Here is a 72,089-nt window from a genome sequence, read left to right as displayed (position 1 = left end):
CGCAACCCCTTACGCTCCCTCCCCCGCCCGGCACACCGGTAGAAGCGCCACCGACGTCGCCTCCGCCACCTCCCCGTACCTCAGCCGCACCACCGGCACCGTCACCCTTCCCGCCCCTTCGCTCTCCTCGATTCCTTCTCTCCCTCCGCTCGTCGCCTTCTCCATCTCCTCCTCGATCCTCTTCCTGGCCCCCTCCGTCTCCGCCGCCTCCATCGCCCGCTCGAGTGCCGCGATCCGGTCGCCGGCCGAAAGCGCCTCCCGGCTGAGGCAGAAGTGGGTGTAAGCGAGGCAGTCCCCCAGGTGGAAAGCGGAGAAGCGGGCCCAGTCGCTGTCCCCGTGGGAAGTCCTTGACGGCCCGAGCCAGCTCCTGGGCGCCCTTGGGGTCGAGGCGCTGCTTAACGACGCGGCGGGCGGCGGCGGCGCGCTGGGCGGCGTTGAGGAAGCGGAGCTCGTACAAGAGATCGGCCAGTCCAGGCCCGCGGGCTGTGCCGTGCTTGGTCCACGAATCGTGCCAGCCCAAGCCCTTATGGGCCGTGCCGGGCTTGGCCCATGGGCCAGAAATCCTTAACCCAGCTCGACCCCCTTTTATGAGCCGTGCCGGGCCATGGGTGGCCCGACCCAATGCCCACCTCTAACTGGGGTGCATAAAATCCTATTCAACGTCTCTTTGTCCCATGAATTGTCCTCCTACAAAACGAAATCAATATTAAAAATTACCCAGGGTATCTGACAATTCAAAATCCTCTATTGTTCATCGACTATCCAATAGTCCATACAAACACTGATCTCTCCATATCAAACTAGAGAGAAAAAACCCCAATCTAGAGAGAGAAACTGGGAGAGAAAACCCATAGGGAGAGAAAATCCATAGAGGGGAGAGAAAACCCTCTTCTCCTCTTCTTCTCAAAGCAGGGGAGGGCTCGCTCTGCCTCTCTTCTCAGAACAGGGACGAGAGCCACCAGGCAGCCCGAGCCCGGCGACGACTGACGGCCCAGTGATGGCTCTCAGCCACGGTCATCGCCGGTGGCGGCGGCCACTGCAACATTGGCCGAAAAAATAGGAGCTCGACTCGATGGTGCACGTCCACAAGGAGGAGCTTCAGCTGATCAAAACCTAGGCCGGGCCGGGCTCGGGCCGGACTCTACAACAGAAATTAGGCCCGATGGCTATGCCCAGGCCTGGCCCGGCCCGACTATCAGGCTTAAATTTTTGTCCAGGCCCGACCTGACTTTATAAATCTGGTTCTAGGCCCGTTTAGCCCGGCCCGACCCGATATGCCCGACCCGACAGGCCTGATTTTTTCTTTGTTTGAAATTTGCAAATGGGCCAGAATGGCCCGACCAAACCCGGCCCCTTTTTTTTGGTCGGGCCGCTTTTCTTGCTCAGGCCCGACCCATGGGCCTTTTTTTAATGCCCAAGCCCGAAAAATTCTGGGCCGGGTTGGGCGGGCCAGAAGGCCCGTGATCAGCTCTGATTGGAAGGGAGAGAGAGAGAGGCCCGGGCGGTAAGGTTGCTGGTGGCCGTGTGTTGGAGGGTGGCTTTCGGCCCCCAAGCCACCACACCAAGTCTTGCGCGTTTGCTCCTTGTGGATGACTTAGAGTTGTAGGTAAAGGGCCGAGCGGGTAACGCTGTGGTAGTTTGAGCTTGCGCCGCGGTGTGCCAAGTTCGTAAGTAGCCGAGGGAATCAAGGCAAGGGGAGGGTCTACTAGTTGCAGCTTGACCCGACCCTTGACTTGAGAAGAAAACAATCAAACTCAAAAGGATATTTGTGGAGATATTTAGAGGAACGCTTGATTGATTCTATTTCCCAAAATGAAGCTTACAAGCAAAACATCTAAGGGAAACTATGATGAATTTCCCTTAGCCCAAGTCTTGGACAAACCCCAAGAACGAATACAAAGAGACAAGGTCCCTCCCAAGCCACTAAGGCCGAAATACAACAAGTGCTAAGATAAAAGATGTAAGATGTAAGACCCTCTAAAGACCCTCATTCCCTCCCATTTATAGTGCTCTCCAAGTGGCCCAAGAGTGGCCAAGGCATAGGGGTCTTCATGGCACATGTAGGGCCAAAGGCTTGGCCATGCCTTGGCCAAGCCTTGGGCATAGGCTGCTGGCCCGGTTGGGGCCTTTGCAGGGGGCTGGCAGGCCATTGGCAGGGCCCGGGTGCGGCTGGGCGCAGAGGCTGGTCGGCTGGGGCCTGGCCAGGGCGCTGCTGGCAGGGCGCCTGGGCGCTTGCAGGGGCGCTGGGCGCGGCAGGCAGGGCGCCTGGGCGCTGGCAGGGGCGCTGCAGGGGCGCGGCAGGGGCGCCTGGGCGCGGCAGGCGCGCTGGCAGGGCGTGGCACGGGCGCCGAGGCGCGGCGCGCGCAGGCGGCGCGCGTGGGCGAGCGCGCGGGCGAGCGTGCAGGCGGGCGCGGTCGGGCTGCGGCGAGGTTCGCTGGGCCGAACCTCGCCAGGGGCTCTGGGCGGTCGGGCGGCCGCGCAGGCGGGCGCGCGCGGGCTGCAGGCGGGCGGGCGGCACTGTAGCTGGCGAGGTTCTTTGTCCTGAACCTCGCCAGGCCTGTCTGCTGGCCTGGGCGCGCCTGGCACTGTAGCAGGCGAGGTTGGCCAGACCGAACCTCGCCTGGCGCACTGTAGCTTGCGAGGTTGGTCTGGCCCAGCCAAATCCTGCAGTGGCCGTGGCCGCATGCTGTCTTGGTGCGCGGTCGCTGCGGGTGTCCGGCACGGATGTCAAGCATGTGGGCCCACGGTCTTGCTGATGATGTACCCTCTCTAGGCCAGCCTTGGGTATGCGTGTAGTGGGCTTGGCCGAGGTTGGGCATGCTCGGCCAAGGCTTGGTGCGCGCGGGCGATGTCGGGCACCCGGCGGGTGCGGTCGGCCGCGGATGCATGCGGGCATGTGCGGGCGATGTCGTGCGCGCGGCGGGCCGAATGTGGAGGTGCTTGGCCAAGGTTCGGCCAAGTGATAAGATGCTCGGCCAAGGCTTGGCATGCATGGCACGGGCCGGCCATTGGTGTGCTTGGCCGAATGAAGGCTTTGGCCAAGGCTCTCCAAGCAAAGTTGTTGGCCTTGGCTTAACCCTCCGTCGGCCTCTTCATGGCCCGATGCCCTCCTTGGTTGGCGGCGCTTGCGGGGTTCCTCAACATTCCCCCTCTCTTGAAAAATATCTTTGTCCTCAAGGATAACAAGTGGATGCCGCCAGATCATCTCATCATGGTCTTCCCAAGTAGCCTCTTCTCTCGGCATTCCTGCCCATTGAAACATTACTTGCCATAGTTGTGTCATGGCTCTCTTCAAGTCGGCCCATGTTTCTCTTGACTTCGGGGTTCCCTCAAGCTCTCTCTTCTTAGCCATCAACCCATCATCCTTCAAGAAGTGCCGATAGTAGCCGGTTGATCTCATGTTCGTCCCTAGGGCCGAGATATCCACAAAGGCCTCAACCTTTCGTGGGCCAAGCTTTACTCCTCCAAAAATGTGGCCCAAATACTCAAATGCACACTTAGGAGGCTTGATGTAGAAGTGACGATTCTCCATAACCTCCAAGTGCTTCATGTGCTTCTCCATGGACCCGAAATAGACCCAAGTATCATCAAAGGAAACTAAAATGAATTCTCTCAAGTAAGGCCCAAATACCTCATTCGAAGTGGGTTGTAGAATGGATGATCCTTGAACTCCCGATAAAGCATGCAAGGTGAACTCGGTCTCCTCCTTTTTATCACTATGTCCGATCTTCTCACCATGCTCCATCTCTTTGTTTTCTTCTTTTGAATTTTCAACTCTAGTGGCCTCATCTCCGCTGCCCACATCTAGAAGAAAAGCTTGCCCGGTCTTGCAAGGATGTCCCGGTCTCCACTTGCCCCCACACTTGAAGCATAGCTCCTTTTTGATGTATTCTTGGAGCTCTTCCCTTGACAACTTCTTGATTTCTTTGGGTCGATCCTTGTCGTCACTTTTAACCTCTCCATTGACCTTCCAAGGTGCTCTTGGTTGCAAGGATGAAGATGCATTGTTGCTGAAATTTTCTTTGGACATGTGCTTCTCCGCGGGGTAGCTTTGATCTAGGATCTCTGCCATCCTCATTGCATCTTGTAACCTTGTTGGTTGCTTAAGCTTCACTTCCTTGGCTAGACATGGCTTTAAACCATCTAGGAAAGTGCCCATTAGCGCCTCTTCGGACCATCCCCTCACCAATGTTTGGAGACGCCGAAACTCATCAATGTATGTTTGCACCTTTCCTTCTTGTTTCAACTTGGCTAGTTGCCCATGGTAGTTCACAACGGGTGAAGGACCCCATTGTGACATGAATTCCTTCACGAAGGCCGTCCAACCTAGTCTCTTGCCATCCTTCTCATAGAGTGCCCGGATCCATCTCCACCACTGATTTGCCCTTCCTTCAAGATGGAAGCTAGCAATGGTGACCCGGTCGGCTCTTGGGACCCCATAAACTTCAAAGTATTGTTCGGCTTTGTCTAGCCATTCATAGGGTTCGCCTCCTCCAAATAAGGGAAAATCAATCTTGGGCACCCTCAACCCTCTTCCATATGATCGAGGACTCCTTCCAACTTTATCTTCAAAGTCTTCTCCCATTCGGCTCCTCCTCCTTTCCTCCATGTTACCTCTCCGGCCAAAAGACCCTTGAGCATGGAATGGCTCCTCTTTAGCCTCACTCTCATCCTCACTATGTTTTCTCCCTCTTGTGCTAGTCCTATCATCCTCCATCCACCTATCTACTATCCCCACATCCCGGGCTCCAATTCTTTCATCTTTTCTCCATGGTCCTTGATGGTCTAACTCCACTTCTTTGTTAGATCTCAAGCTTCCTTCTTTGCTTGCTCTATTCTCCCTCACTTGGCCCCACCATGAGGCATGCGACCAATATTCTTCTTCATTGGATCTTCTAAGTTCTTTTTCTCTTCCACTTCCACTAACTCGCCTTTCTAATCTTTCTAGGCGGGCATTTACACCGGCTAGGGTAGTTGATATCTTTTCAAAGGTTTGGTTTCGACTTTCAAGGGTTTGATTTACGTGTTGAGAACTCCCCTCTAAGGCCTCAAGCCGTGCATTCTCATCCCTCATCATCACTCCTAACCTCCTTTGGTCGTCACCCAAGGGATGAACCGTCCCTCCTTCTTATATATTCAAAAGATACACCACTCGATCGCCTTCGATTACAACAAAGATTTACAACAATTAAAACTCTCTCTTTCTCCCAAGAGAGATATTTTGAAACTCTATTTGCTTCCTACCCGATGTAGTTGGGAAAGGGCACGAGGTACGACCACTAGCCTCCCTCTTGTGCCGTCCCTAATGTACCCTACACCGAATAGTTAGGTCAAATAATGCCGGGTACTACCATTAGCCTCCCCATTGGCACCATCCCTATGATGAGCAAGATAGAGATCAATCCGTTCTCTTTTACAAGAAAAATGCTCACTCCTCTTTTGCAAATAAGAATGATAAGTTGCTAAAATTTAAGTACCCGATGCATGCATAATAAACTTCTAATGTACCCCCTCTCAAATGCAACAAATAATATGAAGGTAGTAAGTAAACTTCACTACTAGGCATGCAATGATATGTTAAACAACTTAACCCAACCCACTATAGAATTTGAAATTTTGTTAGGGTTGTAGGCGTTACCTCTTTTGAGAGAGATCTTCGACGGAGCTTCTCTAGGAACTTCTCCCGACGAAATCTCTCAATGAAAGCACCATTGTTGGAGGGTGGCTTTCGGCCCCCAAGCCACCACACCAAGTCTTGCGCGTTTGCTCCTTGTGGATGACTTAGAGTTGTAGGTAAAGGGCCGAGCGGGTAACGCCGTGGTAGTTTGAGCTTGCGCCGCGGTGTGCCAAGTTCGTAAGTAGCTGAGGGAATCAAGGCAAGGGGAGGGTCTACTGGTTGCAGCTTGACCCGACCCTTGACTTGAGAAGAAAACAATCAAACTCAAAAGGATATTTGTGGAGATATTTAGAGGAACGCTTGATTGATTCTATTTCCCAAAATGAAGCTTACAAGCAAAACATCTAAGGGAAACTATGATGGATTTCCATTAGCCCAAGTCTTGGACAAACCCCAAGACCGAATACAAAGAGACAAGGTCCCTCCCAAGCCACTAAGGCCGAAATACAACAAGTGCTAAGATAAAAGATGTAAGATGTAAGACCCTCTAAAGACCCTCATTCCCTCCCATTTATAGTGCTCTCCAAGTGGCCCAAGAGTGGCCAAGGCATAGGGGTCTTCATGGCACATGTAGGGCCAAAGGCTTGGCCATGCCTTGGCCAAGCCTTGGGCATAGGCTGCTGGCCCGGCTGGGGCCTTTGCAGGGGGCTGGCAGGCCATTGGCAGGGCCTGGGCGCGGCTGGGCGCAGAGGCTGGTCGGCTGGGGCCTGGCCAGGGCACTGGGCGCTGCTGGCAGGGCGCCTGGGCGCTGGCAGGGGTGCTGGGCACGGCAGGCAGGGCGCCTGGGCGCTGGCAGGGGCGCTGCAGGGGCGCGGCAGGGGCGCTGGGGCGCGGCAGGCAGGGCGCCCGGGCGCTGTAGGGGCGCCTGGGCGCGGCAGGCGCGCTGGCAGGGCGCGGCACGGGCGCCGAGGCGCGGCGCGCGCAGGCGCGGTCGCGCGCGCAGGCGCTGTCGGGCGCGCGTGGGCGCGCGCGCAGGCGGCGCGCGTGGGCGCGCGCGCGGGCGCTGTGTTGGAACCCGCGGGGCTTTGCGGTCCCAAACCCCGCGCCAACGGTAGAGGGACTTGCTTGTGATGGGACCGGCTTGCTTGTGGGTATCTCTCTTCCCTCTTGCTGCCTTGGAATCCAAGCCGTGTGCTTTGCCTTTTGGCTGCCGGCGTTGGGAAGAAATCAATAGTTGGGGCTCAATGATGAAAGGAAGATTGACTTCATTCCAATGACAACGATTACAAGGACTCAATGCAAGATCCGGAAGGGACCTTGCTTTGCCTAAAACAATCTAAGGGGAGTTGATGTTCTCCTCCTTAGCCCAAGCCTTTCGGCCGACACACAAAAGGGATACAACCCTTGACTCTTTGCTGGAAAATATGATAAAAGATGAATGATGAACTAAGGGCCCTAATGGCTCCTTTTGTAGGCCGAATGCCCTAGCTTATTGGGACTCTAATTCGAATTCAAATGGCTGCCTTCTTTGGCCGCCGGGTGCTGTCCTTCTTTGGCCCTCTTCGGCCATGTGCCTCAATAGGTGGCCGCATGGGATTGGCCCTCGGTTTGGCCTGTGCGCGTGTCACGAGCTGCTGCTGCCATTTGTCCGTGTGCAGCCTGATTTGGTTGGCTTTCCTGTTCGGCCGAGGGGCGCTTGCTGATTTTCAGGGGTGCGCCGCTTGCGCCTTGGTTCCCATGGCCTGTTGCCCTAGCTTCCTGCTGGGCGTCCCTCCTTTGGCCGATTGCATCTCGGCCGCTGATGTTCATCCTTGCCGGTTTGCTATGGAAGAGCCTACCGGCTCCTCCTTTGATTTGGCGCGTGCGCTTTCCTTGTTTGGCTGGGCGCTGATGCTGGGCGGCCTGCCAAGTGTCCCTGTTAGTTGCTTTTGGTTGGGCGCCGACCGGTGATGACTTTCCATGCTTGGCCTTGCGCGCGGATGGTTGCCACTTGTCGCTGGGCGCGCGCACGGCTGGGCTGACCGAGTCCTTCCTTGTTTGGCCTTGCGCCTGGGGCGTGGATGGGTGCCACTTGTCCTTGGCCGTGCGCATGGTTGGGCTGACCTCGGCTTTCCTTATCCGGCTCGTGGGCATGCGCGCGGGCTGATCCAGACTCAATGTGCGCGGGCTCGGTTGGCTTGCTGTGCTCCTGGCTACGCTTGACCCGTGCGCTGGCTTTGGACTTGATCGGCCTGATTGCGCTCGGCCAGATGTGGTCTTGGCCGAGCCTTGTTCTTGCTGTGCATGCGCGTACCTGTGCGCATGCATGGGCTGGTGCCCTTGATTGCCGCCCGTCATCATGCCCATGTCCGGCGTGCGTGCAACCCATTGTTGCACGGGCGCCGAGTGTTGGCGAGAGGCGGGGAGGCGGCCTTGCTGTGCACTGGTCGTCTCCCTGCTGGGCGAGGTTCGGGCGCGCCAGGTGGGCGTGGGTGCAGAGTGCCGGGCGCATGGCCCGGGTGTAGACGCCGGGCGCTGGAAGGCGGGCGCGCGCTGGCGGGCGCGTGGTCTGGCGGGCGCGCGCAGGCGGGCGCACGGGCGCAGGCGGGCGCAGGCGGGCGCGCAGTCGGGCGGTCGCTTGCGGGCGGCCGCGCAGAGGGGCGGGCGCGCGCAGGCGGGCGCGCGGGCTGGAGGGCGCGGGCTGGCGGGCGCGCGCAGGCGGGCGCGCGGGCTGGCGGGCGCACGCAGGCGGGCGCGCCGGCGGCAGGGCGCGCGCAGGCGGGCGCGCGGGCTGCAGTGGGCGCGCGCGGTTGGCCGCGCGCTGCTGTGGCTGGTCGTGCGCGCGGTGGGCCGTGCGCTGCTGCAGGGGGCGCAGAACCTCGCGCAGGCGCTGGGCGTGGCCTGCACGGGGCTGCGCCGTGGGCTGAGGCTGCTGGCCACTGCTTGGACAGACCTCCAAGCAGTGGATGTGGCCCGGCGATGAGTCTTGGCCGAGGTTGGCCTCGGCCATTCTGGTTGGCTCTTGGCTCGGCGGGCTGAGGTGGCTATCACGCTGTCGGCCGCGCATGGGCGCGCGCAGGTGGCGCGCGTGGGCGCGCGCGCGGGCGCTGTCGGCCGCGCGTGGGCGCGCGCGGGCGCTGTCGGGCGCGCGTGGGCGCGCGCAGGCGGCGCGCACAGGCGGGCGCGGTCGGGCTGCGGCGAGGTTCGCTGGTGAACCTCGCCAGGGGCTCTGGGCGGTCGGGCGGCCGCGCGGGCGGGCGCGCGCGGGCTGCAGGCGGGCGGGCGGCACTGTAGCTGGCGAGGTTCTTTGTCCTGAACCTCGCCAGGCCTGTCTGCTGGCCTGGGCGCGCCTGGCACTGTAGCAGGCGAGGTTGGCCAGACCGAACCTCGCATGGCGCACTGTAGCTTGCGAGATTGGTCTGGCCCAGCCAAGTCCTGCAGTGGCCGTGGCCGCGTGCTGTCTTGGTGCGGGGTCGCCGCGGGTGTCCGGCACGGATGTCAAGCATGTGGGCCCACGGTCTTGCTGATGATGTACCCTCTCTAGGCCAGCCTTGGGTATGTGTGCAGTGGGCTTGGCCAAGGTTGGGCATGCTCGGCCAAGGCTTGGTGCGTGCAGGCGATGTCGGGCACCCGGCGGGTGCGGTCGGCCGCGGATGCATGCGGGCATGTGCGGGCGATGTCGTGCGCGCGGCGGGCCGAATGTGGAGATGCTTGGCCAAGGTTCGGCCAAGTGATAAGATGCTCGGCCAAGGCTTGGCATGCATGGCACGGGCCGGCCATTTGTGTGCTTGGCCGAATGAAGGCTTTGGCCAAGGCTCTCCAAGCAAAGTTGTTGGCCTTGGCTTAACCCTCCGTCGGCCTCTTCATGGCCCGATGCCCTCCTTGGTTGGCGGCGCTTGCGAGGGTCCTCAACACCGTGGCCCGGGTGGTGCGACGGCACCCTACGGCGAGGCGGTCGGCGGCGGCGAAACCAGGAAGATCAAACCAAAACAGGGCACCCCTGTTCAGACGGAAATTTGGCAATTCGCCGGCGGGCGTTTCCGACGACCCTCACCGGCGAAAATCGAAGGAGAACACCTGAGGAGAAGTCTTGGAGTTGGCGGCGATTCTCGGCGGTTTGAGTGAAGAAAATCGGAGGAGGGGGCAGAGAGATTGATAGGCGCGATCGTAGAGTTCGAATCGAACTCGGATCGGCCCTTGGGAGCTCCTGCATCTGCTGGAATCGGGGAGGAAGAAGACTCCCAGCTCTGGTCTTCTTCCCCGTTTCCTCCATGGGCCGAGCACAGGTCGGGCTGGGCCTGGCCTCTTCGAGCCGGCCCACGAGCCCCCTTTTTTTGGGGGGGGGGGGGGGGGTGGGGTTGTTCCAAGGGTATATCTTCATGACCGATTCTAAACCATGAGATTATCTAGTGGAATTCCCATCCTTTTTTTTTATTTAATTCTATCCAAACAACTTGTAATTTTACTTGGTCAACCTCTTACCTGGCCCCATTGAATGTGGATCTACTTTCTGGATGAAAACAGAAGAGACAACCGTGCTTTAGAGATCTCCATGCTATTCGCTGGCTCAATTAACTCTTTGTTTGAAACAAAAACAGTTGACTTTTTTTTTAAGGTAGGGTTTATCTAAACACTTAAACTTTTTACCAAATTCCTCCTTTTGAACTTTTCTCCTTTCCTTAATATAGTAATCAATATGCCTATCCCAAGCAGTCGACCAACTTCCCGTGCAGCCTTTGGCCAGTTTATCCTCTCTCAAATCCTAAAACTATGTCAAACTCCAATAAATACCTCCTTTCTTCCTCTTATCACCAACCCAAGCTGAATCTGGGAGCTCTTCTTGGGGAGGGTGAGGGGAGGTGCCGACAGGCTAAGTCTGGTTGGCAAATACTAACTTTTCTTTCAGAAAAGAAATATTCCCCTCCTCTCTCTCTTTTTTTTTTTTGTTTTTCTGAATTTTGGAGAAGATGACTATTGCCATCGAGCATCCTGAGATTGGTAATCTCTCTTCTCACGGCTTTCAAAATTACTAGTCTTTAAAGATCAGAAGGCTTCTTATCTTTTTCTACTCAAATGGGTTATTAATTGCACGCAAGAATTTAAAGGTTATATTTTGTGTTATTTGATAGCATGTCTAGTTTTCTAATGTGATTCCTTCACTTGTAGAGGAAGGGAAAGAGAAGAAAATCACCACCGGGTCAAACGAGTTGGTGCCAGATGGTGGATTCGCAGCTCCTGAAACTAATGCCTTTGGCCAAACTTTTAGGTATCTTTCTTCTGTAAACTTCGTGCACATGCAGACTGCATATTCTCATCACTGTATAAAGGAAGTAATGGAGAAGGGAAAAAAAATAATGGCAGGAACTATGAAGCTGAATCAGAGAGGAAAGACTCCGTTGAAGAGTTTTATCGGATAAACCACATTCATCAGACTTACGAATTTGTATGTGAGATGGTCTGATTTGTTGGTGGTTGATTGTTTTTGTGATGCTCCCGAATTGAATGAGCATTTAAGCTTTGGCTTTGGATTGGTGCTCATCAACAATGACAAATGATTTAGGTGAAGAAGATGAGAGAGGAATATAGCAAGCTGAACAAGGCAGACATGAGCATTTGGGAATGCTGTGAGTTGCTTGACGAGTTCGTGGATGAAAGTGATCCTGATCTTGATGAGCCCCAGATCCAGCATTTGCTGCAGAGTGCTGAAGCTATTAGGAAAGACTACCCTGGTGAAGATTGGTTGCATTTAACTGCCCTTATACATGGTACATTTTCGCCACTATATAACATTTTATGGCCTCTAATTTTTCAGAAGATGGTGCAGTAGCCACCTCTCATTTCATTTGGTAGATGAAATGGAATGCATCCATAGCATTTAACTATAACCAAATATCGTTACTTCTTCACTCCAATTACTTGCCGTCAGTTTTACAAATATTTCATGCTTTTCATCTTTGTAAGGCTACCTACTCTTGTTAAAGTGAACTTCCCTAATCATTCCTCAATACTTCTTCTTATTTTTTGTTTGAGAAAACAGATATTTCAGTTGTTTTTCTTCAGTCCATATGATATTTTTAAGTGGAGCATAGTTATTCAAATGGCATCTAATCAGCTTCCATTTTTTCTGCAATTAAGATCTAGGAAAGGTTCTTCTCCATCCTAAATTTGGGCAGCTTCCCCAGTGGGCAGTTGTAGGTGAGTGCCATGTCTACTCTTTTGTTATCAGCGATCTCCAATCCATATGCCTTCCACTGACAACATCCAGTCCGCAGGCGACACATTCCCTGTAGGTTGTGCTTTTGATGAATCCATTGTTCATTACAAGGTCAATTTCATACACAGATCTATGTTTGATATTACCATCTAAATGAAAAAAATATTACCTTGCTAAAATTGTTTTCATATCATCACAGTACCTCAAAGACAATCCTGACTTCAACAATCCTCAATACAACACGAAGTTTGGAGTCTATTCTGAAGGATGTGGACTCGATAATTTAATGATGTCGTGGGGGCATGACGATTACATGTATATGGTATTTACTTATAACCTCTCACTTCTTCATGAACCTAATACAAATGGTTCTGTTTTGCATATATTTTTGCTCAAGCTAATATTTATCCTATTATTGGATTCAATTCAGGTGGCTAAGGAGAACAAGACCACTCTACCTTCAGCTGCAATGTTCATCATCCGATACCATTCATTCTATCGTACGCTCCAACCGCTTAATACCTCCTTTCATAAGCCATCGCCTGTAATATTTACTAAATCTGATTATTAAACCAACAAAACCTAATTAATTATGTTGTGATTCAGCATTGCATCAGTCGGGGACCTATAAGTATTTCATGAATAAGGAGGATGAAGAGAACCTAAAATGGCTACAGATCTTCAAGTAAGTCCCATGCATATTTTATAGCTCATAACAAGCAGTGAATCTAATGATAATGAAAAATTGAATTTTCCATTTTTTTTTTAATTTCTTCCTCCTATTCCAAATGCGCAGCAAATATGACCTCTACAGCAAGAGCAAAGTCAGGGTCGATGTGGAGAAGGTGAAGCCATACTATCTGTCCCTCATTGAGAAGGTGGGCAATACTCTAAAAAAGTATGTTTTTTCTCAGCTAACATTCTCCCATCTCTGCTGACTTGGTATTGGGATGCATGTTGCAGTATTTCCCTCCCAAGCTGAGGTGGTGAAGAAGAGAAAGCCACTGACTTGGTGGATGATGGCATGATGCTTAATTTCAATGGCAATTTTTAACAATCAATATGAGGAGGAGTAAAATTGTTAAATAAAAGTAATACTAAATAACTGCTTTCCCCAGTGTATAATATTAATGAAAGATATCCTCCAGACTTATCATTATTAAATCTTGATTCATTTATGCCATGAGGAGAAGAGGATCTCCCTTTCATTTCTTCTATTTTTTTTCTTTTTTTTCGCATGCCGACTCGGTACAAGAATGGACCCAGAAATGTTCCCCACTATCAAAATTTTAACCAGAATTTGCCTTGCCTTTTCCCTGAAGGTTGCTGTAACTCAATTACAGCTGCAAATCAATTGAGCCGCCTGTGAACAGCTTAGGCTTGTTCAGTGCCCTGCTTGACATGTATAATACTGATGTGAAGATGCTGCATAGAAAGATACATACAAGCACATTGAGAAGGGACATAGAGCATTCATCAATCAACTAAGGCTTGCACACCAGCCAAATTTTCAAGGTTTATATAAGTTTCTAACTGCCCTAAGCTTTTAGATCATTGTAGAGCAGGCCCAAGCAGTCTTGAAACAACTGGCTCTCTCTAGTTCCAACAAAGTATTGTCGTTGATATCTTCTTCTTCTTCTTCTTCTTCTTCTTTTGGCAGATTCATCATACAAAGTGTGTACGAATACACCTAATAAAATCAAAATACACAAGCTTACGGAGTACCCGAGACAGCTCTCTCCCTCTCTTGACCGCAAGGTATACCCGAGGTGGTGAGCTGTATAGGCAGCCAGCACTTGCAGGGGAGTTTTACAATGCGGCCTTATCCACCAGAATCGAGCAGGGCAGGCCGGTTTAAGTCATTGAGTCACCTTTCTCTCCGATAAGTTGAACCAATAAAATGTACCCAATAAAAAGAGGGACACTGCATTGAGATCCCTGCTAATACCGCCTAAACCTTTCTAGGATTTATGTCCACACGATTTATTCATTTGAGTTATTCCCACGTAGTTGGAGTCGTCATCATTATTTGCTTCATAGGACTTGGATGTGTATTTTTAGTATATGAAAGGATTTTTTTTAACCCAAAGAAAGTTTGCTTTTAGTCTAAAGTTTGCTTCGGCATGCATACCTTTTCTCCATGGAAGTAGACCATTCAAGCCTGATCTCTACTTCCTCTTCAAGCGAGAGCTCTGAATCCTCTTCTCTTCCTCTTCGAGCCATTCTGTCCCCAATGTTCATATTCCCTCTAATAATTCTCACATCGCTACCCTCCCCTATCAACCCATTGTTTGGCTTATAAATTAGGATCTCCACATTCTCTTTGTACACTTCTATCTGCACCATCACAATTATGTAGTTCGTGATGTTGTTTAGCGCAAACAAGATCACCTTCCTAATTGTTGTGAAATTCTCCATCCCGTCCATTGCTACCATCACTACCATCACTGACTAGTCATCCCTATAGTCATCCATGTTCCTGCCTTTGTTGCTGCTTTTGGATAGATAGTAAGGATGATAGTGGTATTTTGATGATTAACACAATTATTGAGGAAATATCTAATTAAATACTACAAGTTAACATGATACATCATTACTGAGTTCGTCACTCTCGGTACATTAGAAGAATGAGATCAAGATGTATTTCAATAATTAATAATGAGATAAAATTTGCGATAGAAAAGGGATAGTGAATTCTAAATTCTAATTCGGCAAAGTTTCAAGTGAAACGTACTCTTAAGGGGACAATAGTAATTTTCATTGTTAAGAGTATGTAGTACTACCATTGCATACATTCAAAATTGCTTGAAGTATATTTCATTGATTGTATGGATGAATCTAACCTTAAGTTGCAGCAAAGTGTGGAATTAGTCGACCTTAAGATTGGTGGAGTCGACCCCGGCACATCATGGAACCATCAGGCACACTTCTGCAAAAATGGCACGAATGAATAGTAGTTCAGTCGACCCCAAGCTTGCTTGAGTCGACCTCATCTGCAAGCCTCAAGAAAACAAGTCTCTGGAATTTACTGAGAGGGCCGACCCCACCCTTCCTCGAGTCGACCCCAGGAATGCTTGAGTCGACCCCAATGGAGTTGACCCCAACTGAACATGAGTCGATCCCAAGGCTGTGTCGTTCAAAACTATGTCTCTGGAGTCCCTGAGAGGGTCGACCTCAATGGAACTTGAGTCGACTCCACTGTACCTTGAGTCGACCCCAAAAAGTATTGAGTCAACCCTAGTGAAAAACGGCTGAAATATAAGGTTTTGTGTTTTCTGAGAGGGTCGACCCCAATGTAGCAAGAGTCGACCCCAATGAAAGTTGGGTCGACCCCAGTGAAAGTTGAGTCGACCCCAAGTCTGATGAATAGTGGTTTGAGTCGACCCCAGAAAAATTTGGGTCGACCCCAGCACGGGCAGAAGCATAACGGCTAGTTTTGTAGAAGTACTTTTTGTCCTTCCAACAGTAAGTAACGGCTAGTTTTTGAAATCTAACCAATGGGGGAAGTCCAATGGATAAGGAAAATTATTTAAAGTGACACTATTCATCAGAGAAAACATCCTTTTGAAAAATATTAAAGCTTACACAAGAAAGACAAGAGCTCTAATTTTCTTCATCCAAGTGCTTCACTCAAAGAGTCAAAAAAAAGTGGTTGAGCAGATTCTAAGAAACATTAAGAGCTCCATCAACCCTTGAAGAGTGAAGCAATATTGACAAAGAAGAGAGAAGTCTCATCAAGCGATAACTATATTCTAAACTCTTCTTTGTAGCTTATAATTGTTATATTGGCTCATCTAGGAGTTTCAACTTTCTTCTTCTTTTTAATCACCTTGTAAAGGTTTGTTGGTGAGCCCGTAAAACCAACGGTGTAGGTTTGTTGGTGAACCCGTAAAACCAATTGTGAAGGTTCGTTGGTGAGCCCGTAAAACCAACATAGGTTCTTGGTGACCCCGAAAAACCAAAATGTAAAGGTTTTTGGATTGTGAGCCCGAAAAACAATCCAACTGTAATCCGCGGAATTATAGTGAATTTCCAAGGGGTCGCTTGGAAAGTAGACGTAGGTGCTTAGGAGAGCACCGAACTACTATACTTCTTGTGTGTTTGCATTGTGTATTGTCTTAATTTCACTCACTCATCAAATGACTCAATTAAGATAGTAAAAATTTAGAGAAACCAATTCACCCTCCCTTTTGGCTTGTCACCTTGGGCAACAAGTGGTATCAGAGCAAGGTGCTCACATAGTATTTGTTGATCTCACAATCAAGAGACAAAGATCATGATAACCCAAGTAGGATGTTCTATGAGCGAGGGACAATCCACAAATAGACCTCCTCTGTTTAATGGCACTAATTACACATACTGAAAAGCTAGGATGAGAATATTCATTCAAGCTCTAGACTATGAATTGTGGTATATTATATCTAGAGGACCACACACACCCACAATTAGTATAGAGGGCACAATCATTCCCAAACCAGAAATGGACTGGAATGAAAGTGATAGAAGACTAGCACAACTAAATGCTAAAGCAATTAATGTACTTTATTGTTCACTAGATGTAAGTGAAAGAAATTTGGGATAAACTGGAGGTCACACATGAAGGAACTAATCAAGTCAAGGAGTCAAAAATAAATATATTAGTACATAAGTATGAGTTTTTTAAAATGGAATCCACTGAGTCTATAACTGAAATATTTACTCGATTCACAGAAATCATAAATGGGCTAAAGAGTTTAGAAAAGTCTTATACTAACTCTGAACTAGTGCGAAAAATTCTCAGGTCTCTACCAAGAGTTTGGAAGGCCAAGGTAACAGTAATTCAAGAAGCAAAGGACCTCAATACGCTGCAATTGGAAGAACTTCTAGGATCACTCATGACCCATGAGTTGACCATGAGGCAAAATTCAGAAGATGAGGTCAAGAAAAGAAAAACCATTGCCTTGAAGTCTACTACTCCAAAATAGAAAACTGAATCAGAAGAATCTGATGATGAAGAGGAATATGATGAAGAAGGAATGGCTATGCTTGGAAGAAAATTCAGAAAGTTCATGAGAGGAAAGAAGAAATTTCATAAAAGGAAGCCCTTCCTCAAAGGTAGCTCAAGCAAAGAAAAGGGTAAGGACAAAAAAAAGGAAAAGAAAACACCAATTTGCTATGAGTGTAACAAGCCCGGGCATTTCAAGATAGATTGCCCGGAATTAAAATGGATGACAAGAAAACTTAAGAAGAGAAAATTCATGGCTGAATGGAGTGAAAGTGAGGAGTCAAGTTCGGAAGAGGAAGATCAACAAGAGACGGCCCAAATCTGCTATATGACCAATGACGATAAGGTAGATTCTGAACTAGAATGTGATTTTACAGTAGAAGAGTTACATGATGCATTTTTAGAACTCATGGAAGAACACAAGAAATTAATCAATAAAAATAAAGTTCTAAAAGATGAAAATTAATCTCTTATCAAAGAAAAGCTAAAACTATCTAATGACTATGAAACATTAAGTAGGAGATTCACCAATGAAACCAAAAGTCAAATTGCTGAAAATGTCAAGTTAAAAAAAGATGCTGAAAAATACAAATCCTTAGTAGACAAGTTTACACTTAGCTCAACTAAATTAAATATAATTTTTAATAGTCAAAAAGCTGTATATGATAAAGTTAGGTTAGGATATAAAACAAATAGGAAACAAAAATACTTAAAGAACATATTTGTGAAAGCCAAAAATAAAAATATAACTTGTCATTGCTGCAATAAATTAGGATATAAAGCATATGAATGTAATTATAGAAAGTATAGCTACAACAAATTGAGTAATAATTATAAGCTAAAATCCAAAAAAATTTGGGTTTCAAAAGGAACATCAAGTACTAACCCTAAAGGACCCAACATAGTTTGGGTACCTAAAGCATATTCTTGATCTTGATTGCAGAGGTGTCTTGCAGCTAATAAGGTGGATAAACAATGGTATCTAGATAGCGGCTGTTCAAGACACATGACAGGTGATGTAGAACAATTTATCATCTTGAAATCTAAGAAGGGTGGAGTGGTAACCTATGGAGACAATGGAAAAGGACTTATCATTGGAAAGGATAAAATTTATATTACTCTATCCACCTTTATAGAAAATATTTTATTAGTTAATGGTCTGAAACATAACCTACTTAGCATAAGTCAATTTTGTGATAAAGGCTTTAAAGTCACATTTGAAGCCTCAGTATGCATAATCACAAATCCTAAAGATAATAACATTGTACTTATAGAACAAAGGCAGAGAGATATTTACATGGTAGATCTTCATGATTTAGGCAAGAAAAATGGATTATGTTTAATTACTAATGAAGAAAAGAAAAATGAAACAAGTTGGCTTTGGCATCGTAGACTAGGACATGCTAGTATGGACTTAATATCAAAACTAGTCAAGAAGGATTTGATAAAAGATGTGCCAAAATTGATCTTTGAAAAGGACAAAATCTGTGGTCCATGCTCATTAGGTAAGTAAACAAAATTATCCTTCAAATCAAAGAATATAGTATCAACCACTAGGCCTTTTGAACTCATACACATGGATCTATTTGGACCCACTAGAACCACAAGTCTAGGAGGGAAGAAGTATGGACTAGTTATAGTAGATGATTTTTCAAGATATACATAGGTTTCATTTCTTGCACATAAGAATAAAGCATTTTCAGCATTCTTGAAATATTATAAAAATATCATAACTGAAAAAAAGCTCACCTTAATAGCAATTCGAAGTGATCATGGAACTGAATTTGGAAATCAACACTTTGAAGAATTTTGTAATGAAAATGGTATCTCGCATCAATTTTCAGCACCTAGAACGCCTCAACAAAATGGGGTTGTTGAAAGAAAAAACAGGACCTTGGCAGAAATGGCACGCACAATGTTGTGCGAGTCAAATCTTCTAAAGTACTTTTGGGCTGAAGCTATAAATACTGCTTGCCATATTCTAAATCGGATTTTGATACGACCTATAACCAAGAAAACTTCTTATGAACTTTAGAAGAATAAGAAGCCAACTGCTAAATTTCTTAGAGTATTTGGATGTAGATGTTTCATTTTAAACAATGGCAAGGAGGATCTAAGTAAATTTGATGCCAAGTCAGATGAAGGTATCTTCTTAGGATACTCTACATCTAGCAGGGCATACAGAGTATTCAACAAAAGAACTCTTGTAGTTGAAGAGTCAATTAATATCATTTTTGATGAGTTTGATAGTGAGTCTCCTAGAAGAGAAAATATTCTTGATGATGATGCAGGAATTATTGACTTTGAAAAATTGAATCTTGATGACGTGCCAAATCAAGAAAAGAAAAATGAACGCGTGCCACTACAATCTCAAGACTTGGCAAAGGAATGGAGGTATGCACATGGACACCCTAAAGACTTAATCATTGGTGATCCATCTCAAGGGGTAAGAACTCGATTCTCTCTTAGAAATTTAAATGATTATCTTGCTTTTATTTCACAATTAGAACCTAAGACTTATGAAGAAGCTGAAAAAGACATAAATTGGATAAATGCTATGCAAGAAGAATTAAATCAATTCAAAAGAAGTAATGTATGGACATTAACTGAGAGACCAAAGCATAACCCTGTAATTGGAACAAAATAGATCTTTAGAAATAAATTAGATGAAAATGGGGTAGTCATAAGAAATAAAGCTAGACTTGTAGCTAAGGGATACAATTAAGAAGAAGGGATAGATTTTGAGAAAACATTTGCTTCCGTAGCCAGATTAGAAGCTATTAGATTACTTCTAGCTTTTGCATGCTTCATGGATTTCAAATTGTATCAAATGGATGTAAAAAGTGCCTTCTTAAACGATTTTATAGAGGAAGAAGTATATGTAGAGTAACCTCCTGGTTTTAAGAATCATGAATTACTAAATCATATGTTTAGATTACATAAGGCATTATATGGATTGAAACAAGCACCTAGGGCTTGGTATGATCGACTAAGCAAATTTCTACTGAATAATGATTTCAGTAGGGAAAATATAGATAAAACACTTTTTCTCAAAAGAAAAGATAAAAATCTGCTAGTAGTTCAAAGGGTTTTTTGCATGGATATCCTTTTAAATATCAGATTTTGCGTGAATACCCTTCCAAAATTGATATTTGCATGTATACCCTCGTAAAATACTTGTTTTGCTATGTTATCCTTTTTTATTCTTATTTTTGCATATGTACCCATGCCATCTAACACCGTTAAAAAATTAACGGTTTCAAATTAAAATGACTAAAATACCCTTAATGGGTAGGCGTGCAAATAAAAAAATTTATAAGGGTATACAAGCAAATAGTAACTTTATAAGGATATTCATACAATTTCCTATATTTAGAAGGGTATATACGCAAAAAAAAAGCCTAGTAGATGGAAAGAATTTAGATACATTAATTAATGTGATAGCCTTTATAATTCTGTATTTATTAGGAAATGCACCCGGTCCTAGTAGATGGAAAGAATTTAGATACGTTAATATGGTTGTCATCATTTGAGGAACAACAAAACAATCTCCACATACACACACACACACACACACACGTGTCTTTGTATGTATTTGCTAAAGGTATGCCTGATATCTACGAATTCGGGTAACAAATGGAGGTAGATATCCCAAGATGTTCAAAGTAAACGAATTTGGTGTATATAGTATTATAGTTGAAGAGTACATCCCACAGTCCCCCATCCAAGGACCAAGAATGATAAGAATGCTCAAAATAAGTAATTAATGGAATACTGGGAAACATATGTACTCTAGTTTTGCCGGGCTATATATTTTATTTAAAAACAATATATGATAACTTCTCTTCTTTTACCTAATCCCATCTTATCAGATTAAAATTCATTCCGACATGCTATGGCTTTAGAATCTCTGAAAAAACAAAAAAAAACACACACACACACACACACACATATATATATATATATATATATATATATATATATATATATATATATTTCCCCTCTGCGATCACCTCCTCAATCATTCAGCTTCTCATACGTAATCTATGAGCAGTAATTTGAAAATATGCAGAAGAAAACCACCTTATCCTATAGTTATACATCAACCAAAAGCACCAATAGTTCTTCAAATTTAAAAAAAAAAACAAAACAAAACAGTCACCATGTTTGTAGTAAAGAAGAGATATTCTTGTACCAAGATTTGCATTAAACACCAACCAAGATGAATAGGTAGGAGTAGAAATAATAGCATTAATTCTACCAACCTACTTGTACTAGAGAAAAAAAAACAAATCTATATCCAACATAATCTTCACTGCTCCAGCAAAACATGCGATTGCAATTAGCAAAAAAATGAAAAAGAATAAGTATGAGAATTAACTCTATATCAACAAATAAATTATATTTAGTAATAATGCTAAAAGTGATCCAAATAACTTGAAAGCAAATAAGGTGCAAACGTTAGGATAGGTATATCCAACATGTACCAATCAAGATTGTGGGTCGGCATTATCTTCTCTAACTAAAGTTTCCATTCTCTTAGTTTGCTTGCGGGGTCGTCCTTTATTTTTTTTTCCTCTTGGTGCTACGAACACTGCATGTGTGCCTCCTGAACATGACACTCTTCCTCTTGAACCATTTCCCTTAGGCCTGCAATATTTTAATGATAACCAAGTGATAAAACACAAACATCATTAAGTTAGAGTAGTGCTATATGTTACCTCCCAAGCTTCTTCGGTGCAGAAGAAGAGGACATTGAAGCTTGAGATTCCTCCACTACTGAATTTTTGCAAGTTTTTGCATGATGCCCAAGATCACCGCAACGCTTACATTTGTGCATCTTCTTCGATGTATTCTCATCTGTACCCCTAATTCTCTTCTTTTTAGGCCTTCTTGGAGGTCTTAGACTGAGCTTAGGAGGCAATACCTTATATCCAATATCAATTTTTATCCATTGGACCTTGTCAGGTAATGGTCCAATTTCTAATGCATAGGCAGTCTTATACTTGGCAACAGTGAAGTACTCCGAGACATAATTTTCCAAATTTGCACCTCTCATACTACAAATAAAAGCTGCAGCATGCACACAAGGAATGCCCGACACCTCCCACAGACGACAAGAGCACCTTTGTTCATTTAGAATTACTTCATGTCTTCCATTAGTCTCAATTACTTCTGCTCTATAATCACTGGTTCTATAAACATTATAATCACCTAGCTTAAGGCTAATGTCTCTTACATACTTCATTACCACAGGAACTAAATTTCCTTTCCAACGGGCAGCCATTCTCCTTCTTGCTTCCATTTTCACCATAATTTTTTGTCTTACGACATCTAATAAATCAAGAACTGGCCTATGTCTAGCCTCAGAAATCCAAGCATTGAATGACTCCGAAAGGTTGTTTGTTATATAGGAGCACTTAGCTGTGATGCCAAACTGAGATCTACTCCATAAGCCAATATTTTCAGCATTAAGATACTTGAATGCCTCCAAGCTAGCCTCCTTAATTTGATTGATGATATCGTCATGTTGGACTTTTGTATATGCCCTTGCAGCTCCCCATACCTTAATTTTAAGCCAGTCTCCTGGAAACTTTGTTTGAAAGTTTTTGTACAAGTGTCTCATGCATTTTCTATGCTCTGCTTGAGGGTATATATGTTGCACTGCTTCTTCGAGTCCCTTTTGTCGATCTGATACAAGTACTAGACCTTCTGGAGTTTGAATTGATTCTTTAAGTGCCTCCAAAAACCAAGTCCAGCTATCACTATTTTCAGATTCTGCAATACCAAAAGCAACTGGAAACAAACCATTATTTCCATCAAGTGATGTAGCAGCCATCATCACACCCCTGAACTTTCCCTTTAAGTGGCAACCATCTAGGCCTATGAAAGGCCTACAACCAGCTAAAAAGCCCGTACTGCAAGCTTGCAGACAAATAAAGAAGCGGTGGAAGTAATGCTTGTCATCAACCACATCTAACTTTAGCTTTACTACACTACCTGGGTTTCTTCTCAAAAGCTCCTCCTTGAAATCCTCCATTCTCTCAAAAGAATCTGCCCAATTACCATGAATCATAGACATGGCAAGCTCCTTTTCTCTCCAAACTCTGTGGTATGGAAGCTCAAGATGATAGAATTGCAACAATCTCCTTTTTAACTCAATAGGCGACAGGTCACCCTCTTTTCGTAGCCAACCAATGATCCTATCACATATCCAAAATTGTGTGGCCATCTTGTTGCCACATTTGTTTATAGATGAGCACGTATGAGGTTCCTTCAATTTTTTGACCTGCACATACAAACAAAATAATATATTAATACATGCAATATTTTTCATAAGCCCTGTAATTAAAAGCTAACATATTTCAACCATAATACCTGAAATGTATGACCATCACATAATAGTGAAGCATGAAGTCTCCAATTACAAGCTTCATCTTTGCAACTCACTGTCATTCTACCAGGCTCACTTTTGAGAACTCTTACGGCAAATTCATTCAATATAGCATACTGACTCAGTGCCACCTTGAACTGTTCTCGACTTGTATATTTTGTCCCTACGGCCATGTTAGGATCCACAATGTCCATCTCATATGTCTCTCCCTCATACTCTATGATATTTTCATCATCATCATCAGAATCGCTATTATAAATACTGTGATAGCTACTCTCAGAACCATAAATTTCAGTATCTGTTTCCTGCTCCTCTTGAGATAAAGTTTCATCATTTACCCCAACAAAGTCATTATTTTCAATAGCAGTAGCTAAAGTATCAATGCCTATTGTAGCTAGATGCTCATTTTCATTGTACCTTTGGTTTTCTCTTACTTCATCCTCTCGAATCTCTTCTATTGCAGTTGCAGTGCTTCTACATATTTCAATTTGATCTTGGCTGCCTAGTGTTGATTGAGAAAGTTGTATAATATTGGTCTCTTTTGTGACAAATATGAAGCACTCTTTTAAATCCTTATACTCCTCAAACAAACTCATTAATTTTTGATCTGTGTCTAATATCATGTAAGACTTAGGCATTAAATGTCTAATCACAGACCAAATCTTTATAGTCTCTTCAAGCTTCAAATTGAAGGTATGCACTATATCATCATATAGGTCCTTATAGCAAAAACAGTCAACATCAACTAACCAGCTCTTTTGTCTTCCAAAGTAGTACTTAAGTCTTGTAGAATTCTTAACCTTCTTAAAATATCCTCCAAATTTTACCTTCAATTTGAATAGTTGTTGCTCCATTTAAGAACCTGTACATTGAATAAATAAATATGCACGATATAAATTGTAAGAGAGTGTTTATCAACCAAATGTATTCTAACAAAATAAAAGAAAAAAAGAATAATATACAACCATATTATATTTCAACAATCAATCAAAAATGGGTTCGTCTTTCTTACCCCCAAATAAAGTATATGGTATACAGTTAGAAACCAAAAAATAGAGTTTCAATATAGGTTCACAGCGAAAAATAGGAATGAAATAAAATCAGCTACAACAATCATTATTGTTGTTCCAACACTTGTAATGATTATTTTTTTTGGTTCAAATTAATAGAAGAAAAATAGTATAAATCAACGAAAGAGAAGAGAGGAAAAGATGATATTGAAATACCTTTGTTTATGATCAACTTTGTTTATGATCAACAGATGGCAGAGTTTTTGAAGGTTTGAAAGATCGATTGCGTCTTTGGAGAGGAAAGATTTACAACCCAGAAATTTTTTTTCTTTATTCTTTGTTGGGTTCCAGAACAGGGAGGAAGGGGGTCGGAGATCCCGAGCGAGCGCCTCGTGATCTCGGGCAGCTCTCTCGCCATGTGCCGCGGGATCGCGATCTCGCCATCGCGAACGCCCGCGGGCGAACCAGCCAAGATCTCACGATCGCGTCTCCCGCGGGCGAACGCCAGCGATAGCGTCGCGATCTCGCGAACGCCCGCGATAACGTCGCGATCTCGCGGACGCCCGCGATCGGGATCCCGATTCGTGGGGGGCGGGCGGGCGCCGGGGGGTGGGGGCGGGGGTTGGGGAAGCCGGCCGCCGGGAGGGAAGCCCGCGGGGGGGTGGGGAAGCCGCCGGGAGGGGGGGAAGCCCGTGGGGGGTGGGGAAGCCGCCGGGGGGGGGGGGGGAGCCGCCGGGAGGGGGGGCGCCGGGGGGGGAAGCCTGCGGGGGGTGGGGAAGCCGCCGGGGGGGGGGGGGGGCGCCGGTGGTGGGTAAGCCGGGCGCCGGGGGGGTGGTGAAGCCGGGCCGGGGGGGGTGGCGCGGGGAACCCAGGCGCGGGGGTGTGGAGGTGGAAGAGTTAAGGGTAATAATGTCATTTCGAATTTTATTTTTATTTTTAATTAATATAAATATAATTTTTTTAAACACCGTTAGAACAACCGTTACATTAGGATATTTGTACAATAACAGAATTTTACGAGGGTATACATGCAAATATCAATTTTGGAAGGGTATTCACACAAAATCTAACATTTAGAAGGGTATCTATGCAAAAAATCCTAGTTCAAATATACGTAGATGACATAATTTTTGGTGCCATTAATGATAATCTTTGCAAAGAGTTTGCTAAATTAATGCAAGGAGAATTCGAGATGAGTATGATAGGAGAACTAAATTTCTTTCTCAGATTACAAATCAAGCAAACTAAGAAAGGTATCTTAATTCATCAAACTAAGTACACAAAGAAAATATTAAAGAAGTTTGGGAATGAAAATCACAAGGGAATAGGCACCCCAATGAATCCCACTAGTAAGCTAGACAAAGATGAAAAAGAAAAAAGTATAGATATAAAGCTTTATAGAGGCTTAATTGGATCTTTCTTTACCTTACTGCTAGTAGGCCAGACATAGTGTTTAGTGTGGAAATATGTGCTAGATACCAATCAGATCCTAAGGAGTCACATCTAAGTGCTGTCAAAAGAATTCTTAGATATTTAAGAGCAACCACAAACATAGGTTTATGGTACTCTAGAGACTCCTATTAAGATTTATTTGCATATTCTGATGCAGATTTTGCTGGTTGCAAATTGGATAGAAAGAGCACTAGTGGAACATGTCAATTTTTAGAAAATAACTTAGTATCATGGTTTAGCAAAAAGCAGAAGTCGGTAGCATTGTCAACGGCTGAGGCCGAATATATAGCTGCCGGGAGTTACTGTGCTCAAGTACTATAGCTCAAGCAACAACTAGAGGACTATGGAATTAAACTAGACAACATTCCTATAAAGTGTGATAACACTAGTGCCATTAACCTTACTAAAAATCCGGTTCAGCACTCTAAAGCCAAACATATTGAAATAAGATATCATTTCATTAGAGATCATGTGCAAAATGGGAACATATGTATTGAGCATGTATGTACTGAGAAACAATTAGCTGACATATTCACAAAACTTTTAAGTGAAGATAGATTTTGCATGCTTAGAAGGGAATTAGGCATATGTAATCCTTTTGATTGAGGAGATATAAAAAGGAACAAGTTGTCTCATGACACTCTCCTCCCATTTCGAAAAATCCATGAAATATTAGTCAAACTAGTCATCTATAGATTCTTTACTCATGTATCATTGTCCCATAAAGAATTTGTAAGGATTGGAGGAAAGGAAGAATTTTTTAAAAAAAAGAAAGAGAAAAAAAATTTTCTGAACTGGGGCCGACCCAAGCCAGAATGGGGTCGACCCCACGTTGAGTCGATCCAAGAAAAATCTGGGGTCGACCCAACGGTGGGACCCTATTTTTAAAAGAGGGACCCATGAGTTATTTTAGGGCACTGTTTCATCTTGTCCTCTTCCTAAAATCCTATTTTCCACTTTCCAATCCCTTCCAATCATCTCCAAACAGTGCTAGATTGCTTCTCTACACCGTTAGATCAAGACCTAAGGAAGGATTTGGTGAAAATGGGACCCAAGCGAGCCGTTGCTAAGAGATTCGGAAGAGTTTCACGGCCAACCCGTGTCGATAGACATGTTAGAGAGTCTTCTACAGTACCCTCACAAGGTGAGACACGTGTAGAGCCTCCTCCTCCTCCTTCCCCTTCAGTTCAACTTGCTAAATATGCGGGGAGAGCGGTAACCACGGGGAGAAGGATCTACTCCGAATTTTTGGATCAAGAAGGGTTCCGGTTGGGGGATTGGATCCGAAGGCAAGGATAGGAGTATCTTTGCTCCCAAGATTTGTTGACCTACCCGGGCTTGGTTCGTGAGTTCTACGCGTTCTTAAAAGTTGGACCGGAAAGGCTTGTGTCCGAGGTCCGAGGTGTACGGGTTAGGATTTCGGAAGAAAGTTTGAGTGAGTTGCTTCATCTCCTCTGCGAAGGTGCAACTCCAGAAAGGCCGGAAAGCAAGTTGAGAGCTCTACAGTTGATCTTTGAGAACGATGATTTTGACTATTCTGAGAATATGATAGCGAGCTCCCTATCAGCTGAGATGAGGTTGTTGCACAACTCCATAGGTCGGATTCTGTTTCCGAAAAGTGGAAGATTCGATCATATATCTGAGAGAGATTTGGTCATTATGGAGCACGTTATTAAGGGCATTCCCCTGAACCTCCCAGCTATGATGATCAGGCAGATGAGAGAGGCTATATGTAAGTCAAGAGTTTCCCTGCCCCATGGTATGATACTCACCCTGGTCTTCCGACAATATGATATATCTGTGGAGGGAGAGATCTCCAGGCATCTGCTATTCACTGACACTTACACTGCACGGTCCCTAGTTCGCATGGATTATGAGAAGGTGAACGGACAGTGGGTGCGAGGAGGAGCAAGGATACATGCACCAGAGGGTGATACACCAGAGGTTGGAGACCCCATCCCTAAGGCTGAGGTACCTGAGGATCATCCTACGGCACCTTCAGAGGCTGGCTCATCGTCATCCGTACCCACAGGGTGCACAGAGGATTTTTGGAGTAGGATGACTGAGCTTGTGTCAGCTTAGGTAAGGACTCTCTCTGATGGATTGATGAGCAGGATGGACACTATGACTGCTGAGCTTAGCGACCTCAGAGAGGAGGTGGGAGCATTACGGAGAGAGAGAGGCTCATGGTCCATCTGTGCCCCGAGCAGCTGAGTCGGAGGTTTCGGCACAGAGTCATCCAGCTCAGTGAGGTCCACACCAGACTCAGTCCCATCAAGCTCGACCTCCCCTCGCCACTTATGCTAGGAGGATGAGGACAAGATCACAGCCCTTAGATACGCCCTAGGCTGATGTTGGCATTATGATTAGTGCCTAGGATTTATCTAGCTCTCATATGTATTTTGCTTTGTTCATGTACTTTGCACTTTGATTGAAGAACATTGTATCTTTTTTTGGCATTAATGTACTACAATGTTCCATTTTGATCAATGAAACTTGACTGTTTATTATTTACTGCGTCTACTTATCTATTGCCATGCACCTATTTGATGATAACAAAAAGGGGGAGAAGTAAGGAAAGAAAGAAGTTGTAATAAGATGACAAACAAGGTTGAAAATTATAATAGGAGATAATATACACTTAAGGGGGAGCGATATGTAACAATGAAAATGTTAAAGTCTAAACTTTCAATCAAATTTCAGAATTTGGCACATACCTCTCATACCTCGATACATAATCTGAAACTCTTGCTTTATCTCAAATTTTTGAAGTTTCATCTTTAACCAAATATAAAAGAAAGGAGGAGAAAATCAAAAGTTCAAATTGGCAATATTTGGATGAAAAAGGGGAAGACTTCACTCTCAAATTTGAAAAGCTGAAATTCAGCAACTTGAGCTCTTCTAAAACTAATTTTAAGATAAGTATCAATCTGCTCATACTCAATATTTTGTGATCATCAAAAAGGGAGAGATTGAGGATGATAGTGGTATTTTGATGATTAACACAACTATTAAGAGAATATCTAATTAAATACTACAAGTTAACATGATACATCATTACTGAGTTCGTCACTCTCGGTACATTAGAAGAATGAGATCAAGATGTATTTCAATGATTAATAATGAGATAAAATTTGCGATAGAAAAGGGATAGTGAATTCTAAATTCTAATTCGGCAAAGTTTCAAGTGAAACGTACTCTTAAAGGGACAATAGTAATTTTCATTGTTAAGAGTATGTAGTACTACCATGGCATACATTCAAAATTGCTTGAAGTATATTTCATTGATTGTATGGATGAATCTAACCTTAAGTTGCAGCAAAGTATGGAATGAGTCGACCCCAAGATTGGTGGAGTCGACCCCGGCACATCATGGAACCATCAGGCACACTTCTGCAAAAATGGCACGGATGACAGTAGTTGAATCGGCCCCATCTTCAAGCCTCAAGAAAACAAGCCTCTGGAATTTACTGAGAGGGTCGACCCCACCCTTCCTCGAGTCGACCCCAGATTGAGTCGACCCCAATGGAGTCGACCCCAACTGAACATGAGTCGACCCCAAGGATGTGTCGTTCAAAACTATATCTCTGAAATCCCTGAGAGGGTCGACCCCAATAGAACTTGAGTCGACCCCAATGGAACTTGAGTCGACCCCAAAAAGTGTTGAGTCGACCCCAGTGAAAAACGGCTGAAATATAAGGTTCTGTGTTTCCTGAGAGGGTCGACCCCAATGTAGCAAGAGTCGACCCTAGTGAAAGTTGGGTCGACCCCAGTGAAAGTTGAGTCGACCCCAAGTCTGATGAACAGTGGTTTGAGTCGACCCCAGAAAAATTTGGGTCGACCCCAGCACGGGCAGAAGCATAACGGCTAGTTCTGCAGAAGTACTTTTTGTCCTCCCAACAGTAAGTAACGGCTAGTTTTTGAAATCTAATCAATGGGGGCAGTTCAATGGATGAGGAAAACTATTTAAAGTGACACTATTCATCAGAGAAAACATCCTTTTGAAAAATATCAAAGCTTACACAAGAAAGACAAGAGCTCTAATTTTTTTCATCCAAGTGCTTCACTCAAAGAGTCAAAAGGAAGTGGTTGAGCAGATTCTAAGGAACATTAAGAGCTCCATCAACCCTTGAAGAGTGAAGCAATCTTGACAAAGAAGAGAGAAGTGTCATCAAGCGATAACTATATTCTAAACTCTTTTTTGTAGCTTATAATTGTTATATTGGCTCATCTAGGAGTTTCAACTTTCTTCTTCTTTTTAATCACCTTGTAAAGGTTTGTTGGTGAGCCCGTAAAACCAACGGTGTAGGTTTGTTGGTGAACCCGTAAAACCAATTGTGAAGGTTCGTTGGTGAGCCCGTAAAACCAACATAGGTTCTTGGTGATCCCGAAAAACTAAAGTGTAAAGATTTTTAGATTTGAGCCTGGAAAATAATCCAACTGTAATCCGCGGGATTATGGTGAATTCCGAAGGGGTTGCTTGGAGAGTGGACGTAGGTGCTTAGGAGAGCATCGAACCATTATACTTCTTATATGTTTGCATTGTGTATTGTCTTAATTTTACTCACTCATCAATTGACTCAATTAAGATAGTAAAAATTTAGAGAAACCAATTCATCCCCCCCTCTTGGCTTGTCACCTTGGGCAACAGATAGAGATTTCTCTACTTCTCTATCACCTCGAACAACTTCTTCTCCATCAGGTTCTTCACCATCTCTGCCCTCTCCCCTATAAAATCCTAATACTAGACCTCGACACTATCGCCTCTAGGACAACAATCCTTAGGTTAGTATCCAAAAAAACCTAGACCTCAACGGCCTTCTCCTATAAGACGCTCTCGTGGGCGACGAGCACTCAAAGGAAGTCAATGAGCATGGTCAGCACATGGAGGTGAATGCCTTGAGCGACAAGGTTCTCACTACCACCTTGCCTATGATCAATGACAACAACGGTGTCATGCACCTTGGGGCCCTTGGCACGAAGTGGGGCAACAGTCTCAAGGTTGGAGGTGTCGTTGGTGATGACGTCCTTGATGACAAGGCAGATCCAGTCGAGGTGAAAGACGTCCTCAATGGTGTGGCCAATGCCTTAGTCCATGATCTCCGTGCAACTCATGACCATGGCAAGAGATGGAGAGAATAGCATCGATGAGAATGGAGGTGTAGGGGATGCCACCAATAAGGTCGAAGGCGGTGACAGGAGCGGCAGAGGTGACAGTGGAGAAGAGAATGTCGATGATGCGAGAGAGGAGAGAGGGAAAGGAGATGATGAGGCAGAGAACAATGTAGATGGGGAGGTGATGTCAAATTTAAACTAACTTGAAGGTGTCGGACTTAAGCTTGAAAGGATTTGACCACCTCAATCTCGTGAAGCTCTAAGATTAGTGCTTCCATTCTAATGAAGCAGACAAGGAGAGAGGGAGGGAAGCAATAGACTTCTTGAGGGAGGAGAGGGTGATATGGTGGAGGTTGTGGCAAGCCTGGAGGTAGCCATTCTAGGACTCAAAGAGGTTGGGGCCGATCATGGTGGAGGAGGGGAGGGAGGAGGGCTTGGTGGCTATAGAGATGTCGGATTGGAGGGAGTAGAGGGAAAAGATGAGAATAGAGGGAGGAGAGCTTTTGGGATTCTTAACAGAAGGTGGAGTGGCAGATAAAGTGGACATTCTTGGAGTCTAGAGAGGAGAAAGAGGTGTTGGAAGAGGAGGTAGGAGTGAGAAAAGATGAGAAGAGGAGAAAAAGGTATTAAGTTGAGACCTGGTGACATGGCTTGAAGACAATCTAGAGAGGTTAGGTGGCAGAAGTAGGTACAACGGATGAACGACTGAGATGGAGAAGGGTTGAATAGGGAGAGAAGATCAGGGATGATATGCCCTAGAGCAAATCTTCAGCAAATAGAAACTATCACATAACAATGGTAGGTAAAATTATTCTTTATGATAGCGTCTTAATGGTGCAGATGAGCCTTGGACTACATTAAACCACTTAACTAACTTTAGGGGCTCATTTGAAACTTTTTAAACTCGACGGCTACTAAGTAAAAATAGTCCTAAGTTAAGGAGGTAGCCATGTAATTTTCCCCTTTTCTTTATCTTCGTGAATTTATGATATCATTGGTGACCATGATTATAGATACCAAAGCATGCAAATCATGGGAAATGCAGTTGACTTTCATCTTAAAATCCATATATGAGTGTAAGCCGGGGAAAAAATATTTACATGGTTGCCACATACTTGGCCAGGCCAAGGCAAAGAAATCAGTTTCCTACTAGAATGCCTTTCTTTTGTATTCTTCCCAGAGTCGATGAATGAATGAAGCAAAGAAAAGCTTGCTAACAACCACCACATGGGAAATGAAGGCATGAACCACAATATAAACTTCTAAAAGACACAACAGATTGCGATGTTTGCTTGTTAAATTGACAACAAGATACAATTGCCAACTAGTCTCAGTAAAGTAGTATTAACTACTAGATAGTAAAGTTTTTTTCTGGTGAAGAACAAGATGGTAGATTTTAAGACATCAGAGCTTGCATCAGATTTGTAAAATGGGTAACATATTTACAAGTCTCCCTACAGCATTCAGATTGGAACATTCTTGCATATCTGATGCTTAGAATATCCAAACTTAACTAGCGCATGGAATGTCAAAATAATCTATAGGAACATGAGTCATCAGAATGATCAATGTATTCCTGTCAGATGCCCTAAAAATGACTGACAGAGGCAGACTCTCCCCAACCATCATTGTCGTCATCGTCATGCCCTGCTTCAATTACTCATTAATGTCAGCAACCTGGAGCTGCCCCATCCCAACCCTCCTCTTCAAAGTGTGTGCAGGTGTCTAAGTCCATTCAGTTTCAGAAAGGACTATTAACATTGGTTGTGTTCAGTACAATCAGATTCCAAGCTCTCGCCAGTAATCAAGCTAAAATATTAGTTGCATTCTATTAACACCAGAGAACCAGAGACCAACTAAATTTTCAGATAGCTGACAATCAAAATATGAGAGGCATAATATTTTCTTTCAGCTCATTTTTCTTTCCTAGCCATAACATTGGTCCATTTAAAACTACATACAGTGGTAATCATGGACAGGACTGTGCAACTAATTTCATCCGAAACTGCGTGAAGATCTGCTAATTATACAAAATCACACCTTGCATACGATTTTTCTTGCTACCGGAAGCCAAGCCTGATTGCTAGTTTTTCAAACCAGAGTCGGTACACAGCACCATGTAAGGATTAAATTTGATCTCGAGGACACGATATCTAGGCAACAGGCTATTAGCTTGACTACTTTGAGATGCCTTTCAATACCAGCCAAGTCCTAGCTTTCTGGAATTGCCAAAGGGTACTGCTAAAATGTTCCATTGAGTTCCCGGACCAAGCCTCAGCTAATATCCAACATCATGCAGCCACCAAATGATAAGAAACTCAGGCAAGCAATCTCATTCGACTGCAGGCTGTAAACAACAACAGACTGCATGCAGAGGACAATTATTGAGAAGGTATTTAATAAATCAGTTGAAACGTTAACTTGACTGAAAGGAGGGAAATATTTGCAATTTGGGTTTCAGTTGGTAGCCTACCCAAAGCAACTTCAGCTGGAAAGTCACAGATGTTGGCATAAATTTGGAGTAAGGTTTCAGAAACAACAATATCCTAAAGAAAAGAACCAGCATAGAAACAGTTATTTACCATTATAACAGAAATACCAGCTGTTATTTTCTGAGGGACTGGAACTTTTGGGAATACAACAATGGTTGCTATGATGGCCATAATATAATAGTCATTGGTATCCATCATGCAGAAATAACAGATAATAATCGTAAAATAAAAGAATTATTAGATTTTGTCACTGTTCAAATGATCGAATATTTTATTTTGTGGCAACATAGAGATTTGAATTTTGAATATTATCGTATTCCATCTCTCACCATTGGTTAACACTTGTAAATATCTTCCATCAACTTATTTTACATATCCCATTAGTCTTACCACCAAACATCTGGGCATTTCAACTATGTAAATTTACAATGGAAATTTATTATTTTGAACATTTCCTATTTAAAACTACATATCCAGCATATCAATACTGCCAAAGCAAGATAATTGTCCAGTTACTGTTCTCAAAATTTACACACTCAAGGCGAAAAGAGTTGAGGCTTTTAGTAGTTTCAACTGAAGCAGAAAATTTCATGAAGTACTTGCCTCTCAGCAAGTCTGAGGACTTGAACAGAGATCTACAAATCTGAGTAGCTTCTGATTTCCAACATTGAACATTTCTTAGGGTGGTTTTACATAGTAGAATATATTTTATTTACACACTGTTCCTTGTTCCTATGAAACAAGAAATTTCAGCCATTGTGGAACAGAATTATCTAATCTAGGGATCAGCTATTCTAGATAAAGTAATACCCCCTCCCTGCAAAATATAAAACATGCATGCACACAAATATATGCAACGGCACATGTACATGCATACCTGCACACCCTCACGGCACTCCAATCCAAGGAAAACAAGAAACTGCTGAACAGCCTCTATAATTTTAGTTTCAATGCCTCTATTTGATTTACACTGAGCTTCAATCCAAGTACTTTTGTGAGATTCATGACAATTTAATGCGAAGAAAATACTGAGCTTCAAGAGGAATTAGAAGATGTAATGACTAGCATATTCCAAAAGAATAGAAGACAATTATATTGGTCGACATATGAGGTTTAATACCTTTCTCAACATGTAAGACATTGGAAAAACAAATTATAAGTTCCACTGCATGGTACAAGAGTTTGGTCTATAGCCCCTTCACTGTTGAAATCATGTTGCTGCAACTCTTCAAGCGAACAACTGAAGTTTTAATATAGATCATTGGCTTTGGAATGTGGAACTCACATCAAGCTGCTAATAACCGGAGCCATTCAAACTATGTGTATCCTTTAGTCTCAATTTCTTAGAAAGTTAAATAATTTATATTAAAATTTTGTAAACAAATACATAAACACTTTATGATATGGTGTTAGTAAAGTAAAAGTAAAACAGCATATATTCTCATGACAAGGTTCAAGCCAAACAGATTCCAAACAGCATATTTTGAATTATTAAAAATGCTAATTGGGTAGTCCTGCAATCAGATTTGGATCCAACAAGGAATCAAAAGACATATCAGGTCCAGAACTTCCATTGTCCTCCATAATCTTGCATAGTCCTCCATAATTCAGCATTAATCAATAGAGATTATTGCATAATTGGACAACCTGTAGAACTGTCCAGGTTAAATTTATTGCATGAATATCTGTGTATCAGAAGAGGACCGGAAGATTGGGCATCACAAGCAAAACACAAGATGAATCAAATTCAAGTAGCTCCAATTTCAGAAACAGATTCCATCCAATCAAGATTGGAACACATGAAAGAGATTGATGCTCTGTAGAGATTGATGCTCTATATTACATGAAAATATAGTACCCTCAGAGACAAAACAAAAAGATACAAGAGAATTGTGATCTGGGACACCTAAAACAATATATTGTCAAAAAAAAATAATAAATGTAAAAAATTCACATCCAAGGAGCTCCAAACTCAAAACCAACACAACACCTAATATAAATGAGATGAAGCTAAACAGACTGCGAAAAGATACAATAAGAGGAGGCCTCAAACCAGAGCATAGAGGTCAGGGACAAAGGAGTACCACCGAAATCCACAGCTCCACTTCTCTGGCAGCATCGGGCATCGCGGCAGCCAATGCCAGGTACCCCTCGCCACCTTGTAGAAGAGCACCTCCGGCCAGGTGGTGCAGCAGACGCACACCAGCCCCTCATGCCAGAGGCAGTACACATGGGAATAGTTATGGTAGCAGACCGACACAAACTTCCGGCACATCATCTCCGGCAGTCGGCCTACCTCCTCCCAAGCTCTCGCCTTTCCTTTTCCATCCTTCCCCACCAGCTCCCACACCCTCAAACTCCTCGATATCCCGTCCCTCCCGACCCCACCGACGAGGTAGAGCCGGTTTCCACCGTCGCCCACCAGCCGCACGAAGGCTAGCTCGGTCGGGAGACTGGGAGAGGCCATCGGCTCCCACTTCCCGGACTGGAGGTCGAAGCCAACGACGGAGAAGGGCTCGTGGGTGGTGAAATAAAGGGCACCGTCGAAAAAGACACCTTCTTGGTGGGAATTGCCGCGGTCTAGGATGAGGTCGAAGCCGGGGAATCGGGTCCAGGCGAAGGAAGCGGAATCGTAGACGAATACAGAGTTAGAAGAGGAGGATGGGAGGAAGATCTTGTAGCCGTGGGGGGTAGAGGAGGGGAGGGAGACGAGGGTGGCATCGGATAAGGGGTCGGAGGTGGGTAAAGGTACGAACTTTGAGGTTTTTGTGAGGAGATTGGAGATGAGAAGAGAGGAGGGGCGCGAGGGAAGGAGGGAGAAGCAGAGGAGGCCGTAGGAGGAGGAGAGGAGCTGGGAAGGGGAGGCGGCGGCAGAGGGGAGGAGGCGGAGGGGGCGCCAGCCGTCGGCGAAGGAGTCGTAGAGGTGGAGGAAGCGGTTGGAGAACTGAGGGTGGGAGAGGAGGAGGAAGGCAGGGGAGGAGGAAGGGGAGTGGAGGAGGGAGAGGAAGGAGGGGGAGAGGAGGAGGGAGTGGAAGCGTTTGCAGGTGGGACGGAGGGCGACGAGGGTGTGGAGGGGGAGTAGGGCCAGGATGAGGTCTAGAAGCTCGTCAGGGAGCCGTCCCCAAATCGCCGGCTCCATCTCCTCCTCCCTCCCCGCAGCCGCAGCCGGCGGCGGCGGCGGTGGGGGTGGCGTTTTCGCTCTGGCTATCGGCATCGTTTGTTCTTTTCTCTCTCTTCTCGGCACCCTATCCTCTGTTCTTCGTTCTCTCGCTCTCCCTCGCCCTCTCATATGGAGAGAAGAATGTTTCGTCTGGGGTGGTTGGTCTCGCACGGCGGGGTTTGGGCTTGTCTTCAGGCGGAGAGCGGTTAATGACGGAGAGATAGAGGTGGGATAAATTTTTGTGGTGATGGGAATAAATGGAGCGGAGATTTCAGGGGAATTGGGCTCGAATAGGGGGAGGGATGGACGAGATCAACGGTAGGCAGGCGTACGAGGAGAGGGAGAAGTAGGCAGGCGTCAACGGTAGGGGGGGTTGGGGGGCGGCCCATAGCTTTTTCTAAGACCAGCAGAAGTGTATCTTGAAATTTTACAATGAGCCAACTGCCCTTTTGGCGTGAATGAAAATGAACCAATAACATTCATCTAAGCTTATTTTTTACCTAAATTTTTATATTATTAATAAAAATTTAAGCATCCGACTAATATTTATATCTATATAGAATATATAAAAATAGATATAAACATGAATAGATAAATATTTATTCATATCAAAATATTCGATTCTATTTATAATTCTATTTAATTTTATATAGAATTTTTAATTTTTTTTACAAATATATATAATCATATTAACATGCTATTAATTTGAATTAGAATCAACTTAATAACATTTTTGATTTTATGATCATAAATTTAATTATCCGATTTATATCCATAATTATATCTATATTTTCAGTATCTAATTTGCATCCGCATTCGTTTAAAACAAATATAAATTTTAATTTTTGAATCTGACTAATATCTATATCCGTATTTTTATTTGTCAAATAAATTAAATATAGATATAAATATAATGGTATTCATTCCATATCCGATTCGGTTTCGGCCCTACCTCTTGGTTTGCTTTTTTGGAAGAAAAAAAAATAGATTTAGTAAACCAATCTTGAGTAAATTCTATATAATTAGTCACATGTATCGCCATCCAGTATGCTCTTTTTTTTTTGGTAAATCAGATTTCGTAAACCATGTAAAGTACATCTTATGTGATTAGCTGTATATGTTGTCATTTAGTCTGTAGCACTGTTAGCTTCTTTATAGATGTGTGTCATTTCATAAAACTAAAAATTTGATTCCATTTCTCTAACAATCCTGTCTCAAAGGATGGATGCTAACCTATGAAGATATTGAGATACAAAACCATCTAATAAGAATCCTCCTCTAAAATGATAAGATAAGCTTTAAAAATTTTATTACATATAACATACCTTTCCATGCAACGTACAATTCTGTCATAAGAACTATAATGTCAAACAATCTAACACCTCCTGTTACCATAAATGCACCACTCGTATTTCTAATAATAAAACTTGCTCCACCAGAATCACCTCGATTTAAAACAATACCATCAAAGTTAACTTTGAGAGAACTAGGAGATGGTGGCTCCCAAATAAATAGAACATTTACAAAATCGTAGAATCTGCAAATTGAGAGCTACAATTTTTTCTAGTTATCAAGGACACCTCTAGGGCAGTTGCATTAATGGATTGCTATACCTAACTAACTGCTTTTATGACGATTAGTTTGGGACTCTAAACATTACTTTGAAAAATTAAATCATTTTAGCCAACCTAATATTGTAAGTAATATAAGCCATCAAAACAACATCTTTACTCCGGTTACCTCTAATGTATCTCTCATTATTGGACTGGAGAAAGATGTCAAGAGAAAAGATTGGGATGGTACATCAGAAATAGGGGACTGTCTCCATATCTAGGTCACAAACCTGTAGTGTAAAGTAATATGAGAAATAGATTCCTCTATATCATGATATAAGTTACAATGATTTGGGATATGAAAACCATGCTGGTGTAAAATGCCACGACATTAAAATTGATTCCAAGCTATCTTTCACGTAAACAGAGTAACTCTAGGATGAACACCAATTCTCCAAATCCAACCAATACTTTTAGTTGATAGGGCTTCTAGCTTAAAGTATTTGTGTAAATCCGCAACTTTAACCGCCAAACTAGATGAAGGCTCCCATCCCAATCTATCTGCAGTTTTTCCGCTCGGTATAGGAATAGAAAGAATTTTATCCACCAATACTGCCATAAGATCTTTAACTTCAAGATTTTATGGTGATCTACATCAACTGAAATAGGCCACTGCAATAGGAATGGATGAAATCCATGAATTCTGAACCACATCTAGAGATGTCCCATTACCCACAATGCATCTACGATTAGATAAAATCAATGGAACAATCTTGTTTTGCTCCTCTAGCTAGTGTAGTTTTATTTTAGTGTACAGAAGCTCCCACATTCTCTCATGTTATTTCAACAACAAATTTTACCCATTTTCACGTATACGGCTCTTCTATCTCACTTTATTTGTCAATGGGATATGAGATTTAGCTCACTATTATATTATTAAACAAAATAAATTTCATAGAAGAAAGTTGAATAACTTGCGAAAAACTCTCTCATTGGGCTCTTAATGGCGGGTGACAATCTCGACAATGTTAGATATGAGCTACCCAATGACGCATCCAATGAAAAGTTGCACATCCGCCTTTCCATGTGTGATTTACGTGTGTTGGAATATTTCAAAATTCCGAGTCTGCCCTTCTTTGTCTTTTGTCTTTTTGTCTAGTGTACTTTCTTTAGTCCCACATTGGAAAGGAATAAAACTCAAAAGATCTTTATATAGTATTCAACCTTTTAACTTGGTGAAGCAAAGAAAGAAAGTAGCCCACGCGCGCATGAGCCCAATGGAGGTCCAAGCCAAAATTGGCGAATCCGATCCAAAAACGTTTAATTGGGCGCGTCGCGCTTGATTATCACGCGCAAGAGGGGACCCCCCCGGGTGGTCACTGCATCTGCGAGTGTGCGCTTGGAGTGATCCAGTTGTTGTATCCTGAAGGATAGGCCACCATTACCTGCTACACCGAGATTCATTCTCCGAGGGGCGCGATCTATTCTTAAGGATAGTGAAATCACGCCTCAACTGATAAGTTCTTCCTCCTCTCCATCTATTATTTTACTACAACGTGTACTTAAATATTTGTTGTTTTTCCTCTAAGTTGTAATGAACCTTTGTCTTAATTAGTAACCTTTCTTTGAGTGACTTTTCTTTTTTCTAAAGTTTGTCTTAAGGAGTCCATATATTCCTTACATGATATATCTTGGTAGAATTTTTTCATATAACTTTAAACCAAACCATTTTTAAAAAATGAGGAAATTGTAATAAATTATTGTTCCTTTCAAACCATGCTAAAATTACATAAAACCGTATTCAAATTTGTATTAAATTAAATGAAAATGAGTAGTCTACAAAAGCAAATCTTATTTGCATTACAACTCCTCAAGATATCCCACGAAGAGTCAATAGCAAAACCTAAATATCCATCATAAGAGACACAAATTGCAAGGCTATTATCCATTATTTAGTAAGGTAAGAGCACCATAAACTTTTAAATCAAACTTAATCCCATGCCTCTCATTATAAACATACTTCAATTTTAATAAGTAGCTTGTCTGGATAGTTTGGGAAGATAAATAGACTAACTCACTGAAAGAAAAATGTAGATGCATTAATTTTCACTGTATTTTTCTTTCCAACAAACCTCTTTTATCGCAAGCATCAAGTGCTAAAAATACTATTAACAATGGCTTAGAAGGGATTATCATATTTGACTTAGACAAGATTTTATGTACACATCTATAGCCTAGTCGATCAGCATGTTCGTATAGATCGCTCACTGAAATTTTGGTGATCATCGCTATTTTGATGTGCATACATGAGAGAAAGAGAGAGATTTTAGAATGCAGCTAGTATAGTTTTTTTCTCTTTTGTTTGAATTATAATCCTTAGCAAGTTAGGATGTTAGTTCTATCTCCAATTCTCCAAAGAAAGCAAGTGATAGATATGGCAAATCTTGAGAGACTAAACCTTCCCCTTGTGTTGTTTAGCTAAGATTTTTTTTTTTTTTTTGAGGAGGGAGAGGGTCTTTTCCGAGTGCCGAGTAGCATAGAAGGCGACTCAGTCAGCAACCTTATTCAACTTTCAGCATACATGCACAGTCGGAAAAAGCATCACACTCTCTCACCAGCTACCAGATGTTGCCTAAAAATGGATAAACTCCTTCATATTTTTCGCATGCCTTTTTTTTTTTTTTTTCAGACCGGCTACTAGATTTGCAGGAAGATCCACACTTGGTATTATGGCCTTGGACAATACTGCTATGTGAAGTCGGTTTCCTTCGTATATTCACGGAAGCCAACCAGCTACAAGAAAAATGTAGCTTGAGGCAAATTTCAACTTGCGTGTCTTCATGGCCCTTTGCCCGCGGAAGCTTCTCGACTCATTTTCTCCATCGCCGTGGACTCCACGCGGCGTTCTCATTACATGTCACACACAAGTGAGTGCGTGGAAGGACAGCTGATTGGGTCCATGAACGCGGTGGTGATGGTGATGTTTACGTCATCCAGCTCACTATGGTTATGGTCAGACATCAAGGAAGTCGCATCCGTTGATGGATTGATAAGGTTATGATTAGACATCATGGAAGTCACGTCTAGTGAAATAAAACATTAATAATGAATTAGAATGCTTAGAAAAATAAGCTATATGAGCTGCTTTCTGTTTTTTTTCTAAATTTGTTTGGTTAATTGAAAATTTTGTTTTTACTAAAATATTTTTTTCCTTGAAAAATTGAGTTAACATATTTATATATGATTGAACATCTATTTTTTAAAAATATATATATATAATACTTATTATATTTTTTAATAAAAAATGACTTTTCTATTGAAAGTTTAAGCATGATTTTAAAAAAAATTATTCTCAATTTACAACCAATGAAAATTAGACTTTTTCTATTATATATATATATATTTTATAAAATGTAGGAATCCTATTTTTATAAAAAAACTATTTTTTATTTTTTAAAAAATTTAACTAAATATAAAATATTTTTTATTTTTCTATCGACTATATTTTTTTTTCTCGCAAATCCAATGAGGCACCCTTCTATTTTTTAATAAAAGGATGAAAGGATTTCACACGTCACAGCGAAATGAGTCTGGAGGTAGTAAATATGATACACATGTTTACTCAAAGCTTAAGCTTTAATGAAGTTCATCCAGTCAAAAATCAACACAAGGATGTAATAATTTTATCAAGTAGGATTCACACAATGGTCAAAGAGGATTATTTAGTGGTTTGGTCATACGGCAATCACCAACTTTTCCTCTTCTAATGCCAATATAATTATTTATTTTATTCAAGGATAAATTATAGGGAAAGATCTGTAGCTATTCGAGTAGAGAATTAGATCCTATGGTTGTAAAAAATGAAATGGAAAATAGAATCTGTAGAAGATGCAGAGTTTGGGGGCTGACTTCGAATAATAAAATTGTGTACTCCAAACAACTAGCTAGATAGGCCACATCTAGTGGAACATTTTCTTTCAAAAAAAAAAAAAATTCTAAGAAGGCAAGTTGAACAAAATCCAATTAACTCTTATTGATAGAATGAAAGAAAAAATACATTCAGAAGAATACCTAGAAAATATTATTATTTGCATATGTGCATATCAAGGGTATCAAACTTGAATTGGTGCTAAACAATGGCTGTGTTATCAGAAAATACTTGGATCGGTGCAGTTTAGTTGCCAGAAATTTTTGCCTTCAAATTCCATAGCAAATGGCTCCAGATGGAAGATGTCTGATATCTTAAGAGAATTACACTCCTAGTAAAGTTGTTAATAGATTTGAGCAGCTCGAGCTTGATTCAACCTCAATTGTGTGCAAACTCAAATTAAGCTTGGTTCGACCAACTGCAATTGAGTCAAGCTTGAACCTAGTTCGCAGGCTTCAAATTACTTTCAAGCCATGTTTGAAAATAACCCAGTTCGATTCGATTAAGCTAGGCTTAATGAAGCTTTAAATTAGTAAAGTGCATTGTAAATCATATTAGTTATCATATGATCAACCATTAGATCCAGTCCAATAGCCGACTTTTGAATCAAACTTGAAGTGCGTGTAAGTTGCGCTATATGCTTGACACAAACTTGAATTCAGCTCAATTAATACTATCAAGCCACTAAAAGTAGGCTTATATTCGGCTTATTTCACATTAGGCTTGGCTAGATGACAAGCTTGACCTCAACACTTAAGCTTGAAATCATTTCAAGCCATGCTTTGTTAGATAGAAGATCGATCCAGCTCCATTGATTTATACTCCTAACTATTAGTTGGATGGTCCATCTTGTCGACCTTGTCAATAAGATGCTAGTCAAGAATAGTATCAGACATCTTGTATTACTAACATAATATTACAATAATATAGTATTACTAATATAAAATATTATTATTCTTTTAGTGCTATAACAAAGTATTAGAATATATTATATATATCATGATATATTATGATTATCATTATTATTATTACCATATAATAATACGATACTTATTATAATAAATATTTAAATATTTACATAATAATAAATAAAAAGTTATTGTAGTATCTATATTTACAATTTGCATGTATAATATTTTATTTTGATAATAATTTATTTACAATAATAATAACATTTTCTGTTGTTAAAGGCACATAATGTCATATATTAAGATATTTCTAATATAGTAGTCATATTATGATTACAATATTGATTATCATACTATATTAATATTTGCAAAAATTGATTGAAATATAAGATAAAAAATAATATATGAACATATGGTATTATATTATGGAATAGATTATTACAGTATATTATTAAATGATATATTAATAATAACTTAACATAAATAATAAGATTGTGTTCTAATATATTTTATTAAGATATATGGTATATATTTATAGTGTAATGATGTTTTATTTAATATTAGTATAGTATTAAACATATTAATTGTGGAGTGATTGATTAAAACCCTATTTCATTTTGATGAGCTCAAAGCATTAGAGTATATATGTTGTTTACTAATGAATTCAATTGAGTGTTTCAGTGAAAATCTTGTCTAAGTGTCTCAAGACTTGGTTCATAATATTTTGGATAAGTTAAGAAGTCAGTTTGAACCAAAGTCTGAGACTCGAGTCGACTCCAGAGTATTACGAGTCGACTCCAAGCGTATCAGGATCACTGGCACGGGCTCGAGTCGACTCCTGACCATTACGAGTCGACTCCAACTGAGAACAGACAGACAAACAGAAAGCATCAACTCAAAATCTGTCAGCGAGTCGACTCCTGAAGTGCGCGAGTCGACTCCGATGTTTACCGAGTCGACTCCGGAGAAGTATGAGTCGACTCCAAGGAGTTACAGGCAGAAAAGTCAGAGAGCGGCTTTCGACCCTGAGATTCGAGTCGACTCCTGTGGAACGCGAGTCGACTCCGATGGTTGGCAGGTCGACTCCAAAGATAGTGAGAGTCGACTCTCAGCAGTACACAAGGCAAAAGTCAGAGAGCGTTTTTCGGACTCTGAGATTCGAGTCGACTCCCGCATTGCACGAGTTGACTCCGAGACACCGCGACCCCAAAGAAGACAGAAGACCAATTTGCTGTCTCTGAGATTCGAGTCGACTCCCAGACAGCTCGAGTCGACTCCAAGGCAGCGCTTCATTAAAAACACAGAAGACTAAGTTTCGGAAACTGAGAGCCGAGTCGACTCCGGAACAGTTCGAGTCGACTCCAAGACTGGACGAGCCAAAAGACAGTAGATCGAGAGTTCGGGCTCTGAGCGCCGAGTCGACTCCCAGGATTGTCGAGTCGACTCGAGTGGACCAAGTTCAAAAATAGATCCACGGACTCCATGGGATGAGCCGACTCCGAAAATGCCAAGTCAGCTCCAGAAGTTGGCGAGTCGACTCCGGATCAAGTCGAGTCGACTCCCAGTCGAAGAGGCGACTTTAATTCAAATCCGGAACAGTTGCCGAGTCGACTCCAGAAAAGCATGAGTCGACTCCCGCTACAGCCGAGTCGACTCCTGATCGCGTGAGTCGACTCCAACCACCAACGGACATATTGTCAGGCTGTGCAGAGTGTGCAGAACGGGCAGAAAAAGGTCTCTAACGGCTAGTTTCCGTGGGGGATGGCTTAAATAGCCACAGAAGACTGTAGCAAGGTAGAGAACAACCATTCCACTCAAAGTAATCAAGCTTTCAATCTCTGCAACCTGGTTTTCAACGGAAAAGAGGGAAGAGCAACATTAACTACATCCACCTACTTCTTCCCAATATTGAAAGAGATCTCCTCCTGCATTCAAGTCGACCAGACATTCAAGAGGAGACCCGAAGTTCAAGAAGGCCTACTCTACTCCAACTCAAACGTGTTTGAGGGCTTCTAACTTCTCTTTTGTTTATATTGTTATTTATCTGCTTTTGAGAAGCTCTGTTTTTCTGTTACTCCTTTTTACTTCCATCTTGTCTTTGCTTGGTTTAATCGGGGGATTGAATCAAGGGTATTGAGGTTGGTTGGTGAGCCGAGTGTAAAACCAACGTGTAAGGGTTCGATTGTGATCCCGGGAAAACAATCGGGTTGGTTCTAGTCGGTGAGCCTGGGAAAACCGACCGAGTTCGTTGTGAGCTCGTAAAACAACAAGTTTGGTTGTGAGCTTGGAAAACAACCGGCTGTAATCCAAGGGGTTATAGTGAATTCCCAAGTGAGACTTGGGGAGTGGACGTAGGAGCAAGGGTTAGCTCCGAACCATTATAAAACATTGTGTTTGTGATTGTTTGTCTCTCTCTATCTCTCGCATTTCATTCACCGCACATAGAAACTAATTAATCATCTCGCAAAAGCATTAATTAGTTATCCACAAAAGTTTTAATAGCCAAATTATTTTAAAACCCAATTCACCCCCCCTCTTGGGTTGTCTATCTAGGCAACAAGTGGTATCAGAGCCTAAACTCTTCTACCCTAAGAGTCAAAGATCAAAATGACAACCCCATTTGGATCTTCCCACATTGAGGGTCAGTCCACCCAAAGACCCCCATTCTTTAATGGATCTGACTACTCATATTGGAAGGCTAGGATGAGAATATTCATCCAAGCCCAAGACTATGAGATGTGGACCATTGTAGCAAATGGGCCATACATCCCATCCATTTATGTAGAGGGGGTCACTGTACCCAAACTCGAAAAGGATTAGGATGAACACGACATGAGAAAGGCACAACTCAATTCTAAAGCAATGAATGTGCTTTACTGTACACTAGATAGGAATGAATTCAATAGAGTCTCTACTTGCAATTCTGCAAAAGAGATTTGGGATAGACTTGAAGTGACCCATGAGGGCACGAATCAAGTCAAAGAATCCAAAATAAATATATTGGTTCATAAGTATGAACTATTTAAAATGGATTCTAATGAAACAATCACTTGCATGTTCACTAGATTCACTGACATTGTCAATGGCCTAAAAAGCCTTGGCAAAAACTATACTAACAGTGAGCTTGTCAGGAAGATTCTTCGATGTCTACCAAGGTCATGGGAAGCCAAGGTGACGGTAATCCAAGAAGCTAAGGACTTGAACAAGCTTCCACTTGAAGAGCTCCTTGGATCCCTAATGACTCACGAGCTAACCATGAAGCAACACAGCGAAGAAGAGTCCTCACATAAGAAAAAGGTAATAGCTCTTAAATCCACATCATCTAACAAAGATTTGTCTTGCAGTAGCAGCAGTGAAGAAGAAGATCATGAGGGAGATGATGATGAGGCTCTTCTTGTGCGCAAGTTCAGAAAATTCATCAACCACAAGAAGTCCTATCATCAAAGGAGAGGCCCCTCAAATTTCTATCGCAAGGATAAAGGTAAGGAAAGGGAAAATGAGGGGATTGGATGCTATGAGTGCAAGAAGCCGGGACACATCAGAGCTGAGTGTCCCTTACTTAAGAAGGGCAGCAAGTACAAGAAGAAGAAAGCCCTTGTCACCACCTTATCGGACTCCGACGCATCATCTTCATCATCGGATGAGGAACAAGAAGAAAAGGCCAATTTCTGCTTCATGGCCAACGAAAATGAGGTAACATCCGAAATGCATCTAGATTTTACTTTTGATGAACTTTATGATGCATTTAATGAACTAATGATTGAATATAAGGCTATAAACATTAAGAATAAAGAGCTAAAACTAGCTAATCAAACTTACATACATAAATATGATAAACTAGTTAAGGATAAGGACTGTATCACCAAAGAAAATCTAGAACTTAAGACAAGCAACCAACTCTTAATTAAAAAAACTAACACCTTAAGTAAAGATAATGAAAAACTAACTAAGAAAATTTCAGAACTTAAAAACAATAAACAAATCTTAAACGAAAATCTCATAAAAGACTTGAATACTCTAAAAACGGAAAAACAAACTCTAACTAAAGAACTTAGAAAATACAAACCTTTGGTTGAGAAATTTACTTATAGTTCTGAAAAATTAAATATGATACTTAATAGTCAACGTGCAGTATTCAATAGAGCAGGTTTAGGATATAAACCTAAAAATAAGCAAAAACTTCTTAGTAACTTCTTTGTTAAAGCAGGAGAAAGTAAAACTAAGAAAATAACCTGTTTTTGTTGTGGAAAATTAGGACATAAGGCAAATGTGTGTAATTATAGAAAAAGAAAAACAAAAGGAAAAATTAAAAGGGTATGGGTTCCAAAAGGAACCAACATGACTAACCATGAAGGACCCAAGAAAACTTGGGTACCTAAGTGTTGCCCAGTAGATACAACCCAAGAGGGGGGGGTGAATTGGGTCTTTTAAAACTTTTATGCTACTTCTAAAACTTTATGATTAACTATGCTAAGTTGTATAGATGCACAGTGAAAGTTAAACTTAGCAAGGGTTTGATGTATAGACTTCGACTTGATTAAATATGCTTGCAACTAAAGGATGTGCGGATAAGAATTAAGCAAGCAATTTATCTAAGTAAGTAAGTGTGTTAGTTAGACAATAACTAGAGGCATTACAAACACAAAGGACATATAGTGGTTCGGTGCACCCCAGCACCTACATCCACTCCCCAAGACCTCTTGGGAATTTCACTATAATCCTACCGATTACAGCCGGTTGTTTTACAAGCTCACAACCCAACTTGTTGTTTTACGAGCGCACAACGAACTCGGTCGGTTTTCCCAGGCTCACCGACTAGAACCAACCCCGATTGTTTTTCCGGGCTCACAATCAAACCCTTACACGTTGGTTTTACCCTCGGCTCACCAACAAACCTAAACCCCGTTGGTTTTTCCTTTGGCTCACCAACAAACCTTAATCCCGTTGGTTTTCCCTTTGGCTCACCAACAAACCTTAATCCCGTTGGTTTTTCCTTTGGCTCACCAACAAACCTTACACCGTTGGTTTTCCCTTTGGCTCACCAACAAACCTTACACCGTTGGTTTTTCCTTTGGCTCACCAACAAATCTTTAACCCCTTGATTCAATCCCTTGATTGAATCAAGTTACAAGATATTAAAACAAAGAATAAAAAACAAATCAAAGCTTCTTAAACAAGCAGATATGACAATATAAACAAATAGAGTAAAGATAAGCCCTCAAACGAGTTTTGAAGATGGAGGAGCTCGGCTTCTTCTTTACTTGACCCTCTTCTGATTTGGCACGAAGTAGAGGATCACCGAGGCAGCACACTGATGGAGAGGAAGCTTTGGGATTCACTTGGAAACTCTTCTTCTCTCTATTTCTCTTTGGATGGCCCTTTTTGTGCTTATGGGAGATTTCCCTTGTAATCTCTTTGGAATCTCTTTCCTAAATGATCTCTCCCACTTCCATAATTTCTCCCCTAGCTCTCTTCTTGTTTTTATAGCTTTAGATGGCGTGGAAACAAGAATATAGCCGTTAGAGACAAGAAAAAGAGCCGTTGGACACAGTCTGCATTTCCTGACAATGTTACCGTTGGGATCGGAGTCGACTCGCGCGATCAGGAGTCGGCTCGCCTGTTGCAGGAGTCGGCTCGTGTTTTACCGGAGACGACTCGGCCACTGTTCCAAATTTGAATTAATGTACTTGCCTCGACTGGGAGTCGACTCGTCTTAACCTGGAGTCGACTCGCCAACTTCTGGAGCTGACTTGGCAATTTCGGAGTCGGCTCATCCACTGAAGTCCGTGGATCTAATTTTAAATTTTGTCCTCTCGAGCCGACTCGACTGTCCTGGGAGTCGACTCGAATCTCAGAGCCCGAACTCCCGATCCTCTGTCTTTTGGCTCGTCCAGTCTTGGAGTCGACTCGAACTTCCTTGGAGTCGACTCGGCTCTCAGTTTGCGAAACACAGCCTTCTACCATCTTGGTGTAGCGCTGCCTTGGAGTTGACTCGAGCTGTCTGGGAGTCGACTCGAATCTCAGAGGCAGTAACTTGGTTTTCTGTCTGTTGATGGTCGCGGAGTCTCGGAGTCGACTCGTGCAATGCGGGAGTCGACTCGAATCTCAGAGTCCCAAAAATGCTCTCTGACTTTTTCCTTGTGTTCCGCTGAGAGTCGACTCTTGCTTTCTTTGGAGTCGACCTACCAACCATCGGAGTCGACTCGCGTTCTACTGGAGTCGACTCGAATCTCAGACCCGAAAACTGCTCTCTGACTTTTCTGCCTATGACTCCTAGGAGTCGACTCATACTTCTCCGGAGTCGACTCATACTTCTCCGGAGTCGACTCGAATTCCACTGGAGTCGACTCGAAGACTGTTCTTTTGAATTTTTCTTTTGATTTTACTCCTCTAATTTGAATCCTTTGAACTTTAAACTTGGGCCAATAAATTGTAGCTTTCTTCCAACTTGAGAGCTTTGGAGGCCTTCTTGTGTTCTTCCAACTTGCTATGTTCCTTGCAAAATAAATATCTTTCTCCTTGCAACACAAACATTAGTATTTATACTTCAAGGTTTTGTGATCATCAAAATCAATCTTTAAATCAATCTTTGGGTCATCAGTCTCCCCCTTTTTGATGATGACAAAACTTGGAGTATATGCAATATAAAAGATATTGATTTCTAGAAGTAATACATAGCTAAGTTGCATGAAGTGGAAAACATATATATTTAAAAACATACTTCATGATAATGCTTTAGATTTAATCAGCTTAACACAATCAACATATTTAAATTTTAAGCTGATTTGTATTTAATTCAAAGTAATAAAGCATTCTGAGTATATAGCATATACTTAGATATTTCTCCCCCTTTTTGACAACATCAAAAAGATAGTGAAACATTAAGTACAAAGATCAGAGCAGAACACATCGAGTGTGAATTCAAGAGGTTTTTTAATTTGATACCACAGATAGTTTTCTAATCAAGTGTAGGTGGAATCTTCCTTAGGTTAATTCAAGAAGTACTACAAATGATATTCAAGGAAAAACATGAGTGGAAATCTAACCTCTCTTCACTGAGTATGAAAGCTTGTTCGTTTAAGACCTTTTGCCCAATCTATTAAGTATTTTATCAACCATGAGAGCAATTTAATTAATTTTCTTAATGACTTCAAAGTTCTTTTATGATTATAGGAGCATTGGGGCACAAATATCAAAATATACATTCATGCAATTTTTGATACATCTTAGAGCTCTTTTAAAGACTTTCTTTTATTTCTTTAGAAAATAAGCACAATTTGATAAAATAATGAATTTGCACAAAATTGAAGTTCCAAAAATAGATTTTCTAAGAGATACTCAAGAAAATTTAACACATTATTCTCCCCCTTTTTCATTAAATTAGAGGCTCTTAAGATTTGCAATTTGATTCAAGAGTGATGCATGAGATATACTAACCAAATAACACGCCTCAAGGTGTATCATACAGATTTTCAGATTTAAATTTCAGATGATACATATTGGAGAGTATTAGAATCACTTTTCATTTAGTGTTCTTTCTCTCTCCTTTAGTTATAGATTTATGCGATTAAGTTCCATAAGACCTTTCCTTCTGAAATTTTCTTTCTCCCCCTCAATTGATCATTCCATTTAAGAGTTTAGAATCCTAAGATAATGTTCAATAAGATTGTCAATCTCAAAAATATATTTCAGCTTATTTTCATAAGACTCAAGGTTTGAGATAAGACAACCTTTATAGAACTCATCTCAAGGAAATTAAAGCATGTCTTGCAATATAAGGAGGTTCATCAAAATCAATCCATAAAATTCAAAGTATGCATCAAAATAAAGTGTCTTTGGGATAGGATACTGAATATCTAAAGCTCCCCCTCAAAAGATGCATTCTTCTTTAATCATTTTAAATTGTTGAATTTCAGATTTTAGTGATAAACGTGAATAACACCGAAATTCTGTAATATCGAGAATGTAGAGTAATCTAGTATTATTCCAAAATTTGTAGTAATTACTCTTTCTAATCCTTTACGAACAAGTTATGCTTTCTCTTAATCTTAGAGAAAATGTATAGAAATATTAATCAGAAAATGATTCATTTGAAGCTCAATTTCTTTCAAAAGCATTTACATTTTCTTTCTTTTAGAGTCATTTGAGTGAACTAAAATATTTCTAGTTTTAAGATCATTCACTCTATTGATGGAAGTCTTTAATAATGTAGGAGAAAAAAAATATATAGATGATCATTGAAGTATATCTATTTATAGAACTCAATTTCTTAATTATAGTTTTTCTGCAATGGATACATGAAGCACAATAAATCTTTTTAATATCAAAATAAGATCATATATTTAGAAATTTTTGTTTGCAATCAAGATCATCGAAAGACACATCATTTGGACCAATATTAGTACACTTTGAGGATAAGAAATGATATGTTTCGGATGCGTATCGGAGCAATCAACCAAAGGCATCAGAATTAATTCTGTTTTTCTTACATTAAGATTTTATTTAGAAATCATATTGAGTCTAAGCTTGTATACAAAATCAGATTCTGAATTACATAGGATTTTCAATTGAGGCTTTCAAAATCATAATTTGAGATATGTATCTTCCACATTATAGCTCATCTTAAATCATTAAGATTGAAAACGTATATTTCAATAACATTAGAGCACTTTCAGAATCTTTGTATTTAATTTTGAGTTTTGATACAAAATGGAGGATATTTTAACAAGTATTAGGATATTATGTATCAAAGTTAGGCAAGTAGAAAGATAGATCAAGATTAATTCATTCTGCCTAAATAGAGATATCTTTCTCTTCTCCTTTTTACAAATTTATTTAACTTTCAGATTTTAAAGATGATTGTGAACGACAAATCTGAAATTTTTTTTCAATAATACCCAAAAATTTATGCAGTATTTCAAACATTCAATTAAATTATCTAAGCATGGAGCATTACAAAATATTGAGAACCCATAATTCAAAACATCATACCATATGCACACTATATTAAGTGTTAAGTCATACATTAAAATAATAAGAACAAGCATGTCAAGGATCAAAATCAATTCTTTTCAAATAAACTCCTCCTATTTAAATATTATCTTGCATTGATTTCATCCTTAAATTGTGTTTTCAAGTGATAAAAAAAGACTTGATTCTTCTTATATACTTTCATTTACTTTGTCTTTCATTTTTACTTTCTTATGCTCTATACTCTATTTGCTCCCTATCCGGTGGAGTTGGAAAGGGGCACGAGGTACTACCACTAGCCTCCCTCTTGTGCCGTCCCTAATATGCCCTACACCGAATAGTTGGGTCAAATAGTGCCGGGTACTACCACTAGCCTCCCTATTGGCACCATCCCTATGATGAGCAATATAGAAAGGTTAAAATGTTTACTTCAAAACCTCCCTGTTTAAGTGTAATTAATTATGGATTTTATCCCTTCCAAAAGAATGCTCACACAAGTCTCATAAATGTGTCGAATATATTAAGTTTGTTTTGCTTTTCCTTAAGGTTGAAGTGTTTGCCTCTACTTGGATTTTACTTCTCTTGAATAATATCCATTTTCTTTTCTTTATCTCTCTCTCTTTTTGTTATTCTCAAGTAATTTTCATGAGAGAGCAGAATAGAGAATTAATCTTACGTATCATATATATATATATCATGCAAACAACATTTTCATTATGCTCAAGGATTCATAACTTCTCACAAGTTATTTTACATCAACATTTTAAGCATATACTTGTGTATTTCATGGTTATGACATAGGCAAAGATATATTTTAGTTTGGGCAAACCATGAAATAATTTCTAAAAGTATAAGTCAGTCAATACACATATAGACATGATATCAAAAATTAATAATTAAAGAATTTAATCATGCCATAATAGGATTTAAGTTATTGACTTTGCTCAATTAATTTGTGAGAAAGGTATCTAAAATTACCTATTCATTATATGTTCTTCAAGCCAAACTAGATTTCTTATGTGTGAACTTTTGGCTGAAGAAGATCCTCTCTCTTGTTTGCATGTGAATGTTTAGTGTATCTTACATGAAGATATCCTTCAAGTTGAAATTTCTCATTTTTCTTTCTTGAAGGAAGGTCATTAGTTTCTTTAAGATACAAAGCATTCATCCAACATATATATTTTTTAACTAGATGACTCAATATAAGATATGACAATAGTTGCATGTTGAGTCACTTTACTCAAGAGATTGCCTAAATATAAGCAAGCACATATCATTTGAACTAAAGAGATAGATTCATTAACCAAGATAGTTTAAGTCAATTTAGTTTAGATTCTATTTGCTTAAGATAATTATCAATAAGATATGTTAACTATGTTTTAATCAATTTATCTTAAACATTTGTTTCTATCAAAATTCAGATTATGATTTATTTGTCATCAATAAAATATGATTAATTAAAGTTAGATTGAAGTCTTGCACAAGGGCACACAATGATCATACAATCTGGTCTACTAACTGTATGATAAAATAATTATTCTATCATGCTTCAATACAGCTTTAAAACAATAGATCTACTTTGTTCATCCTTTTCAAATTCTACAAGATGGGGTCATAGACATACCTTCTTCATGCCAATCTTCTATAAGAGTTGTCTTGTGGACTAACTTTGGTCAATGAAGATCCCCTTTCTTGTTTGTTTTAATTTGGAGTTTGAGAAAAAATGTTAATTCATTCATCATACGTATTTCAAACTCACCTTGCATGAGCTTAGTAAAATCTTCATATAAATCTCCATTAGTAGAACCAAGAATGATGTCATCAATGTATACTTTGAGCAAGTAAGATATCACAAATTCTTCTTTTGATGCATAGATTTATTACTTTCTGTCGAAAAGGTTGCTTAAGCTTTTATATCACGCTTTTGATGCTTGTTTCAAATCATATATTGCTTTATCATATTTGTAATGAGTGTTTTCAAATATGGTGGTTATTTAACATATATTTTCTTTAATAAAGTAAGCACATAGGAGTCCATTCTACACACTCATTTGATAGAATATAAAGCTCATAAAGCAAGCAAATGATAATGGTGATCTTTACTTCTAATCATGCAAGAATTTCATCAAGATCTATTTCATCTTTTCTTGATTTAGTCTTTTAGTAGTCATCAATTTTTCTTCATTAAGTGCATTTCTGAAAAGCTCAATTAGTTTCTAATTATTAACAAGTTTTCAGATTGTTATATGTAAAATATTAACCATATACATACATAATTTAATTTTAGTATCTTGATAATAAATCATTAGTCTCATAAGGAATAAAATGAATTGATATTTCTGCAACTAAAATCTTTTCATTGAATATTCTATATGCATTGCATGATGAATGATATCCAAGGATAGACATATCTCTATCAGATTTGGCATTATTTTCATAAGAGCATATCAAGCATAACATGTACGACTGAAAAATATGAAAGATATGCAATGGTTCATTTTCCATTTTTCAGAAGATCAAAATTTTCATCAAAAATAGATCTAATAGAAATCATATGTATGACAAGCAGTGATGATAGTCTTTTAAAAATTATTTAAGTAGATGACTATCATACATAATTGTCTTTTTCATTTCTTCAAGAATTCTATTAACCCTATTTTACTTATGATGTCCTTAGAGCTGAAATAATTGAATTTAATATTATTTTCTGTATAACCTTAATCAGGATTTTGGTTTTCAACACTGTGCCATGATCTTCACAGTTTGGAAACCTTTTTCATTTGAAACGCTTTTACAAGATTTAGTAAATACAGAAAAATACTTCAGTTTTATTTTCCAAGAACAAATCCAATGTAAGCTTTTGAAAACTTAGAGATGGAAACAACATCTTTAGATTTAGAAATGATTTTTGTTTGTTTCCTTAGTTAGCATGCATAGCAAAACTTTGACCTTTAAGTAGATAATCTAAGTAAGCCTATGGCAAGGTCTTTTGAGATTAAGTACATACTAGCATGAGTTGATTCTATGTGCCAAGGATGGTTTCTTTAATCTTGATATTCATAGTGCATATATTCAAAAGCATACCAAGTACACATTATCATATCTATGATCAATAAACAATAATGCCATGGATAAAAACTCTCAATCAAGCATATAGAGAATTCATAGAATTAATCTTAATAATGATTAATCATTTGGCAACTTTATCCAATAGTGAGTAAAGTATCCTATAAAATGAAGTGATTTGATTATATTTCCAAAAGTATTTTCTATATCACAAAATTGATCAACACATGCAATTCATACTTTAATCAAATACTAAAAAAATAATGATGAGATGCAAGGATTACTAATTTCCTTATTATTATAATTATTATGTTTATTTAAAATTACTTTTCATAAGTAAGTTTTAAGTTTCAATGTGTCTAGAACACCCATTTGTATGAATCTATTTGTTCCATGGGTATCTTGGCACATCTATGTCTACATCCTCATATTTTCATTTTAGGTACCCAAGCTTGCTTGGGTCCTTGAGAGTTAGGACATATGGTTCCTTTTGGAACCCAAATCTGTTTAATAGTAATAACTTTACCATTTGATTTAATTGTGTTAGAACGATAGGTAAAGTTGTTATGCCCTTTCTTTTCATGTTTGAAATAAGTTATCTTATTTAATGGTTTGCTTGGTGAATTGATAACCTTTTTCTCTAGAGATTTATGGCTAAGTGAAGGAGTCAAGCTAAATTTTGATTTATCAAAATCAGCATGTTGGCTTTCAAACATCATTTTTAATCTTTCTGAACTTACAGTGAATTTGTTAATAAAACATCTTAATTGGTTAATTTCTTCGCTTAAGTTTTGATTTTCTTTAATTAAATTTTGATTTTTCTGAATCAATTGTTCTAAATTTAACCTTAAGCTTTTATTTTCAGAATCTTGTATTTCATCATTAGAATTTCTTTCTTTTGAAATTTTCAGATTTAGTTTCTTAAGATTTTTATTCTTCACAGCTAATTTTCTACATTCACTATACAAATCATGAAAAGCATTTAATAATTCATCATAAGAGAATTCTTCTTGAAAATCATTTGAGGTAAGAGTAGATTCAGTCTTTACCTTGTCTTCTTGTGCCATAAAGCACACGTTAGTTACCTCTTGTAGTTCCTTGGAGCTAATATCATCATTGTTGCTCCTAACTTTTATTTTCTTGCTAGACTCTTTCTTGGTCAAGGCTTTCTTCCTTTTTATCTCTTTCTTCCTTTCTTCTTGCTTCCTCTTCTTCTTTGTCTTTAGGAAGCTGATTTGCCTCGGAGTCGACTCGGACCTTATTGGAGTCGACTCGGTGAACTTGAGAGTCGACTCTGAGATACTTAGAGTCGACTCGAGTGAGGGAGATTCAACATCTTTTTCTGCAGTCTTATTGTTAGTATGTAATTGAAGCACATGTGAGCTAGTCTGAGATTTATCATTAATATTTTCTAAAGTATCCCAGATCTCCTTAGCAGATAAGCATGCAGAAATTTCATTAAACTTTGTTTCTTGAATAGCACAATATAATATGTTCATAGCATTAGCATTCAATTGTGCTAAGTCCTTTTCATTAAAAGTTTGAGAGAGTGTGTGAAGGTCATTTATTATGAATTTCCATAAATAATAGTTTTGTGATTGAATGAAAATGCACATGCGTATTTTCCAATGTGGGTAGTTTATACCATTAAACAGTGGAGGTGTATCAATTGATTGTCCTTCTCCTAGAAAACTATCTATTTGAGTTGTCATGATCTTTGGCTCTAGTCGGTTAAGATTACAAATAATATTTGAGCACCTGCTCTGATACCACTTGTTGCCCAGTAGATACAACCCAAGAGGGGGGGGGGTGAATTGGGTCTTTTAAAACTTTTATGCTACTTCTAAAACTTTATGATTAACTATGCTAAGTTGTATAGATGCACAGTGAAAGTTAAACTTAGCAAGGGTTTGATGTATAGACTTCGACTTGATTAAATATGCTTGCAACTAAAGGATGTGCGGATAAGAATTAAGCAAGCAATTTATCTAAGTAAGTAAGTGTGTTAGTTAGACAATAACTAGAGGCATTACAAACACAAAGGACATATAGTGGTTCGGTGCACCCCAGCACCTACATCCACTCCCCAAGACCTCTTGGGAATTTCACTATAATCCTACCGATTACAGCCGGTTGTTTTACAAGCTCACAACCCAACTTGTTGTTTTACGAGCGCACAACGAACTCGGTCGGTTTTTCCAGGCTCACCGACTAGAACCAACCCCGATTGTTTTTCCGGGCTCACAATCAAACCCTTACACGTTGGTTTTACCCTCGGCTAACCAACAAACCTAAACCCCGTTGGTTTTCCCTTTGGCTCACCAACAAACCTTAATCCCGTTGGTTTTCCCTTTGGCTCACCAACAAACCTTAATCCCGTTGGTTTTCCCTTTGGCTCACCAACAAACCTTACACCGTTGGTTTTCCCTTTGGCTCACCAACAAACCTTTAACCCCTTGATTCAATCCCTTGATTGAATCAAGTTACAAGATATTAAAACAAAGAATAAAAAATAAATCAAAGCTTCTTAAACAAGCAGATATGACAATATAAACAAATAGAGTAAAGATAAGCCCTCAAACGAGTTTTGAAGATGGAGGAGCTCGGCTTCTTCTTTACTTGACCCTCTTCTGATTTGGCACGAAGTAGAGGATCACCGAGGCAGCACACTGATGGAGAGGAAGCTTTGGGATTCACTTGGAAGCTCTTCTTCTCTCTATTTCTCTTTGGATGGCCCTTTTTGTGCTTATGGAAGATTTCCCTTGTAATCTCTTTGGAATCTCTTTCCTAAATGATCTCTCCCACTTCCATAATTTCTCCCCTAGCTCTCTTCTTGTTTTTATAGCTTTAGATGGCGTGGAAACAAGAATATAGCCGTTAGAGACAAGAAAAAGAGCCGTTGGACACAGTCTGCATTTCCTGACAATGTTACCGTTGGGATCGGAGTCGACTCGCGCGATCAGGAGTCGGCTCGCCTGTTGCAGGAGTCGGCTCGTGTTTTACCGGAGACGACTCGGCCACTGTTCCAAATTTGAATTAATGTGCTTGCCTCGACTGGGAGTCGACTCGTCTTAACCTGGAGTCGACTCGCCAACTTCTGGAGCTGACTTGGCAATTTCGGAGTCGGCTCATCCACTGAAGTCCGTGAATCTAATTTTGAATTTTGTCCTCTCGAGTCGACTCGACTGTCCTGGGAGTCGACTCGAATCTCAGAGCCCGAACTCCCGATCCTCTGTCTTTTGGCTCGTCCAGTCTTGGAGTCGACTCGAACTTCCTTGGAGTCGACTCGGCTCTCAGTTTGCGAAACACAGCCTTCTGCCATCTTGGTGTAGCGCTGCCTTGGAGTCGACTCGAGCTGTCTGGGAGTCGACTCGAATCTCAGAGGCAGTAACTTGGTTTTCTGTCTGTTGATGGTCGCGGAGTCTCGGAGTCGACTCGTGCAATGCGGGAGTCGACTCGAATCTCAGAGTCCCAAAAATGCTCTCTGACTTTTTCCTTGTGTTCCACTGAGAGTCGACTCTTGCTTTCTTTGGAGTCGACCTACCAACCATCGGAGTCGACTCGCGTTCCACTGGAGTCGACTCGAATCTCAGACCCGAAAACTGCTCTCTGACTTTTCTGCCTGTGACTCCTAGGAGTCGACTCATACTTCTCCGGAGTCGACTCATACTTCTCCGGAGTCGACTCGAATTCCACTGGAGTCGACTCGAAGACTGTTCTTTTGAATTTTTCTTTTGATTTTACTCCTCCAATTTGAATCCTTTGAACTTTAAACTTGGGCCAATAAATTGTAGCTTTCTTCCAACTTGAGAGCTTTGGAGGCCTTCTTGTGTTCTTCCAACTTGCTATGTTCCTTGCAAAATAAATATCTTTCTCCTTGCAATACAAACATTAGTATTTATACTTCAAGGTTTTGTGATCATCAAAATCAATCTTTAAATCAATCTTTGGGTCATCACTAAGATTACATGATTTGCTTGTGTAGGAGTGTCTTGCAGCCAAGGTCAACAAAAATTGCTGGTACTTGGATAGTGGCTGCTCAAGACACATGACGGGTGACAAGGATCAATTCTTCACTCTTGAAGCTAAGAAGGAAGGTGCTGTGACTTTTGGAGACAATAACCAAGGTCACATCATTGGTATAGGTAAAGTTCAAATTACCCCTTCTACTTTTATTGATAATGTTCGATATGTTGATGGTCTTAAGCATAATTTATTAAGCATTAGTCAATTATGTGATAGAGGCTATAATGTTATGTTTAAACCATCACTATGCATCATAACAAACCCAAATGATAATAGTTTAGTTTTTAAAGGAATAAGACGTAGGAATGTGTATGTTGTAGATCTTGAGGATCTTGCCAAACACAACCCATGCTTAGTTGTTAATGAAACTAAGGACAATGATGCTAGTTGGTTATGGCACCGTAAGTTAGGTCATGCAAGCATGGACACAATATCTAAACTAGTTAAAAGAGATTCTGTGATAGGTTTGCCAAAACTAAGATTTGAAAAGAATAAAATATGTGAAGCTTGTCAATATGGCAAACAATCTAGGAACTCCTTTAAATCCATAAAATGTGTCTCTACCTCTAGACCTCTAGAATTATTACACATGGACCTATTCGGACCAACTAGAACAACAAGCCTAGGTGGAAATAAATATGGTCTAGTCATTGTAGATGATTATTCTAGATACACTTGGGTTATGTTCTTAGCACATAAAGATCAAGCTTTTTCAGTATTTAAAAAGTTTCATAAGGAAGTAACCAATGCTAGAGATACTACAGTAATAGCTATTAGAAGTGACCATGGTACCGAATTTGAAAATCATTTATTTGATGAGTTTTGTAGTAAAAAGGAAATAACTCACAATTTTTCTGCACCTAGGACACCACAACAAAATGGAGTTGTGGAGAGAAAAAATAGAACTCTAGAGGAAATGGCTAGAACTATGTTATGTGAAAGTAACCTCCCTAAGTACTTTTGGGGAGAAGCCATTAATACTTCTTGTCATATATTAAATAGAGTTTTATTGAGACCCATTATAAAGAAAACACCTTATGAACTTTGGAAAAACAGAAAACCAAAGATAAACTACTTTCATGTTTTTGGATGTAGGTGTTTTGTTCATAATAATGGGAAAGATAATCTAGAAAAATTTGACTCAAAATCTGATGAGGCTATATTCTTGGGGTACTCTACAACTAGCAAAGCCTATAGAGTCTTTAATAAAAGAATCCTAGTTATAGAAGAATCTATACATGTTGTATTTGATGATTCTAGTGACATCTTTTCTAGCAAGAGAGTTAATTTTGATGATGATGCTGAAATTCTTGAAGAAAAGATAGATGAGATGACATTACAAGATGATAATCAAAAATTAATTGAAGGTGCATCATCAAGCCGAGAGGCTATTGTGGATCATGGACTAACTAAAGCTTGGAGGTATGCTCACGGGCATCCTAAGGAATTAATTCTAGATGATCCATCTCAACCTATTAGGACTAGGGCATCCCTTAGGAACTTAAATAATCATCTAGCCTTTGTTTCTCATTTTGAGCCCAAACACATAGAAGAAGCTGAAAAAGATGTAAATTGGATAAATGCAATGCAAGAAGAATTAAACCAATTTACTAGAAACAAAGTATGGAATCTAGTTGAAAGACCTACTGAATATTCAATTATAGGTACCAAATGGATTTATAAAAATTAACTTGATGAAAATGGTACTGTAATAAGGAATAAGGCTAGATTAGTAGCCAAGGGTTATAATCAAGAAAAAGGTATAGATTTTGATGAAACCTTTGCTCCGGTAGCTAGACTTGAAGCAATTAGACTTTTACTAGCTTTTGCATGCTCTAAGGACTTTAAGTTATTTCAAATGGATGTAAAAAGTGCATTTTTAAATGGGCATATTAATGAGGAGGTATATGTAGAACAACCTCCTGGTTTTGAAAATCATCAATACCCTAATCATGTTTATAAATTGAACAAAGCACTTTATGGTTTAAAACAAGCACCTAGAGCATGGTATGAGAGGCTTAGCAAATTCCTATTAGAACATGAGTTCTCTAGGGGTAATGTAGATACTACATTGTTTCTAAAGAAGAAAAACAAAGATATGTTGTTAGTACAGATTTATGTTGATGATATTATTTTCGGTGCTACTAACAATCGTCTCTGCGAAGAATTTACTAACTTGATGCAGAGTGAATTTGAGATGAGCATGATGGGAGAGCTGAATTACTTTCTTGGACTTCAAATCAAACAATCTGAAGGAGGCATCTTCATCAATCAAGCCAAATACATCAAGGAGATGCTCAAGAAGTTTGATATGGAGGGAAACAAATCAATCAGCACCCCCATGAGCTCATCATGCAAATTAGACCAAGATGAATCAGGTAAATCTGTAGATCAGAAACTATATAGAGGTATGATAGGATCTTTATTGTATCTTACTGCAAGTAGACCTGATATCATGTTTAGTGTTTGCATTTGTGCTAGATATCAGGCTAATCCTAATGAATCACATCTAATTGCAGTAAAGAGAATCTTTAAATACCTAATAGGAACAAAGAATATAGGGTTATGGTATTCTAACGAATCTAGCCTGAACTTAATAGGTTATACAGATTCAGACTTTGCTGGATGTAAACTTGATAGAAAAAGCACCAGCGGGTTATGTCAATTCCTAGGAGAAAACTTAATATCATGGTTTAGCAAGAAACAAAACTCGGTTGCATTATCTACTGCTGAAGCTGAATATGTTGCAGCCGGGAGTTGTTGTGCTCAAATCTTATGGATTAAACAACAATTAGAAGATTATGGCATTAAACAAGATAAAATACCCATTAATTGTGATAATACAAGTGCCATTAATCTAACTAAAAATCCAATTCAGCATTCAAGAACTAAACATATTGAGATAAGACATCACTTCATAAGAGATCATGTACTGAATGGTGATGTGACACTCCAATTTGTTTGTACTGATGATCAATTAGCTGACATTTTTACAAAACCCCTAAGTGAAGAGAGATTTAGTGTGCTTAGGAGGGGATTAGGAGTGATTGATCCATCCTAGTGGTAGTTTCCACTAGATTCATTGATTTTGATGATTAGATTGTGGTTAAAATAGAGTTTCTTTTCAATGATCATCAAATCAGATCATAATTTAGTGATTTTCCCTCATTCGGCACGAACATAGCATGATTTTTAGGTGCGTGCCAAAGTTCGAGACGACTCGAGTAAGTTTCAGAGTCGGTTCGTAAGGGGGAGTCGACTCGCGCTTAGTCGGGAGTCGACTCGAGGTCGATGGCAGCAGAGGTGGAGTCGACTCGCATACAGTCGGGAGTCGACTCGCGCATAAGGAGAGTCGGGGTCAATAGGCGCATAAGGAGAGTCGACTCGCGCATACTTTGGAGTCGACTCGAGGTCGAGTCGACTCGCGACTCAGAGGAGTCGACTCACAGTCGGGATCCGACTTTTTAACCCTAGCTCCATCGTTTTCAAAATATTTCTATTCTCCGCCGCCACTGTTCACAAGCCCTAGAGCCGACTCCTAGGTCATCCCCGGTCGTCCCCAAGCTTTTTCCGTCGACTTTTCACCATCCATTAGGGCTTTTCCTCCCATTCTAGGTCACTATGCCTCGTAAAGCCGTCGTCCGAAAGAGGCCCCAACCCGAGGCCGGTCCCGAGAGGCGCTCCAAGGCTCGGCACGATCCCGCGAGGTCACAACCTCCGGCTCGTTCCCCGCCGAGGGCGGTTCCCGCGAGGCCATGCGCCGGGAAGGCGGTCTCCACCGGGAGATACGTCGATTTCGACTATCTCTCCCGGGAGGGCTTCACCATAGGTGAGAGATTGCGTGTCCAGGGCTTAGAGTATTTCCTTACATTAGATCTCCCCACTTACCCTGAATTAGTTAGAGAGTTTTACAGTACCGTCCATCGGAGAGATGGGGGTATCGAGGGCACGGTAGCCGGTGTCCCTCTGTTCGTTACGGAGGATCTTATTGCCCACATCCTCCACCTTCCACAAGTAGGGGTGGCTCCCACACACCCCGAGGACAGGACTAAGGCCCTTACGGCCATACTAGGATATCCTCCTCAGTCCCCTTTAGACGAGGTATCCGCTAGCTCACTTCCTGTTGAGGTGCGGATCCTCCTGAGTATTTTGTCTAGGTCCATTTTCCCGAAGACTGGCCGCTTCGATTTTGTGTCTGAGAGGGACCTCGCCCTTATGTTTTATATTCTTCAGGACACCCCAATCAACTTCTCCAAACTCATTTATAGATATCTGTGCGAGCCCCTAGATAGACCTAGGCTCACCCTCCCCTACGGTATGATGTTCACTCTGTTGTTTAGGGAGTACGAGATTCCCATTCCTGAGGGGGAACCCTCTAAGGCGTTGCGATGGACTGATCGCATGCGTCCGGGGACCCTACACAGGATGGGGTTTCGGAAGGTAGAGAGAACATGGGTTAGGAAGTCATCCACCTCCACACATACCTCCAGACACTCTCCTAGCCCTGAGCCAGATTCTGACTATCCTGACTTTCCCTCCACTTCTGCTCCTACCACCTCAGCCGGACCTTCCTCCTCAGCTCCACCACCTATGGAGGTCCGGATCGCTCCTGAGCAGCTCCTGGAGTTGCGGCAGGAGATTGTTAGAGACCTGCGAGATGAGCTACTTCGGGAGCTCCGAGGTTCAGTGCCAGCTCCCACTCCTGCACCCACATCTTCTGAGTTGGTCCCTTCCTTGACAGCCGTGACTGACATGACGGCCCATGTACGGGAAGAGATCTACAACGTGAGGAGTTTGATTCAGGCTCAGTTCTCCAGTATGAGTGAGGTCACGGGCATCACTTGGAAGATGCGCGATGACATCCGGAAGGACATGAGCACCACTACCCAGGGGGCCGAGCGCTTGTCGAATGTGCTCATCGACAAGCTGGACACACTGCAGAAGTCGGTCCTCGAACTCGATACGACACAGAGCAGGGCCATTCAGGCCGTTATCCGACAGCTCGAGAACGTCACCAATGCGGTCCAAGCACTGGTTGAGCGCATGCCTCGGGGAGCCACATCCTCAAGAGGAGGAGATACATCCTCGAGAGGAGGAGATACATCCTCGAGAGGGGGAGCCACATCCTCGAGAGGAGGAGCTACATCCTCGAGGAGACCGTAGCTGCTTTTGTGTTTTATTTTGACATGTACTGTTTTGCTTTACTTATTGTATTCACATACACATCAATACAATGAGTAGACATCTTATCTTCATTTCTGTGCAATTTGATCTATGATTGATTGTGTGTTCTGCTTACCTCCTTTTTTTTTGATACGATGACAAAAAGGGGGAGAAATATTGAATAGATATGTAAATGGAATCAACATAAAAGAAATCAAAATGAGAATCAAAAATTAAAACATAATTTGTTCTTAGTAGATTTGGTACCTCGAGGCTCATTATCTCTCTTTTGGGGCTCCTAATGGAGTAATCTCCAGAATCTATTCAAGGAATATTCGGAGATTAGCTGAATCCAACTCAAGAACAAATTGACAGATTTTTCCTCTAAATACCAAAATTTAAAATTCAAAAACTTCAATATACTAAAAGGAAATTCAGAGAATCAAAACATAGTAGAATGCATATGTTGAGGGGAAGAATCTGAATTTTTAAGAAAGCCAAATCATTAAATATATATAAGCCAAACAATTGATTGCATGATATGAAGGCTTATATAATTCCAAATGAAAGGGGGAGCTTTAACTCCAAAAATTTATTGTTTCACACCTTTCAAGCTTGGATATATTAAATTACCAGACATATGAATTCATTTATGGATTTTATTTCCTTGTTTATTGAGCAATTCACTTTACATATACTCAAAGTTTTGTCATCATCAAAAAGGGGGAGATTGTGGAGTGATTGATTAAAACCCTATTTGATTTTGATGAGCTCAAAGCATTAGAGTATATATGTTGTTTACTAATGAATTCAATTGAGTGTTTCAGTGAAAATCTTGTCTAAGTGTCTCAAGACTTGGTTCATAATATTTTGGATAAGTTAAGAAGTCAGTTTGAACCAAAGTCTGAGACTCGAGTCGACTCCAGAGTATTACGAGTCGACTCCAAACGTATCAGGATCACTGGCACGGGCTCGAGTCGACTCCTGACCATTACGAGTCGACTCCAACTGAGAACAGACAGACAAACAGAAAGCATCAACTCAAAATCTGTCAGCGAGTCGACTCCTGAAGTGCGCGAGTCGACTCCGATGTTTACCGAGTCGACTCCGGAGAAGTATGAGTCGACTCCAAGGAGTTACAGGCAGAAAAGTCAGAGAGCGGCTTTCGACCCTGAGATTCGAGTCGACTCCTGTGGAACGCGAGTCGACTCCGATGGTTGGCAGGTCAACTCCAAAGATAGTGAGAGTCGACTCTCAGCAGTACACAAGGCAAAAGTCAGAGAGCGTTTTTCGGACTCTGAGATTCGAGTCGACTCCCGCATTGCACGAGTCGACTCCGAGACACCGCGACCCCAAAGAAGACAGAAGACCAATTTGCTGTCTCTGAGATTCGAGTCGACTCCCAGACAGCTCGAGTCGACTCCAAGGCAGCGCTTCACTAAAAACACAGAAGACTAAGTTTCGAAAACTGAGAGCCGAGTCGACTCCGGAACAGTTCGAGTCGACTCCAAGACTGGACGAGCCAAAAGACAGTAGATCGAGAGTTCGGGCTCTGAGCGCCGAGTCGACTCCCAGGATTGTCGAGTCGACTCGAGTGGACCAAGTTCAAAAATAGATCCACGGACTCCATGGGATGAGCCGACTCCGAAAATGCCAAGTCAGCTCCAGAAGTTGGCGAGTTGACTCCGGGTCAAGTCGAGTCGACTCCCAGTCGAAGAGGCGACTTTAATTCAAATCCGGAACAGTTGCCGAGTCGACTCCAGAAAAGCATGAGTCGACTCCCGCTACAGCCGAGTCGACTCCTGATCGCGCGAGTCGACTCCAATCCACCAACGGACATATTGTCAGGCTGTGCAGAGTGTGCAGAACGGGCAGAAAAAGGTCTCTAACGGCTAGTTTCCGTGGGGGATGGCTTAAATAGCCACAGAAGACTGTAGCAAGGTAGAGAACAACCATTCCACTTAAAGTAATCAAGCTTTCAATCTCTGCAACCTGGTTTTCAACGGAAAAGAGGGAAGAGCAACATTAACTGCATCCACCTACTTCTTCCCAACATTGAAAGAGATCTCCTCCTGCATTCAAGTCGACCAGACATTCAAGAGGAGACCCGAAGTTCAAGAAGCCCTACTCTACTCCAACTCAAACGTGTTTGAGGGCTTCTAACTTCTCTTTTGTTTATATTGTTATTTATCTGCTTTTGAGAAGCTCTGTTTTTCTGTTACTCCTTTTTACTTCCATCTTGTCTTTGCTTGGTTTAATCGGGGGATTGAATCAGGGGTATTGAGGTTGGTTGGTGAGCCGAGTGTAAAACCAACGTGTAAGGGTTCGATTGTGATCCCGGGAAAACAATCGGGTTGGTTCTAGTCGGTGAGCCTGGGAAAACCGACCGAGTTCGTTGTGAGCTCGTAAAACAACAAGTTTGGTTGTGAGCTTGGAAAACAACCGGCTGTAATCCAAGGGGTTATAGTGAATTCCCAAGTGAGACTTGGGAAGTGGACGTAGGAGCAAGGGTTAGCTCCGAACCACTATAAAACATTATGTTTGTGATTGTTTGTCTCTCTCTATCTCTCGCATTTCATTCACCGCACATAGAAACTAATTAATCATCTCGCAAAAGCATTAATTAGTTATCCACAAAAGTTTTAATAGCCAAATTATTTTAAAACCCAATTCACCCCCCCTCTTGGGTTGTCTATCTGGGCAACATTAATATTATCACATACGATAGATTATAACATGTCAAGGGTACTTTACTCTTTTCAAGAAAAATTAGACAGCAAATTCCAAGTTTTAGCTTATTTTAAAATCTTGACAATAAAAAAAGGGGCATTTACATGAATATCTATATCACCAAGCATAGCTTTTCCTATCATAGGCCACCTCAGGGGTTAGGTTAGATTTTTCTTTTTTTAGGGGGTGTTGGTGGGGGGTTGTTTTTGTGATGTATGTTCAAATATTTTTATGCCCAACACTTGAACTGAAGTGACAAGGGTTCCCAACTTGCACAACAAGATGAAGAATTCAGGTTGACAACGTTCCCCGAATCCAATAATGACCCATCAAGAACTACAAACGCCGGCATCCAAGTAGGGTTGTCGATTGAAGCGGCTCGAGAGAAGCTTGAATCAAGCTTGATTTAAGGCTAAATGCGCTGAGCTTGAACCAACAAAATAAGCTCGAAATTAACTACAAGCCGAGCCAGAAATTGATTTAGCTCGGGCTTGAAATAGTGCTCAAATATATTTAAATTATATATAAACAATAGATGATTGAATTAACATTTTAATTGATGCATTTTCTAATCGTTGGATCAATTAAATGCTAACCGAACCTTAAACTACGCTTGAATTCTAAGAATTGATATTTCATTTAAGCTTAAGCTTTATTTAATCTTAAACTGATTTCAGCTTGATTTTGGATTATCAAATTGATCAAATAAGCTCGTGTTCAGCTCGGTTCAAAATTAAACTCAAAATAACAATAAATGAATCAACTTGATCTTAGAATTCAAGTTTGAAATTAATTTCAGATCAAGCTCAATCAAATCCATGTATGCTTAGTCAAGCTCGACTCGATTACACCTCTACACCCGAGTGCCGCCTGGGCTTATTATTCAAACATCCGCTAAGCTGCATTAACACCAGATCAAACAGATGACCCTTCAAAGGCCAGCATGAAATGCACCTGGATCTTAAGGATTGCCATCACAAATGTTGCTGTCATGTTCTCAAATGACCCATCTGCGACAAAGTCTTGGTAAACTAAAGGCATGAGCATAGGAAGTCATGGCACGGGAGAGAAGAAGAAACACCCACAATTCAAAGTGGGCACAAAATTATCTGGATGTTACTGACTTAGTCATGTTCTTGACGTGTAAAACTGAACGAAGCATGGCTCGGAATGCCGTAAAGGTCGACTTCAACCATAATGTAGTTTTCCAGGTGCAACATCATGGATCCCTCTCCCATGATTTAGTAGCAAGGCTTACTGTGAGGATCCACTTGGCATGTTTAGTCCCACATCGTTTGTTCTCCAATGTAGATCTTGACTACTTATCAGGATCAAGAATTGAAATAATACATTCTAGCTAGCATTTTTTGGTGAGATCTTGGATTGTTACAAATGAAATCAAAGCCGATCCGACTCATGACCTATGTGGGCTAGAGAACACTGCAACATGGGTCTATTTAAGCTGACCACAAACTGATTGTGGTATTTATGATTGAATTTAAATAGATTTAGATCCTTAACTTAGCGAGGATGCCAAGATTTAAATGAGGAGAGTATGTGAGGATCCGTGTGGGCATGTTTAGTCCCATATCGATAATTCGCTAGATAAATCTTAAGTACTTGTACAAAATCAAGGAGCTTAATAATATCTTCTAGCCTAACCTTATTAATAAAACCAATTCTAAACACTTTTTTTTTTAAAGAGAGATAGAGAGAGGAAGAGAGCTACTCGCTGCAAATTGTCCAAGTCTAAGTTAACAGAAATTCACCACCCAAAATGCTGACCTTGGAACCTCTTGTTAGGAGGAGGGGGTGTAATATTAGGGTATTGCCCAATTCATATGATATATATATATATATATATATATATATATATATATATCTGGCTAAGTGATTTTTAAGATGGAATTATTGAAAAAGCAATACTTTAACACAATTACCCACTTCATTCATCCACTTGAACTAAAGACAGAAGTGTATGTTATCAAAAAAAAAACAAACAAAAAGTGCAGCCATTCAGCATTCAACAAATTAAAGTTTGGTATAGGATACAGTTTTGTGCTATGTAACTTAGAGATTTTAGGATGTTATCGAAAATTCTGTTTTGAGACTACCGTTCTAGTAATTTGAATATATATACATGCATTCACGATGAATACAGTCTTGTATGAAAAGTTTAAAACAAATTTAGCATATATGTATACTTTATTGTGTGCAAATACACATTTGTCATGTATACCTTGTTGTATACATTTATTTATCTATACATGTGTATATGTATTTATTTGAAAATTTTTAAACAACCTTGTAGTGAGAATGACATGGCTGCAATATAGTTAGAGTGCTCTCTATCTCTAGGAAGTAGAATGACATGGCTGCTTATTTGGCTAGGATTGGAGCTCCCTCCTGCATGTGTAGAATAATTACATATGGCTCCAGTGTTTTGGTAGTTTAGCTTCTGATTTTGTATATGTGTATGAAGTTTTAATCCTTTTAATTCATGGATCAGCAGGATAACTTCTCGGTGACTTTTTTTTGTTAAGTTTGAAAGAATGGCCAAATTGGCAGAAGAGAGAGGCCCGGCACTTTCTAGGCAGACCATAAAGGGTTAGATCTACAGCATTAAAACTTTGCAGCCCAAAGTAGATCCAATATCTGAAAAATTGGAAAGATTGGCTTCCCTCTCTTGATTGACTGAAGGAGACTGAGCTTCCAAATAGAGAAAAGGAAGAAAAAAAAAATAGCGTCTACAAAGACAAACCCCACGCATCAAGACGAACTAGGTGCAGAAGAGGAGATGGGAAGCTGGAAATCAAATGTTCCAATCTAGCCTTACACTTTCTGACTATGATTTATTCTTAGAGGACTCCATTAAAACCCAGCCCAACTAGTTTTGGTCCCTACAACTGAGACACAGTACATGCAGGCCAGGTTTGTGTACCGAAGGTTGGATTAATCCCTGAATTAAGAAGCACGGCGTATAACTTTAGCCGTATGAGTAGCTGACCCAAACTTCTTCTTCTAACCCACAAAAAAGAAGGTAAAGAGCTACTGGAGCTGCAAACTCGCCGATGGCAAGACTAGGAGTCGAGGGAGCAAGAACTCCATGCAAGTACCATCTTGTTACTATATAAAAACGTCTAGTATGGAGGCCGATTCGACATACCAAGTATCGGTATGCCCCTTACTACAATACTGGTTCGTAACTGATATGATATAGTGCACTCCGTACCATCTGGTTCGGTGGTGTACCTTGCAAGGGAAACATGGCTTTATTGTACTACAGGCCCAATGTCTATTGTTTCTGGCTTTTCTCAATATCTATCATGCATATCCCATAATAGATTGCCCTCACCGGCACAGATCTGGTAGTAAGGAACGATGTAAGAGCCATTAAGCTATCAAAAGGAAGAAGCTGAGACCATTGTGAAGAGATTATCTCCTAGGTTTGCTTTGCTATAGGACGATTGCACAAAATGTGTCCAATATCCTCGTTCTCATCACAAGCATCACATTTCAGATTGAGCAGATCCAGAATCCCCCTGTGAACCAGTAACTTCTCACAAGGCAAACTGATACCGCTTGGATCAATTTGCAATCCAATGGAAGTGGGAGAAAAGACAAGAACAATTTCTTGTGCAAGGAGGAAGATAACTTTCATTCAAAAACTTGGATTTTAATGTTCTTAGGCTTGTTGGAAAGAAGAGAAAGAGACCTGAAACTTTTATGTTAATAACTTTTCTAAATTTGGCCATTTAATACTCTGAAAATGGCATGCAAGTTGTATGACGTCCATGCACCTGCATCATACTCTCCCGGTTGAAGCTCAACTCGTCCTCGAGTTGTCCAATGCCTCTTCTTTATCATGATATGGAATTAGATCAGAAATATTGAAGGTAGCAGAAACTCCATAGTCACCAGGAAGTTCAATTTGATAGGCATTTTCTCCAATACGCTTAAGAACTCGAAATGGTCCATCGGCACGATCTTGTAATTTGCTATATCTTCCATGGGGGAATCGTTCTTTACGAAGATGAATCCATACAAGGTCGCCTTCTTTAAATGATGCCGAGCGTCGATACTTATCAGCTCTCTTCTTAAACTTTTGATTGCTCTTCTCAATCTTGGATCGAACTTGCTCATGCATCCTTTTGATTTCATTAGCCCTTGCTTCTGCATCACCGCTAAATTGAACAACATGAGGAAGGGGAGCTAGATCAAGGGGGCCATTAGGATTGCACCCATAGACGATCTCAAAAGGACTAGCACCGGTAGTAGAACTACTTGAGCGGTTGTATGCAAACTCCGCTTGAGGAAGAATTAAGTCCCATTGCTTCTTGTTGTTGCCCAAATAACTTCGAATAAGATTGCCAAGGCTTCGATTCACCACTTCCGTTTGACCATCGGTTTGTGAATGATGAGAAAAACTGAACTGAAGTTTGGTGCCCAATTTCGCCCATAAAGTCCGCCAAAAGTGTCCTATAAATTTTGGATCTCGGTCCGAAGTGAAAGTCTTTGGGATGCCATGAAGTTTGACAATCTCTCGAAAATAAAGATCAGCAATTTTAGATGCATCATAGGTCTTCTCGCAAGGTACAAAATGTGCCATTTTAGAGAATCGATCGACAACCACCATGACCAAATCCTTTCCACATTGAGTGCGAGGAAGACCAAGAACAAAATCAATACTTACATCCTCCCATGGAGCTTGAGGTACAGGAAGAGGAGTATAAAGGCCGGTGTTTTGAGCTCGGCTTTTGGCAATATGGCATGTTCGACATAAGTTAACATGTCTCTCTACATCCTTTCTCATCTTCGGCCAAAAGAAATTTTCTTTGACAAGGATTAAAGTCTTGTCTCGGCCAAAGTGTCCTCCAAGTCCTCCATTATGGGCTTCTTTGATGATTACTTGGCGAAGAGAGCAATTAGGAATACATAATTGGTTACCTTTAAATAAGTAACCTTCTTGAATTGAATAATCTTCATGAGAAGCATTACTGCATCGAGCCCAAATCTCGCCAAAATAATCATCATTAGAATAGAGATCTTTGATGAAATCAAAACCGATTACCTTAATCTCCAAGGTTGACAACAAAGCATGTCTTCGACTAAGAGCATCCGCAACTTGATTGAGACTTCCGGCTTTATGACGGATGGTGAAGGTAAAAGATTGCAAAAATTCAATCCACTTGGCATGCCTTACACTAAGCTTGTGTTGAGTATTGAGGAATCGCAAGGCTTCATGATCGGAGTACAGAACAAATTCCTTAGTCACAAGATAGTGCCGCCAATGACGAAGAGCCTCAACAATAGCATAAAATTCTTTAT

General features: G+C 41.1%; 3 protein-coding genes across 3 annotated transcripts; 1 reads left to right on the top strand and 2 right to left on the bottom strand.

Moving 5' to 3' along the window:
- Positions 1 to 10,409: 10,409 nt before the first annotated feature.
- On the top strand, positions 10,410 to 13,027 carry LOC103718566 (probable inositol oxygenase). Its single transcript, XM_008807453.3, has 11 exons — positions 10,410 to 10,594; positions 10,763 to 10,862; positions 10,958 to 11,039; positions 11,157 to 11,361; positions 11,732 to 11,791; positions 11,869 to 11,921; positions 12,010 to 12,132; positions 12,241 to 12,310; positions 12,417 to 12,495; positions 12,607 to 12,688; positions 12,774 to 13,027. Exons 1-11 carry the CDS (start codon positions 10,564 to 10,566, stop codon positions 12,798 to 12,800), a joined length of 912 nt encoding a protein of 303 aa, XP_008805675.2. The 5' UTR covers positions 10,410 to 10,563; the 3' UTR covers positions 12,801 to 13,027.
- Positions 13,028 to 21,379: 8,352 nt separating this feature from the next.
- On the bottom strand, positions 21,380 to 24,042 carry LOC103723383. Its single transcript, XM_039119872.1, has 3 exons — positions 23,173 to 24,042; positions 21,625 to 23,083; positions 21,380 to 21,444 (listed from the first exon to the last, which is right to left on the bottom strand). Exons 1-3 carry the CDS (start codon positions 24,040 to 24,042, stop codon positions 21,380 to 21,382), a joined length of 2,394 nt encoding a protein of 797 aa, XP_038975800.1.
- Positions 24,043 to 34,994: 10,952 nt separating this feature from the next.
- LOC103720753 (F-box/kelch-repeat protein At5g43190) lies at positions 34,995 to 36,753 on the bottom strand. The gene has a single exon (XM_039119867.1). The coding sequence runs from the start codon at positions 36,544 to 36,546 to the stop codon at positions 35,305 to 35,307; it is 1,242 nt and encodes a 413-aa protein (XP_038975795.1). The 5' UTR covers positions 36,547 to 36,753; the 3' UTR covers positions 34,995 to 35,304.
- Between the last annotated feature and the right edge of the window lie 35,336 nt (positions 36,754 to 72,089).

Source organism: Phoenix dactylifera, unplaced genomic scaffold (assembly GCF_009389715.1).
Source record: "Phoenix dactylifera cultivar Barhee BC4 unplaced genomic scaffold, palm_55x_up_171113_PBpolish2nd_filt_p 000648F, whole genome shotgun sequence".
NCBI classification, from domain to species: Eukaryota; Viridiplantae; Streptophyta; class Magnoliopsida; order Arecales; family Arecaceae; genus Phoenix; species Phoenix dactylifera.
The sequence above is the reverse complement of the archived record's forward strand: the minus strand, read 5'-3'. Positions and strand labels throughout refer to the sequence as shown.

Excerpts from the sequence above, each read along its gene's own strand:
- LOC103723383 (XM_039119872.1), bottom strand. The coding sequence starts at position 24,042 with ATGGAGCAACAACTATTCAAATTGAAGGTAAAATTTGGAGGATATTTT. Across the intron at positions 23,084-23,172 it reads GTGATGGTCATACATTTCAG|GTCAAAAAATTGAAGGAACC; the intron begins GTATTATGGTTG and ends TTGTATGTGCAG. Across the intron at positions 21,445-21,624 it reads ATCGAAGAAGATGCACAAAT|GCCTAAGGGAAATGGTTCAA; the intron begins GTAAGCGTTGCG and ends AAAATATTGCAG.
- LOC103718566 (XM_008807453.3), top strand. The coding sequence starts at position 10,564 with ATGACTATTGCCATCGAGCATCCTGAGATTG. Across the intron at positions 10,595-10,762 it reads CATCGAGCATCCTGAGATTG|AGGAAGGGAAAGAGAAGAAA; the intron begins GTAATCTCTCTT and ends CTTCACTTGTAG. Across the intron at positions 11,040-11,156 it reads TTCATCAGACTTACGAATTT|GTGAAGAAGATGAGAGAGGA; the intron begins GTATGTGAGATG and ends CAAATGATTTAG.
- LOC103720753 (XM_039119867.1), bottom strand. The coding sequence starts at position 36,546 with ATGAGAGGGCGAGGGAGAGCGAGAGAACGAAGAACAGAGGATAGGGTG.